This window comes from Carica papaya, chromosome 1, assembly GCF_054855325.1.
Source record: "Carica papaya isolate Zhongbai chromosome 1, ASM5485532v1, whole genome shotgun sequence".
Classification (NCBI taxonomy): Eukaryota; Viridiplantae; Streptophyta; class Magnoliopsida; order Brassicales; family Caricaceae; genus Carica; species Carica papaya.
Genome location: NC_142309.1, coordinates 17,827,649 through 17,884,380, shown reverse-complemented (window position 1 = coordinate 17,884,380; position 56,732 = coordinate 17,827,649). Strand labels below are relative to the sequence as shown.

General features: G+C 35.1%; 1 protein-coding gene and 2 pseudogenes across 1 annotated transcript; all 3 read left to right on the top strand.

Moving 5' to 3' along the window:
- Positions 1-24,618: 24,618 nt before the first annotated feature.
- On the top strand, positions 24,619-24,945 carry LOC110825328 (agamous-like MADS-box protein AGL62 pseudogene; annotated as a pseudogene).
- Positions 24,946-27,465: 2,520 nt separating this feature from the next.
- Positions 27,466-28,297, top strand: LOC110825329 (agamous-like MADS-box protein AGL62 pseudogene; annotated as a pseudogene).
- Positions 28,298-31,743: 3,446 nt separating this feature from the next.
- Positions 31,744-32,463, top strand: LOC148270377 (uncharacterized). The gene is made up of 3 exons (XM_088215731.1): positions 31,744-31,793; positions 31,893-32,058; positions 32,251-32,463. Exons 1-3 carry the CDS (start codon positions 31,744-31,746, stop codon positions 32,461-32,463), a joined length of 429 nt encoding a protein of 142 aa, XP_088071857.1.
- The last annotated feature ends 24,269 nt before the right edge of the window (positions 32,464-56,732 follow it).

The following is a 56,732-nucleotide window of genomic DNA, read 5'->3' as shown; positions in this document are numbered from 1 at the left end:
ACTTCCTATTTAAACGAAATCAAATGATCCAGATCAAGTCGATGGATGACCTAAATTAAAAGGAGACAGATATAAATACCTCACCCCACACCAAACTCTAACCCAAGCCACCAGACCCCCCACCGGAGAAGAAGAACCAGTCGCCGGGAAGGGAGTCAATCACCAACCGCCACCCGCCGCCATGCCGAAGCTACCTCTGACAGTCAAAAGAGGTAAAGATTTTCTCATTCGCTCGAAATTCGATTTTGAACACTCCCATGGCCAAATCGGAGCAAATAGACTAGTAAATGAGCCAGAAATCGCAGGTAAAATTTGGCAGCGCCGCCGCGGGAAAAATAAAAAACTGTCTCTGATGAGGCCCTTCTCGATTCCCATTTCCTGTAATTTTTCCATCATTGTATTCACCATCTTGTTTCCCACATGTTGATCAAAGAAAAACGCCTAACCGCTAAGGCGAGCTGGCGGAGCTAGCGTACCGAAAAATTTTGTTGCCGGTAAGTTTCTGTTTTTTGACTTTTTTCGGCTAACTAAAGTTCCTTAACATATTTTCTTACATGAATGAGCACAAAACTTGCCAAAATCGACCAAAACTGGCCGAAAATGGCCAACCTGAGGCAAAGTGTCATCACCAGAGCATGGCAATGTTGCCGTGCTGGAATCTCGAAATTTGCCGAAAAGGGTTTCTAACACCGATTTTGAATTTTTGGGGTATTTCTAGGTACTTGGAACATATTTTAATTTTCGAAAAAAAATTCATGTAACCCAGGGACCGCCAGTAGGCGTATGTAAAAGTTCAGTGTTCGGACACCAATTCGAGTAAGAATCCCTCACCCTATTCCTGGTTATGAAATTGAAGTTTAATTATAAATAATATGGAATTTTATACAATTTAAAAAATATCGATAATTAATCACATGTCACTAATGGAGCTGGAATTGGATTATTATTCACTGTTTATCCTGTTTGATTGATTTTACAGTGTCAAATGCATAATAAGACACTGAAGTTGGCATGATGATTTGTTGTGTTTCCTTGATGCATGTATTGCTTGTTCTGCGTGATTTATAGTTAAATTGTGAAACAGAAAATTAAATGTAAACGAGGAATTGTTTGATTAAGTGATTGAATGAATGGTAATCTTACTGGATATCCTGGGAGATGGTGGACAGATCGGGTACATAGGGAATCCAACCGTAAACGTTGCCTCATATTGGACGAGGTATGGAGGATTGGTACTTTGACGCTCATACCGGACGAGATATGGGGATCACCCGTTTCATCCTCATACCAGACGAAATATTGAGGGAAGATATTTTTGGTGCTCATATCGGACGGTATATGGGGACGGCCGCTTAATTGAAAATATTGAATAGGGGTTCACGCATAGTGGGGACATCCCTATGAATCCCCATGGATACCAGTAGGTAGATAAAAGTCGAAAGTTGTTATTTTTACTTAATTGTACGTGAGATTATGAGATTGTTTGTGCCAATGCCTCTATAGGTCAGTTTTTAGAAATTTCACTACGGTAGGTGTATAATAAATAATTTATTTATGATAAATGAATTTACTTAAATTAAGAGCTTCATTAGTGGTTTTCATGATTTTTACCAACCTTCATTTTTTATATTGAGTGAGTGGCGTGATCCAGAGAACCAATCTTACTGGGTTACTGTAACTCACTCTTTCATTAATAATTTCATATCAAGAGAACTAAGATCCAGATCCCGATCCACAAGAGGGTTGTGAATAGGATGTTCAATTGTTTACTTTTCAATTTATTTCTTTGATTTTTCGTTGTTCTTTTAGAAGGGTAATTCCCATAATCCTATTGCGTATTCAGAATTATTGTGTAAGAAGTGTAAACCCTAACGTGATTATTTCACTTTCGCATTCAAATTTATAATTTATTTCCTTTCAAGTTTTGGGCCGTTACAATAAATTTTGATAGTGTACAATAATTGGATGATCACTTAATAATCGTTTGATATGATTATTAGGTTATCAATTTTTGTTTAAAACAATTGGTTGATAAATTACTAATAAAAATTCGTTTTTTAATAAAATAAAACAAAAGACATTTGTTTATAATTGCATTTAATTTATTATAGTAACTATGAAAATTATCCTATAACAAATAGGATACACACAAATTATTGTTGTGAATATTTGTATACATTTAGTGCAACTTTTATTTTATAGTTTTATTTAGCATCATTCAAAACAACAAAATCTTACAATAATTAAAATATTCGTATTATATTTAAAAATTACGAGTTTGAATATCATTAAAAATGTAATAAAATGCCGCTTTATAACTATATTATGAATTAGTGGTGACTGATTGTGATGTCTCTGCTCTCCTTTAAAATGATTATAGTCGTCAAACACTAGATATACAATGAAAATATACTTAACAAAATATTTATAGATTCAAAATATTCATAATTTATCTTTTGACCACATTGCAATATTATTTACAATACACGAGATTCGTGTAACAGAGTCAAGACAAAATAGATATCCGTCTGGTTACAAAATATTATTTCCATCACGGGTGCTCAAACAGTTTCTTCTCGATCCAATTCAGGGGTGAGATTCTCCTAATCCACAATCAGATCCTTTTGATATGGAAAGATGATAATTTAATGAGATAAACAATTTCAACGCGCTCATTAAGTATAAGAAACAAGTTACATGATATGCATGCAACATACAATCAAACAATCAAGTAAAGATGTAAATTTTTTTTTTAATCTTTTTATTTGAAAACTATGAAATGCAAATGTAATCAATTTCCTATCTCATCTCTTAAACTTCCGCTAAACTTAGGTATTATCCATCAAAATTCTCTTAGACTCATTTTTTCTCAAAATCCCTCTAGATCCATTTTATCCCATAGTTTTTCTTAAGCCATCTTTTATCCTTCAGAATCACCACCAAAAATGTTCTGCAAGTTTTCGGTCAAGTCAAGACATTCGTAACCCCTCAGCGGGTATTCTCTATTCTCAATTTGTCCCATCACAATAACCAGATTGAAGTTATTAAAGTTTTAAAATTTTTTTTATATTGAACAGATGTATCCGTTATCCAATTGGTAACGTTACGATATCAGAATTTTCACTATCACAAGGGGATGCACACACAAATTAGACATTCACATTGTTCATAGTAGTCCATTGCCAGGTGACCCAAAACAGAATACAGATCCCAACCACCTCTGGAAGAGTTTCTATTCACTCAAGGATAGGGTTCACCACACTACTAAATTTCAGCCATACCAATTTTAAACGGGTTATCTCTAAATTTTCACTTCTTTCAATCTTCGTATTATTTTATTTTCTTTCTATTCTAGTTAAAAATGATATTTTATTTTATTTTATTTCACAATTAAAGTTTCACTTATCACTCTTCCCTTCCATTTTCTAACTAATTCCCTCTTAATTTACTTTAAAAATTTTATTTAATTATTTGAGTTTATTTTTTTTTGTTAATATTCGTTTACTTTATGTAATTTTTTATTATTTGTTAATATTATATATATTTGCTAGTATTTATTATTATTATTATTGTTATTTTATTTTATTAGTATTACTTACATTATTATTATTATTATTTAATTTGTTCTATTTATTTTTTATTTTTTATTTTAGATATTTTTATTTTTTAATTCTTATTATCTGTAATTAGTATTTTTTTTAAATCTTATCCTTACTCTAATTTATTTCTAATCTAATTACTTATTTTCCCATTTAGTAACTTGAATCTAATTTTCTTTTACTTCTAATTTATTTTCTTCTCTTTTTCTTCATCTACTTAATTTCTTAATTTTAACAACCTATTTTTCATATTTTTTTTTAAAATTTTTTTATTTTAAGACAATTTATACATATATACATTATATAAGTATCATACATGCATTCAATTAATTCAATCAAACAAATGAGAGTTTAAAAACATGATAAAAAATATCAAAATATCTAAACAGACGATTTAAAGACCTTCTCTAGCGGTTTCAACTGCCTTGATAGGTTCTTAGATGAGTTTTAAACCCAACACAGTAATCCCTCTTTGCAAACTTATAACTTCTTATCCGGTTAACGAAATTTAATAAATATTTATATTATGTAGGCTTTGGGTTACCTATTAATTATACTTATAATTTGGAAGTCATTATGAAATGATTTAAGCTCCAAAAATATTATTTGAGAAAAAATTTGTAGGGAAAAATTCTTTTTCGGGCCAATAATAAACCCGCAATTTGCATGCAGTTTTTCATGCATGCGTGGCTTGATTTTGATTTAATTTGAACTTCAAACATGTTTTATTACATGTAAGCTATCTCTAGAGCATTTTGTTTAATTAAAATGATAAATAAAGCTCTAGAAAATTACTAACAAAAGTGCCAGTTTGATCACGTGTTGTGCTCACAGGTCACCAGAAAACTCAACAGATTTTCACGATTTTCGGCACCAATCAGCCGCAAATCACCTTCTCTCGGTGGTAGGGCCTTCGTCAGAGATCTTTGCCTCTCTTTTTCCCTCCTTTCATCTTTTTTTTGTTGGGAATAGTGGACTTCGACCTCCCATTCTCTTCTTCTTCTTTTATTCTTTTCTTATTCTTTTTGTTTTTTTCTTTCTTTCCAAATTGGGCTGGGTTGAGTGGTTTGGATGAGTTTTTAAATCCAACACTAAATAGATCTAGACTGCACAAACATCGCACGTGTGGTCGCGTACAGTCCATTGGATAGGCCTTGGCAAAATTGTAATTTTGCCATCTTGTTCCCTCAATCACTAAATCGCGATTCTCTTTTAGATCTGAACCATTTGTGCGTAGGACCATTAGATCGCCTGAGAACACATGCATGCCATTCGATTGGCATTTTGTATGTGGATTGTTGGATCACAATCATTTTCTCAGCATATTTGCACACTATTGGATTTGATCACTGCAATTTTCATAGTTTGATTATCTTATAACACTCAGGATCGTCCAATCTGCTTACCATGGGTGCCCACATGGCTAACCACACATGCAAGTCAAATGCCACACGACTTTCTTTGATTGGTGGCTCCCACATCACTAGCCCAGGTGGCCTATTTTTTAAAAATTATGGAATGACCTGATTTCGAGTTTTCTTTAGATTTTAGCGCCTAAATCAATTTATAAATTTATAAAGGACCCCAAATAAATTTAATTTTATTCAATTTAGTCTTTAATTTTATTTTTTGCATATTTAGGGGTAAATTTTAATTTTTTTAAATTTTTCTTGGGTTTTAATTTATGCATAACTATATTTAACACAAAATTTCCATTTATAATTACTTAATTTATCCACGTGGTGTTATAAATTCTCCCCCCTTAAATGAATTTGGTCTCCCCAATCACATAGTTCAAAATAAGTGATGGTACATTTCCCACATAGAATCTTCATGTTCCTAAATAGCTTTATTCTAGGAATGGTATGGCCAAAGAACTTTCACCATGAGAATGGTCTTGTTCTTGAATACCTAGTCTTACTATTCAAGAATGGCCACTGGTACCTCTTCAAAAGTTAGGTTCTCTTCAATTGAAAGTGTTTCATAGTGTAGTATATGAGATGGGTTTGGATGATGTCTGCATAGCATAAATATGTTAAATACATTATAAACCTTGACTAGCTCTAATGGAAGTGCTATCTAATATACAAAAGTACCTATATTGGCTAATATCTCAAACAGTCCAATAAAGTAGGGACTCAATTTTCCTTTCATTTGAAATCTCATGATGCATTTCAGTGGTGATATCATTAGGAATATATGATCACCAACTTGAAATTCTAGATCTTTCCTGCAGTTATCTGCATAGCTCTTTTATCGATTCTAAGCAGTTTGAATTTTTCTTTTTAATTAGGGCAACTTTGGAATTTGGTTATTACTCTATTTCTAGTCTATAAAATTTTCAATCTCCTACCCCTTCTCAAAACACTGGAGATCTGTAAGGTTTGCCATAAAAAGGTTCATATAGAGCCATACTAATATTGGACTAATAAAACTCGATTAGTGGAATGTGATCATCCCAATTCCCTCATAAATTAAGAACATAAGCTTGAAGTATATCCTCCAAAGTCTAGATGATTTTTTCTAATTGTCCATCAATCTAAGGGTGAAAGGCTATACTGAAGGATAGTGTAGTGCCAAAAACTTGTGCAAAATTTAAAAGTAAACTGAGTATCTCTATTAGAAATTATTGAAACAAGAATCCCATAGAGTGTGATTACCTCTTTAATGTACAACCCGACAAGCTTTTTGAGAGAATATGTGGTCTTCTTAGGCAGAAAATAAGCCGACTTAATCAATCTATTCACAACTGCATCATGAATTGATCTGGTTCTAGGTAGCCCTGTAATAAAGTTCATAGTGATGTGTTCCTATTTTTATTCTGGAATTAAGATAAGTTAGAGCACCAGGTTTTTAGTGCTTAGTCTTAACTCTTTGACATGTGAGACATTTACTAATGAAGTTTTGACGTCCTTTTCACACCTATCCAGTAATCTCAAGTTCTTATACATCTTTATGCTACCAGGGTGGACTAACATGTTAGAATAATCGGCTTCCTCTAAGATTTGCTTCTTCAGATTTTGATCATTAGGAACACATCATCTATTCTTGAATATAAGGATTCCATCATCTATTCTTGAATATAAGGAGTTCATCATCATGAACCCTGAAGTCAGCCTTCAAATTCTATTTTGCTTTCTTTTTCAAGGCTTGAATGGTAGTGTCGGTCATATGTCCATTCTTGATTTTTTGAATTAGTACCAGTTGTATTCTTAAATTGGCCATATAATAACCTGAATGGTAATCTTTCCATTGAAGTTCCTAAACTGTCTCTAGATCCTTCCAATAAAAAAATGTAACATTGGCCATCATACAAATACTTTTTCGACGTATGCATCAGCCACTATCCTTACTTGGATGGTAAGAGATGTTACTATCAAAATCCTTCAAAATATCCATCCATCGACGTTGACACATGTCTAATTCTTTCTGTTTAAAGAGATACTTAAGACTCTCGTGGTCAATAAAGATCTCAAATGTCTTTCCATATAAGTACTGATGCCACATCTTGAGAGCAAATACAATAGCAGCCAATTTTATATCATGAGTTAGATAACTTTGCTCATAGTTCTTCAATTGTCATGACCTATAAGCGATGACCTTACCATACTGGATTAAAATACAACTAAGTCCAAATATGAAGCATCTGTATACATTATATAACCTCCAGAACTACTAGGAAGAGCTAGCACTGGAGTAGTAACAAGCCAATTCTTAATTTATTGAAAACTATTTTCACAATCATCTATCCATTCAAATTTTACATATTTTCTAGTAAAGTAAGGGGACCTACAATCTTGAAAAATCTCTCGATAAATCTGCGGTAATAACCTGCCAATCCTAGGAAGTTTCAGATTTCTGTAACAATAGTAAGATGCTTCTAGTTCACTATTATCCCATCTTAGAAACCTTATGACCAAGGAAGAAGATTTTATCTAGGCAAAATTCACATTTGCTCAGTTTAACATATAACTTTTCTCTTCTGAGAGATCCTAAAATACACCTTAGATGTTCAACATGTTCATCAATAGTCTTGGAGTAGATCATGATATCATTTATGAATATAATGATAAACTTGTCCAAATAAGATCGAAATACCTGATTCATCAGATTCATAAATACTGCAGGAGCATTTGTTAAGCCAAAGGATAAGACCCGAAATTCATAGTGACCATACTTTGTTTTGAAGGCAGTCTTGGGAATATCTTCTGCCTTGATCTTTATCTAATGATATCTAGACCTCAAATCAATCTTTGAAAATACTTTTACACCTTGCAATTGATCAAAGAGGTCATTAATCCTTTGTATAAGATATATGTTCTTGATTGTGACTTAGTTGAGAGTCTTGTAGTCAATACACAATCGTTCAGTCCCATCATTCTTCTTCACAAATAGGACTGTTGCATCCCATAGAGAAATGCCAGGGCAGATAAAATCTTTTTCGAAGAGTTCCTCAAGTTATTTCTATAACTTTGCTAATTCTACTCTTCCCATTCTGTAAGGAGTAATAGAAATAGGTTGAGTGCCAAGCAAAAATTTAATAAAGAACTCTATCTCTCAATCTGGTGGTAGTCATGTTAACTCTTTAGGAAATATATTAAGAAATTCTTATACCACTAGTATTTCTTGTAGTGGAATTTCTTTTTGCTTTTTGTCTATCAATCAGTTCCAACAATTAGTTGAGAATAATTAAATTTGTAATTTAATTTTTAGAAACTAATTACATTTTATTTATGAAAGATAAATTTAGGACGTACATGACTTTTGATTAAGAAAATGGAAGACAACCTTTTTGTTGTAACAATCTAAAGTTGTATGGTAGGCTGCTGGTCAATTCATTTCTAAAATTATATCAAAGACTGTCTTTAGAAGTATTAAGTCTACTGCTAATTTCTTTTCGGCTATTTCAATTATATAAGATTTATACATAAAATGGGAAAATAAAATATTATTTTTAGCAGTAGAAACCATTAAAGTCTTATCCAATTAAACAGGTGTACCACTCAAACATGGTGCAAAAATAGATGATATGAATAAGTGTGTGGATCCTAGATCAATTAAAACATGTGGAAGAGTTTTAGAGATGAGATATGTACCTTGGATAACCTCTAGATTAGCCTCAACATCTAGCACTGTAAGAGCATATGCCCTGCCATGGGTGGCATGTACAGGTTGCCTATAGTGGTTTGGACAATCACGAATCTTGTGATGAGTGCTTTTACAACCATAACATGCATTATTGGCATGGTAGCAAGACTGATTACCATCCTTTATACAGGATATATGTTCTTGACTGTGACTTGGTTGAGAGTCATGTTGTCAATACACAATCGTTTAGTCTCATCATTTTTATTCACAAATAGGACTGGTGCACCCCATGGATAACATGTTCACCATATAGCTCAGGTTTTGCAGGTTCTCATAAAAAAGAAGTTGTATGCAAAGTTGAGTAAGTGTGGATTCTAGCTTGAGCAGACCACCTTCCTGGATACATTATATCAAAGGATGGAGTATCGGTGAATCCTGAAAAGGTTGAAACAGTGCTCGGCTGGGAGAAATTGACATCAGTTAAAGAAATCCGTAGCTTTATGGGAATGGTGAGCTATTACCGCCGGTTCGTTGAAGGATTTTCTAGTCTAGTTGCTCCCCTAACTCGACTCACAAAGAAGAATGCCAAGTCAGAGAAGGTTGATAGAACTTCTTAAGACCTATGATTGTGACATCTTGTACCATTTGGGTAAGGGAAATATGGTAGCCGATGCACTCAGTAGAAAAAGTGCAGGTATCTTAGCCCATTTGATGGTCTCAGAATGCATGCAAATTGGGGCCACACAACAAGTTCGACTTCAGGACTTGAGGAGAGTCACTTGTTTGGGCCATCTGACCGTCCAGCCTAAGTTAATCTAGAGAATAAGGGAAAATCAGTCTGCTGATCCTGCCCTAGTAGCCCTTAAGAACGATGCAGAACAGGGAGTTAGCTCAGAATTTTGAGTCTCCGCCGATGGGTTACTCCAATTCCAGGACAGGGTGTGTGTTCCAGGTGACTGTGAGTTAAAGAGAGATATCATGACAAAGGTCCACAGCTCAAAGTTTTCCATGCATCCCGGAAGTACTAAAATGTACCAAAGCATGCGACCCCAGTTTTGGTGGAATGGGATGAAAAGAGACATAGCTGACTTTGTGTTTAAATGCTTGGTATGTCAGCAGGTCAAGGCAGAGCATCAGAGCCCAGGCGGGTTATTTCAGCCTTTACCGATCCCAGAGTGGAAGTGGGAACATATCACCATGGACTTCGTGACAGGGTTACCTAAGGCACGCTCAGGACATGATGCCATTTGGGTAGTTGTTGACTGGCTTACCAAGTCTTCCCACTTCTTAACCATTAGGATGACCGATCCCTTAGACAAGTTAGCAAGAATGTATATCCGAGAAATAGTCAGATTGCATGGAGTTCTAGTGACAGTGGTGTCCGATAGGGACCCCAGGTTCACTTCTCGATTTTGGAGTAGCTTTCAGCAAGCCATGAGAACGAAGTTGTCCCTCAGTACTGCCTTCCACCCTCAGATTGATGGACAGTCAGAAAGGACAATCCGTACACTTAAGAATATGTTTTGAGCTTGTGTCCTTGACTTTGGGGGCCATTGGGATGACCATCTACCCCTGATAGAGTTTGCCTACAACAACAGCTACTAAGTGAGCATTGGCATGGCTCCGTATGAGGCGTTATATGGGCGCCCATGCAGATTGCCGATTTGTTGGGAAGAAGTGGGCGATAGAAAATTGTTCGGCCCGGAGCTGGTAAAGGAGACTACATCCAAGATAGTTAAGATCAGGAAGAACATTCAGACGACTCAGAGCAGGCAGAAGAGTTATGCGGACACCCAGAGGAGAGATTTAGTGTTTGAGAAAGGAGACCGGGTGTTCCTTAAGGTCACTCCTTTCAAGAAAATTAGTAGGTTCGGCAGGAGAGAAAAACTGAACCCCCGATTTATTGGACCATTTGAAGTCTTAGACAGGATTGGTACCACCGCCTACAGACTAGCACTACCTCCAGAGCTTTCCAAGGTCCACAATGTATTTCATGTGTCCATGCTACGCAAGTACAACCCGGACCTCTCTCATGTCTTGGCCCACGAACCTCTCCCACTCCAAGAGGACTTATCCTACGAGGAAGTACCAGTCGACATTACGGATCGAAAGAGTAGATTACTTCGCAACCAGGAAATATCTTTTGTAAAGGTCGTATGGCAGAACCACACACCAAGGGAGGCTAAATGAGAGCTAGAATCAGACTTTAGAGTCTAGTACCCCTAATTGTTCGATCGAGAGTAAGAGATAAATTTGAGAGACCAAATTTCTTTTAAGGGGGGGAGAGTTGTAACACCCAACTATTTTTATTATTTTTATTTTGTTTTATTTTTTTATTTCATTCTACATAAATATAAATATGTATTAATTTAATTTAATGAAAATAATAATAATAATAATAAAAAGGGATAAAAAAATTGGTTAGGGATTTAATTGAAAATAATTTTAGAGAAAAGGAGTGAAAATTTGGGTTTTAGGGGTATTTTTGAAAGAAAAATCAGAAACCAGGTGTCAAAATGCAATTTAAAAAAGTTACACCACGTTAGCTGCCCCGACCAACTAGGACGCGCCAAGCGGCAGAGACGCTGACGCGGGAGGGAGCCATATGGGCGATCTGCGTACGCGCGACCAAACGGCTGAAATCCGTTCCCGCGCGCACGGATAGCCCAAATCAAAAATGCGCACGGGCGACCCAGATTGCATCGCGCATGAACGGCCCAGATTGAATTGCGCACGGACGACCCAGATTGAATCGCGATGAACCACCTAGATTCACTTCTTATTTAATCGCGATCGGATGGTCCAAATTAAAAGCGATGGACGGCCCAGATCAAAAGCGGATGGGCATAAATAACCCCATCCGCACCCAAACCCTAACAGTAGCCAGAGCCCCTCGCTAGAGAAGACAGCCTAGCCGCTGGGGAGCCGACCGCCGCCACCCACCACCGCACCGGAGCAATTTTTGACTGCCAAACGAGGTAAAACTTCTATCCTTTGCTGAGAATTTGATTCCATACCCACCCATGGCCAAATCGGAGTGAAAGCACCGGCCAATTGGTCGAAAAATGCCGCCGAAGCTCAACGGCACCGCCGCAGGGTGTTTCGATTTTCACCTCCAATGAGGCCCTTCCCGATTCCCGTTCGATGCGATTTTTCCACTGTTGTGATCACCGTTTCCTCCTCTACAGGTTGACCGGAGCAAAACACCTAACCACAACATGAGCCGGAGGAGCCGCCGCACCGGAGAGCCCCACCGCTAGTGAGTTTCAGTTTTCTACATTTTTTCGGCCCACCAAGGGCCCTAAATGTGTTTTCTCATAGGAACCGATGCAAGTTTGGCTGAATTTTGTCGAAAATGGCCAAAAATAGCCAACCCGAGGCGGATCGTCGCCATCTGCCGTCGCTGGAGCACGGCAGAGCCGCCGTGCTGGAATTCCAAAATTGGTTGATTAGGCCCTGGATCTAATTTTTTGGGTTATTTGGGACATGTGTAGGTACCGTAAGTGCGTTTCAGTTTCTGATAAAAAATTTAGGGAACCCAGGGACCACCCATAGGCGCAGTAACAATCTAGTTTTCGACATCGAATCAAGTAAGGACCCCTCACCCTATTTCCTATCATGGAATTAAAGTTTGAATAAATGATAATACTGTATTTTGTGTAAATTAATAGGTATGCATAATTAATTAAGGTTGCTAATGGAGTCCGAAATCGAACATTATTCTCTGTTGATTCCTGCTTGATTTATTTTACAGTTTAAATTCATTATGGTATCTGGTCTATCTATTTTATAGTTTTAAATACATGTGTTACTGTCTTACTTGACCACTGTGTGATTTTGGAATTTAAGATATGATTGTATTACCGGGTGCATATTTATTATTTATGTGATTATGTTCAACTTGGTAACGGAGACTAAGGGAAAACAGATAAGGTGACAGCCTCACTAGATATCCTGGGAGATGGTGGACGGATCGGGTTCATAGGGAACCCTACCATGAATGTCGTCTCATACCAGACGGGGTATGAAAACTTGGTCATTTGGCGCTCATACCGAACGGGATATGGGGACGGCCCGCTTCATCCTCATACCAGACGGGGTATTGAGGTTTAATGTCTTAGCGCTCATATCAGACGGGGTATGAGGATGGCCCTGGAATTAAGACTGTTAAGAAAAATGGCACATGTGTAGCAGGGAAACCCCTATGGATTCCCATGGATATTAGTAGGCTGGTGAAAACGAGAAACGGTGATAATCAACTATTGTTAATGAATACAGATTCATGATATGTTTTATGTTACTGATTATGCATGAAATTGTGATCTGTATGATGTTATTATCTTTGTAGATTGTTTTCACAGGTTCTCCAAGGGTAAGAAAAATGGTAAGTGATTTTATTTTAAATAAATGTATTGGTTTAAAATTTGTGCTCCATTGGCTGTTTTTGGTTTACTACCAACCTTTGCTTATGTGACGGTGATATAGTGTGATGTCCTTACTGGGTTAGTGTAGCTTATTCCTTATTTAACCATTTCAGATCAAGAGGACCTGGTTCCCGAGCCCGATCCACAAGAGGACGGCGAGTAGATGCTAGATGCTTCATAGTTTCCTTTATTTTTCTCATTTTTCGTATTTCTTTTAGAGAACTTATTCTGTGATATTGTTTAGGACTTTTAAGTTATTGTGTAAGGGATGTTAACCTTAATCTTTTATTTCGCTTCCGCACTCAGATTATTATATGTATTTTCTTTTGAATTTTCGGGGTCGTTACAATGATGATGAGTCGAAAGTGTTTAGTCATAATAAATCAATTATATTGGTTAAAGTCCTATAAATAATTTAATACTAAGCCTATATGGGTCACATGCACAAGCTCCAGCTAAGAAAATTCTACTACTTTAATGTGAGTAGTTATTGGATAAGATCACCTTACTAACCATGATAAAACTTAACTTATTGATTTACATAAAACAATTATATGAATTGTTAGTAAGTGAAATGCATGAAAAAGAATAACTATTGAACATTAGTTTGTTTTACTCAATATTAGAGAATTAGATTTTATACGCTTACGTATACTTTTCATTTTTGTATTTGTCATGATCATTAATGCGCCAAGTATGAATTTCTTCCTCAGTTTAAATCAAGTAGTAATAATTTGTTCAAAAATGCATCCAGTGATAGAAGCTAGGTAAGAAGACTGGAACATAAAAAAATATAAACATATAAACTATCTGGATAAAATTATATTAAAATTCACTAATAATTAAAGAAATTTAACTTATCTCTAGCATTATACTAAATGAATGATATACTAATAGTTGAATAAGATCATCTTGACGACCGTGATGAGAACAAATTTTTTTATTTAGTAGAAAATAATTAAATGAACTATGAATAAGGAAAATACAATAAAGGGAATTTAGGTTCAACATGCTTGTGTAAACTTTCTATTTTTATATTCCAATATCGCCGCGCTCATATGATCATTGACGGACGAAGAATAAGTTTTTTCCTTGAGATGTAAGCAAATCAAAATTCATAAATGAATGTTTAACTATGTACTAGTAATAAAGGTAAAGAATTCTTGATAGTATCAGAAATTTAAGTTTTGGATTATGTCAAGATATTCCTTACCTTATATTTCAATGAAAAAAGTATTGTAGCCAGAAACGTAAATGCATAAAAGTTAAGTAAATCCACCTAACTCAACTTGGATAGCCTCAAGTGGTACCTCCAAACCTTATAAAAACATTGCGTAGTTTACAATTGTCAATTGCAGTAATAGTATACTTACATCCTCTCATCATAATCTCCATTATCTTCTTCTCAATTTTTCGAGGTTATCTTTTGTTATTTTCAGTTTTAGCAATGGCAGATGAGGGGACATCAAGTAAAAACAAAGGTCGTCAAAAGATCGAGTCAAAAAAGATGGAGAATGAAGCCAGTCTCCAAGTTACCTTCTCAAAACATCGAAGTAGCCTTTTTAAGAAGGCGAGTGAACTTTGCACTCTTTGAAGACCAGATGTTGGCCTTATTGTTTTCTCCCCTGGAAATAGGGCCTTCTGCTATGGCAATCCTAATATCGATATTGTGATTGATTGTTTTCCTAGTATTGATGTTCATCCAGCTCGAGATCTTGACAACGACAATGATACTCAACAAACAATCAGTAGGATCACTGAGGTGTTAGCAACTTATTTGTTATCTTTTTTTTATAATATCCATTTATGATAATCCAAAAATTATCATGAGTCACTAATAATTAAATCTATGACGTTACGTGATATATTTTGAATTTTTTGTTGGACTTTCAAATCTTTAGCCTAATTGCTTATCTAATACTGCAAATACAAGAATATGTGTATATGATAACAGGCTCAAGACAAGGAGGAGACAGCAAGGAAGCGAGGTAAAGAGCTCAAACAAAGAAGAAAAGGCTTGAGGAAAGAGCTTTGGTATACGCGTTCAATGGACAAATTCAACCTGGAAGAGCTTGAAGTTTTGGATGCTGGTATGAAGGCCTTGTGGAATGATGTTGCCGAACTCGCAAAGAAGCTAAAGAAGGAACAAGGTAACTCGAGTTCAGCCGAGGGTTCTCCAAGAGATGGCGGGATGTTTTACTCAGATCTAGCAATAAAGGCCTTGACTACTCTCCCCATGCCTAGTATGCCCAGCAACCCAACTCATGAATATGCCCCCAGCAGTACTAATTCAACTCCTCCCCTGAGTAGCTTCTGTAACCTAGACTCTGGCAATCCCAACATAATGATGATGGATGACCCGTTGAATGATTCAAGCATGGTGTTAGATCCTGTTGATGACTTGAAGGCCATGCCTAGGGATCTCTTCAATAATTTAGTCATGATTAAGTTAGATGATCCAGTTGCAGCACTTAATGCAGGAGATAATCCAGACATAATGTCTGATGCCTTCGGGAACCAAATTGCAACAATGGATATTAATCTGTCAAATGATCCAAATATCGGGCCTAATGAGTTTTTTAATCCAAGTACTATGCCTCATGCACCAAATGATCCAATTAGCACAACATCCGATGCTCTAAATATGATATGTATTGTGCCAGATGATTCAAATCTAGACTCAGTATTTGATCGCTTCACTCTAGAGATGCTGTTTGCGGATCCATTGGATGATGAGAACTTCATTGTGGACAATCCAAATGAGGTGGCTAACGGTGATAATCCGGAAACAATGCCGCCTCCTCTTGCAGGGAATGTTCTAGGAAGCGGCCAAGGATTTTAATGACTAAGTTTGTTGATTATCTTGAAAAGAATCAAGGGCTAGTTTGAAGAGTTTCACTATCGTGTCTTTTATTTTTGTTTGTCTTGTCTTTCAAATAATGCTTTGGGAATTTGGGATTTCAATTGGCTTGAGTTTTGTATTTGCTTACTTTCAGGTGGTATTCTTGTGTGTGCGTGTGTGTGTGTTTTTTTTTCTTTATAAATGTTGTCGTTGTTAGTCTTGGATCGAGTTAATAAGTATATGTGTGTTTCATGAGTGTTGTTATTTTACATTCTTGTTAAGTACAATTCCGCAAATCTTTAAAAATATTTAATCTTCTATAATCACCCTATAAAGTACATTTATATGATAGTTCCGTCTCTTTATATATATGTGTGTGTATGTATATGTATGTATATATATGTATATACAGTAGTCAGTTATCTCGCATTTATTGTAAACTATATCTCCAGAGATTTAAAAGAGTTTAGAATTTGGTATCAACACACTGAGTATATGAAAATATTAAAGCTCTTTAAGTACGTAATAAATTTATTATTTTTAGAAAGTTAATTTGTAACGACCCCGGAAATGTGAAAAAATGAAATGAGTATTTAAACACATAAAATGCGGAAGCGAGATCAAAATTTCAGTTAACATCCCTTACACGAAAACCAAAAACGTACTTAAAATATAAAAGATTAAACTAACTAAAAGAGAAACTCGAAAATAAAACTATGAGTATGACTACAGAGTCTCTAGGCATCCCCTTCGTCGTCCTCCTGCGGAACGGGCTCGGGAACCATGTCTTCCTGATCTGAAATGGTTAAATAAGGAGTGAGCTACACTAGCCCAGTAAGAACATCACGATATCTCACCGTCACGGGGGTAAAGGTGGGTAGAAAAACACAAAAGACCAATGGAGCATGATTTACAACAAATCCTTTTATTTATGATAAAACCTTTACCATCCACTTACCTCGGTGGAATTCATGAAACAATATAAGAAAACAATAACATTATCACAATCATGGAATAATATAAGCTGTAAAACATAGCACTTATCAAGCCTTTTGTAATTCAATCATTATACAACATATCATTTTCTCATTTACCAGCCTACTAGTATCCATGGGGGTCCCTAGGGGTCCCGCTACCCGTTAACCTTTAACATTCATAATCAGTTTCCAGGGCCGTCCCCATACCCCGTCCGGTATGGGCGCCAAAACCATAAACCTCAATACCCCGTCCGGTATGAGGGTGAAACGGGCCATCCCCATACCCCGTCCGGTATGGGCGCCAAAACCATAAACCTCAATACCCCGTCCGGTATGAGGGTGAAACGGGCTGTCCCCATACCCCGTCCAGTATGGGCGCCAAAACCATAATATCTCCATACCCCGTCCGGCATGTGAGACCACAATCCCGGTAGGGTTCCCTACGGACCCGGTCCGTCCACCATCTCCCAGGATATCTAGTCAGGCTGACCCCATCATACAATTATCAGTCTACACAATGTTTCATTTTCCTTTTCCTCAATAAGCATCATCAATTCACATTTAAACAAGCAAATCGTAATTCATGCCAAACAGACAACATACAGTATCAGTTCTTCAGTCATTCAACCCATAATTAATAAAACAGTAATATATGCACTCGAAACTATAAAATGAACACATCAAACCTCATAATGCATTTAAAGCTGTAAAACAGGCCAAATAATAGTAAATCATCAATCACACTAGACTCGGGCTCCATTAGCAACCTTAAGCAATTTCACACATGCGTTAATTCAAGAAATACCGTTTTATCATTTTGAACTTTAATACCGTGATAGGAAATAGGGTGAGGGGTCCTTACTTGTTTTCAGGATTCGAATACGATTCACAATACGCCTACAGGCCGTCCCTAATTTTCCCTGAATTTTTCCCGGGGAACTGAAACACACTAACGGTACCTGCACGTGTTCCAAAAAATCTCAAATTAGGCTCAGGGCCCCTTTTTGGCCAATATCGCAACTCCGGCACGGCGGCTCCGCCGTGCTCCGGCGACGGCGCCGCCGCTTGCGGCGACGATTCGCCTCGGGTTGGCTGTTTTCGGCCGTTTCTGGCCGAATTCGGCCACACTCGCATCGGTCCCTGCGAGAAAACAACCCTAGGGCCCTCGGGGGGCCAAAAAATCACGAAGAAGCGGAGCTTACTGGCGGCGGCGCTCTCGGGTGCGGCGGCTCTCCGGCGAGGTTCGTGGTTTGGTGATTCGGCTCCAGTCAACCTGTAGAGAAAAGAATGGTGATCACGGTGATATAAAAATTGCATCAAACAGAGGCCGGGAAGGGCCTCGTCGGAGGCAAAAACTGAGAGGGGGCGCGGCGGCGCCGCTGGTCTTTGACCGCGTATTCCGGCCGTTTGGCCGGGATTTTGGCTTCGATTTGGCCACAGGAGGAATCAGCGTGGAAAAACGAGTCGGGGGTATGAAATTTACCTCGATCGGCGGTCAAAAATTTCCCCGGTGCGGCGGCGGGTGGCGGCGGTCGGCCTCTGGTTCGTCTTCTCCGGCGAGCGGCAGGCGGCTAGGGTTTGTGGTCTGGTGTGGGGGTTCTATTTATAACCCCTAGCCTTTTGATCTCAGCCGTCCATTTTGTTTTAATCTGGGCCGTTCGTTTTTGATTGAATCTGGGCCGTCCGTGCGATTGTATCTGGGCCGTCCGATCGCGCCCACGCGGATCGCCAACGTGGCCCGTTTCGGAGCGACTTGATCTTGCCACGTGGCAGGCCCCGGTTGGCCGGGACTGCTGACCGGGCCTGCTGACGTGGCTGCCGACGTGGCTTTTCTCTTTTTCTTTTTTTTTTTTTTTTTTTTTTTTTTTCTTCTTCTCGGTCCGGGCGCTACATAATTATTACATTATATATAAATATATGTACGTGTAAATCTGTGACTTTGAAGAAAAAAGGTAAAAGATTATTCCGCATACTCATTTCGCTTCCCTATTCCATTATATGGAAATATATAAATCGTTGGTATATATTTAATTTGGTAGCATGCTTAAGAGTTTGTATAATTTTAACTTGTATTTAATTTAAATTACAATACAAATACCATATATCTGAATTGGAAAAGAGTTATGATTCTAAATCAAATTCAAATTATAGTTTTTAAAAATCTTTAATATGAGTTTGGATTTTGTGATAGTATTAAAAATTCTGGATTCACTGATATAATGTAAAATAATTCAATTGATGTTTAGTCTCAATATCCGAATATTAAAATGAGAATGCTTTTGTTATTATTAAAAAATATGTAAATAATTTATTATGAAATATTATATCTGTCATTCTCATATATATTAGTTTCAATATAGATATTCAAAAGGACAATATAGTATTCTCATCATAGTTAAATGTAATAAATTATATGATAGATATAATTTATAATGTATATATTTTTAAAAAAAGAATTATAAGCTATCCAAAATGTAATAGATTGAAATGTCGATCATTCTCTTAAATATATTATTTTCAAATTTTAATATTCAAAAGAATAAATAATATGAAAGAGGTTATAAACTATTTAACTCGTCTGGATCTATTATATTTTCAAAAAGAATTATAATAGGTTATTTACATATATAATATTCAACATACAAAACTTAGTAAATTAAAGATTGATCATTCTCTTAACTATGGCGAAATACTTTTAAATTCTATTATCTGAAAGGAAAATATTGTATACTCATCGCAATTAGGAATAATAAATTACATGTGTAATAATATGTTAAAATTTATAAGCATTTTGCTATTTATATACTAAGCACATAATAAAATTTGAATGACGCGAGAGATTTCATTTAAGTCAATGTTCATTAAAAAAAGATAATTCAATCAATTATTTTTAGTCAAATAAAAAGAATATCTTAGAAGCTCTATGTCAGATTATTTAAGAAAGATTCTAAAAACTTCTAGTGCATTTATTTAGACTACTCTAAATTAGTTAAATTATATTCTCTCCATTATTACAAAATCCTAAAGGAGTAAGTAATTAAGACATAGTTAATTTAAATGCAGGAATACTTAAAAATTGTAACTGTCAAGTTGAGTAGTCTATAAATATACTTCATTCTACTTCATCCTTATTCAATCATTCAAATCATAAATTAATCTTTTAATTCGTGCTAAATTTATCCATGGAGCCTCCTAGGAAGTTAAAGGGCCGCCAAATGGTTGAGATGGTGAAGATCAAGAAGGCGACGAATCTCCAAGTTACCTTTGCCAAACGCCGGGCTGGCATTTTCAAGAAGGCGAGTGAAATTAGCACGCTTTGTGGCGCTGAAATTGCAGTGATTATTTTTTCACCTGCTAAGAAAGTGTTTTTTTTTTGTCAGTCCTTCTGTGGAAAAGTTGATCAATCGATTCAGTGGCCTAATAGAACAACCTCTTTCAGCTAACATATGCATGATGGATGCTCATCGAAATGCTTGTCTCCAAGGGCTCAACTCACAGCTAAACAAGGTATAATCACTACCATGTCTTCATATATCTATACTATTTGATTTTTATAACTAATTCTTGAATTTTTTTTGGACATGATTATATATAATTAAAGCTTAATGCCCAACTGGATGCTAAAAAGAAGTGAAGTGTGGAGCTTAAGAAGGTGATGAAGGAGAATGCAAGTAAAGCCTGGTGGATGGGTTCCATAGATGACATGAACCTTTCACAGTTTCAGCAATTTCAACCTGCTCTTGAGGAATTATACGAGAATGTTATAAAAGTCGCCAAAGAAAAAGATGTTGAAGAGGAGAATATTAATCCTAATTCTGATGATCAGCTTTTTCTTGGAAGCTCTTCCAATGGAACTGGACTTCCATTTGAATCTATCCCCTTAAATGCTATCGTTGGTCCCAGAAACATGGTTAATCCGAACATGAATAGGGTTAATTCCAACATGGTTAATCCAAACGTGATTAGGCCCAGCATGATTAATCCTAACATGGTTAATCCTGCAGCTTATATGAAGATGCTTCGTGACATGCTCAACAACAATAATCCAAACATTCCCTTGTCCAATTCCATGACTCCCAATAATCCAATCATGGTCTCTAATGTCATGCTTATCAACAGTAACCCTACAAACATGATGCTACCAGCGGCAAATATGATGATCAACAATGATCAAAACATGGTTGCAGCCGATCATATGATGATGAATAATGACCAGAACATGATGGTGGGGGGATCGGATGCGATTAACGATTAAAACTTGATGTATACCAATGGTCTTAACAATGTGAACATGATGCCAGCTACAGGATATAATATGACTCAGAATAATGGTGGAAACGGGTAGGAGTTTTTCTAAATTTGAAGTTTGTGGGAATGTGTTTTAATTAGTAAGGTCATAGAGTGCTCATACAGTTTGACTTTCATATTTAAGTTATATTATCAATGGAATGTAAAGTGATATATTTTATAAATAAAAGATCTATTTGCTTTCATCTTAACTCTAATTTTACAGTACTATATGCTATGCATGCATTATAAATCTTATATAGACGTGCACTGTTTAATACATATTAGGGCTTAGATTTTACCCCAAAAGAGAAAGAGAGAGAGAGAGAGAGAGAGAGAGAGAGAGAAACAATAGATACCAAGAATCAAAATGAATTTGTATTTACATATCCAATATGTTCTATTAGATGTTATATGGGGTGGCAGGTTCTTGAAAAATCATCCATGAAATATTAATTATTTACCGATCTACTGTTAAAACAGATGTATGGTGCGTAATGGCTGTAATAATCCAATGGAAAATAGAATATATAGCTTGTGGAGAAGATATATAGTGGATATATATAGATCAACTTCGAAAGTAAAACACAATTAACTTATTCTTATTTAACAAAAAATTTTAAGAAAGACATGGCAATGAAAGTAAAAATAAATAGTAAATTAAAAATGCATTATGCAAATACGGATTCAAGTGCACGTTATATTAAAATATCTATGCGTACTTAATAAATTTACTATACAACGTGTTATAGTTTATATTAAAAATATGATATTTCAATATATTATAAATAATCGAGTGTTGTTAAAATAATATCTCAGATTGAAAAAATTAATTGAAAAATTACAACCATGTTCTATATTTACAAAATTTTTATAAAACATACTATGCTTTTTCATTAGCATAACTACTACTTGTGATGGAAATTGGGAGGAAAGCTAATCTCTTTGGGGTCTGAGTTTTTTTCCAAAAAAAAAGCTCTCGAAGACAGATTTCTTCAAGAAAATATTAATTCCAATTGAGAATATTCGATTAAAAACATGACTATCTAAATCCTTCCATTTTGTAGCAAATTTATTGGGAAGAATGACGAGATTAATGAAAAAGCAAACATAAAAATTTAGTTAGATAATCCTAAAATTCTGACTAAAATATCTCTCGTGGAAACACTTTTAAGTCCCTATAGATTCAAATAGAGTATTAATCATTTTGAATCAACGTAGAGAAGATTAATAGAGAAGATGAGCAATCATCAAAAGCGTCAAGAAAGATAACATACTATGAAAGACAACTCACCATAGTGAAGAATTGAGCCAAATTGGAATAGTTTTATATGGATGCTTCATCAAAACCTTTTATGGCTAAGGTTGAAAAGAGCATAGGTTGATAATTATATAATACTGTGTATTGGGATGTGTAATTCAAATTTTATTCATCCTTGCACAGATGTTGACACTATTTTTATTATCTTGTCAAATTTGATAAGCAAGAAAATGTGGCTGCTAATAACTACTTCTAAGAAGATTCATTTCATTTCGTTCTACCAGCAATGATGATTTGGAAATGGTAAATTCGTATAACTTAAAGGTAATATTATATCAATTTTCAAGATTTTTTTACTATATATTTCAATGAGGTGATTGTAAAGCATTCCAAACAAATAAGTTTTTAAAGCCGATATATTTACAAAGAAAATTCGTCTAAATCAAATTATATATTGAACAATATAAAATAAAAATGCCCAACTTGGTGACTCAGAACGAGTAAGTCATCAAAACCAAAAAAAAATTATATAAAAAATTCATCTAAATCAAGTTGTGTTGGATAGTGAAAAGTGATAATTTTCAACTTGATGATTCCAAACAAGTAAGTTATTAAAGCTAATAAATTTGTATAGAAAATTCATCTAAATTAAATTATGTATTGGATAGTGCAAAATGATAATGTCAAACTTAGTGACTCCAAATGAGTAAGTAATTAAAGTTAAAAAATTTATAAAAAAAATTCACCTGACTTAAGCAATATGTTGGATAGTGCAAAATGATAAAGTCAATCTGGTAACACCAAATAAGTAAGTAATTAATCTAAGAAATTTTTATAGAAAATCTGCCTAACTCAAACTATAGGTTGAATAGTGTAAAATGATAATCCACAGCCTGATGATTCTAAATGAGTACGTAATTAAAGTTAAAAATTTTATACAAAAAATCCACCTAACTCAAGCTATATGTTGGATGGTGTATAATGATAATGCTCAATCTTGTGACTCCAAATGAGCAAGTAATTAAAGCTAAGAAATTTATGCAAAAAATCCATTTAAATCAAGTTATATATTATATAGTGCAAAATAATCATGTCTAACCTAATGACTCTAAATGAGTACGTAATTAAAGTAAAAAATTTATATAGAAAATCCATCTAAATCAGATTATATGTTTGATGGTGAAAAATGAAGATCCTCAACCTGGTAACTCCCAATGAGGAAGTAATTAAAGCTAAAAAATTTATATAGAAAATCTCTCTCAATCAAGTTATATATAGAATAGTGCAAAATTTTATACAGAAAATCCACCTAACTCAAGCTATATGCTAGATGGTGTATAATGATAATGCTCAATCTAGTGACTCCAAATGAGCAAGTAATTAAAGCTAAGAAATTTATGCAAAAAATCCATTTAGATCAAGTTATAGATAGTGTAAAATAATAATGTCTAACCTGATAACTCCAATGAGAAAGTAATTAAAGGCAAAAATTTATATAGAAAATTCATCTAAATCAGATTATGTGTTTGATAGTGAAAAATGATATTACCCAGCCAGGTAACTGCAAATGAGGATGTAATTAAAGGTAAGAAATTTATATAGAAAATCTCTCTTAATCAAGTTAAATATTGAATAGTGCAAAATGATAATGTCCAGCCTGATAATTCCCAATAAATAAGTAATTAAAGTTAAGATATTTATAAATCAGTTTATATATTGGATAGTGCAAAATGATAATATGAAATCTGCTCCAAATGAATAAGTAATTAAAGTTAAAAAATTTATATAGAAAATTAATCTAAATCGAGTTATATATTCGATAGTGCAAAATGATAATGTCTAACCTGTTGACTCCAAACGAGTAAGTAATTAAAGCTAATAAATTTATAAATTAAGTTATACGTTAGATAGTACAAAATGATATTTTCCAATCTGATGAATCCAAATGAGTAAGTAATTAAAGATTAAAAAATTTATATAGAAAATCCATTTAAATAAAGTTTGATGTTGCATAGTGCAAAATAATAATGTCAGTCCGACGACTCTTATAAACACTACACATTTTCTATCAGTTCCTAGTAAATTATAAACTAACTTTTTTATCTTTTCTTCACATTGTCTTTTTCTTTCACTTTTAGCAATGGATAGGAAGGGCAAGGGCCATCAAAAGATTGAGATGGTGAAGATGAGTAACGAAACCAACCTCCAAGTAACTTTTTCAAAACGAAGAGCTGGTCTTTTTAAGAATGCTAGTGAATTATCCACTCTTTGTGACGTTGATATTGCAATGATTGTTTTTTCCCCTGGTAAGAAGGCTTTTTCTTTTGGTCATCCTTGTGTCGAAAAAGTGATTGAAGATTTCATTTGTGGTAATCCTCCACGAGATACTTCAGGAGCCATGACGCTCATTGAGGCTCACCGCAACTCAAGGATACATGAGCTCAATATGATCCTCACACAGGTTTGAGTATACCATATCTAGATTTTAAAACTTAATATACTTATTTGATCTTATTTTTGTTGGATTAAAACTTATACTGACTTGTACTTATTATTTGAAATATATAAAAATAGGTTATCAATCAATTGGAAATCGAGAAAAATCGCAATGCAGAGCTTAAGGAAATACAAAATAAAAATGTGAGAGTAAGTGTTGGTGGATGGGTCCGAAAAAGGAAATGAGTTTCTCACAACTTGAGCACTTAAAGACATCTCGTAAGGAATTGAAGAAGAAAGTTACTGAAGAAGCTGAGACGATTATAATTCAGAACAAATTAAACATGACGCCTCATGTATTGAACGACCCAAACGCGATACCTAACATGTTCAAGGATAATCCCATTATATATATTCAAGGAAATGAGAAAAAAAGATTCTACTAAGTACATTTCTTGATTAAGTCTTGGAAGGATGAAATTAAAAAGAGTTATAAACACGATGCTTGCAGTTTGTTTTATTTTATTTATGTTAGATACCTGGTGCCTTAGCATTTGGGTTTTCATCATGTTCCTTTTCATTGCAGTGTTGCGGTACTTTCAAAGAGTGTAATAATAACATAATTTTTTTATCTAGGCATTTATTTTTATTTTCAAGTTGAAATCAACCAACTATTCTAAGAGTTGTAATAGGAGAAAATATTTTAAGTAATTTACTTTTAACTCATTAACTCAAGACAAAGGTAATGTCTAAATATAAAAAAAAAGATATTAAAGTCACATAATCGTGCTTTGATAAGAACATGAATCATCTTTGGGAAAACCTTCAATTATGTCATATTTTTGCGAGTTAAGTTTTTACATTGACAATTATGAGTCTCTATATTTGAATAAATACATGTGTTGGTTAATTAACTAATATATATATACATCAAATTTAAAACAATATAAATAACATTTAATTAAAAACATACAGGGAAGTACAATCTCTTATATAAGAAGAAATATACCAACTATTCAGTTAAATAATGGTTGGTACAAGTCACATCTTGAATTAATCTGAAATATAATAAATGAAATGAATTAACTATATGGTAATTATGCATCCACGGACAAACTATTGAATTTCATGATCAAATTTTTATACATTGTAAGAGTTGTGAAGCATTTATTAGATGACACTCTTGGTGACCTGTATGTTCATCCAATTTATTGATGCGATAAATAAATCATGATGATGAGTCAAAAGTGTTTAGTCATAATAAATCAATTATATTGGTTAAAGTCCTATAAATAATTTAATACTAAGCCTATATGGGTCACATGCACAAGCTCCAGCTAAGAAAATTCTTGTAACACATAAATGGTAGCTAAGAAAATTCTACTACTTTAATGTGAGTAATTAATCTTAAAATAAATCAATAATGAAATTAGGTAATATTCACGGGAAATATTTTATTGAGAGTACTTATCTAAGTATGCAAATATATATTTGGGAATATATATCCCAAGTATGGATAATATCTTCATTAAATGTTAATTGTTTATTTAACTTATTCAATTATATGAGATTTAATTTAAATAAAAATTCCCTAAAAAATGCATGGAAGTTTTTATATTAGGACCAAACAGTATTAAATAGAAATTTTCAATCAAATGGATCAAAGAAATTGGATTTTGTTTAAGCAGGCTCTAGTTGAAGTGTTATACTAGTAAAATAATTGTAAGTCACCTTTTGAAAGAGCTAAACATAAATTATATGAATTTTAAGTTTAATTGAATATCACACACAATCGAATTAAAACTTTATTGTTATGAAGGTTAATCGACTGTCACAATTAAATTTAATTATTTAAAATTTTGAATTTTAAATGTGATCCAATTGATATTTATAGTTTAATTTGCAACTTCGATCCTTCCTTAATGCTTATAAATAAAATTAAAATTATCCATTGTACTAATGATCAATTAATTTTATAAAGAATTCATCATAGTTTTTAAATTTTAATATATCTTATAATACATTTTTAAATTTTTTATTACTTTAACAGAAATTATCTAAGGATTTTTATCATTGCAATTTGATTCAGTGTGTCTCCTAACAAGAGACAAATAAATAAAATTAAAAGTAGCTCTCTTACCTTCTCAATCCCAAATTAATATCGAGAATATATATACATATATATAACATAAAAAATGTAAAATTTTCAAGAATGTTCAATTTTCATGTATATCCATCTAGCTATGTATCTATATATGTTAAAATAATGATGATTTTGCAAATTGTATAAAAGTACAGCTAAAATTTAACTTTAATTGTCCAGATTTTGCCTACCATATATTTCAATAAGGATGAGATTCTCAAGCAACCCTAAACAAGTAAATTATTAAAACAAGAAAATATATACAGGATGTCTACCTAAAATTTATTAATTCACAACCTTGATTCAAATCTCCTATAAATATCACTCATTTCCCCCTCTTTCAATACAAACTATTTCTCTCCATTAATCTCTCTATTAATTTCTCTCTGCACATATTCAATACTTGTAACCATGGTGAGAAAGAGTAAGGGACGGCAAAAGGTTGAAATGGCGAAGATGAATAATGAAAGCAATCTCCAAGTCACTTTCTCCAAACGTCGAGCCGGACTTTTCAAGTAGGCGAGTGAATTGAGCACTCTATGTGGGGCTGAGATTGCTATTATCGTCTTCTCACCCGGTCAGAAGGTCTTTTCTTTTGGCCATCCTTGTGTCCAAACTGTGTTGGAACATTTTGTTAGTGGTAATCCACCACAAGCTGCATCTGGAACCATGAAACTCATTGAGGCTCATCGGAACACTAGTGTCCGTGAGCTAAACATGCAGCTCACTCAGGTTATTTTAATTAATTTCCTTTCTAATAAAACATTTTTGGTATAAATAATATATATTAATTTTACCACATGTACAGGTTCTTAACCAACTCGAAATCGAGAAGAAGCGAGGCGAAGAGCTTAACCATATGAAAAAGGCAAATGAGAATCAATGTTGGTGGATGGCTCGCAAGAACGATATGAGCTTGACACAACTTCAACAACTGAAGGCCTCTCTCGATGAACTGAAGAAGAATGTGGCTAAGCATGCTGAGAAGATTTTGATTCGTACCCAAAATAATCATCATCCTCATAATCATCATCCTCATCCTCATCCTCATCCTCATCTTCCTCATCCTCATCCTCATCATCATCATCCTAACCATCCTTTTTTTCTGGGAAGTTCTTCCGGTGGAGCAAGTCTTCCTTTTGAGACAAAGCCTGCTGGATTCAGTTCTAGCATTGTTCCATTCAACAATCCGAATATGATGCCTCCAAAGTATCATGGATTTGGCCAAGGATTCTTTTAAGCGAACTTTTTTTATTTATTTAAAATGAATTTTTAATTTTTCCGGCACAGTAAATGCCTCAGTATTAGTCTTTATATTATGTTGGGTTTTAGGATTTTAGCTTCTAACGAGTAAGGGTTTGTTCTAGAAAATAAGAGGCGTCTTATTTTATGTTATTTGTTTAAGTACTTTGTAATCGTTCAGTGATACTGCATCTAGTTCTTAATATAAGTTTTCTTCCTTAAAACCCTTTGCGCTTGATTATATATATATATGTATATATCTCAAACATTCTACTACGCTTTTTTTTTTGTCATGCGTTGTGACACTATCAACTGCTACCTATATAACATATCGTAATATGTATTATTTTAATATATAAACAATTATTATCAAAATATTTACTCATTTATATTCACCATACAAAATGTAAAACACATATATACAAGAGTTTAGCCTCTATTATATATATATATATGTGTGTGTGTGTGTGTATATATATAGTGACCTATTATCTCATATTTATTGTACACCATACCTCGAGAGATTGAGGAAAGTTTAGAGCTTGAGGTAAGCATACTAGAATTTTTCAATATCAAAAGCTTCCAGGTTAGAGATAGATATTAGATTACATAAGCATGAGTTTTTGTTCTTCGGGTAAATTTAAACGTATGTATGATACTAAATGACTGTATGAATCCAAATAAAAATAGAACATATAGGTTGTAGAGAAGGTAAGTAGTAGATCTATATATAGATCAACTTTAAAAGTATAATATAGTTAATTTATTCTTATTTAACAAAAAATTTGTAAGAACGACATGATAGGAAAAATAAAAATAAATTGTGCATTAAAAACATGATGCATGTACAGATATAAGTGTCGTTGTATTGAAATGAATATACGTATTTAATCACAAATCTGGCGATTACACTCCTATATTGAATTTGGTGCTATGTTGGAATCACAAATCTGCTCAGCATATTATTCTCTTTCTTAATTTTTTTCTTATTTCTATTCCATTTGAATTTCTATTTTCTATATTTTTACACTGGATCTACAACTCGTGTATGTCTACAATTTATATCTTTTTCACATGAAGACATCCTTCTTTGCTCTAAGTTCGGTGTAGGTATCAAATGTTGATCATATTATAGCTATTATGTGAAGACAACTACTGAATTTAGAATAAAAAATTTGCTGGCAATGCTTTTGAAATGCAGGGGACACTGCATATGGATTGGATAGATTGGTTGTATTGTTAGCAGGAGCTAGTTCCATAGAGATGTCATAGCTTTCTTGAAGACAACTATCGTGCAGTGTGCTCTCACCCGAGCACCATCTGAAGTCGATCCACAGTAGCTAAAAGATCTTTCAATCTAAAACCAATAATCTCTTCTGTTTTAAGTCTGAACATATTTCTAAACCAGAGTTTCAAACATATATTTATACAGGAGAATTTGACTCTGCTTCCCGGTTCATGTGATCCATTCAATTTTGATTAACGAGGGTCTTATTTTTGTATACTTATCTTACTATTTTTTAAAAAATTCATAACAAAGAATGAAATTTTTTCGCTAAGGAAAACATATTTTTTACCAGATGCTTAATCAATGCATATAAGTGTGATATTAAGTCTTAAAATTTTATTTCAAAAGATTTACTGTTAAGATATTTTTAGACTAATTTTGTACACTGAAACTAAATTGCTTTCAATTTTGAGAGCAAAATTAATCTTGAGAGCAACAAAGGAGGCCGATAAAGAAAAACATGCTAATAGATTTAAAATTAAATAGAAGAAAAAAAAAAGAAAGAGAACTAGGAAGGGGCTCCTGAATGATGCATTAACATGGCAATACTATTATGATAGTTTACATTTTGAAGCCTTATGAAACACAAACAGATATGCATGAAGAACATATTGCGTTCAAGGACAAAAACAGAACAAGAAGGCTGGAATATAAAAAATATATAGACATGTTGTTTATATCAATGAGATTATGTCAAATTCAATAATAACGATAGAATTTAACTTCTCTCTTGTGTTATACCCAGTGCATGACATATTCATTATCAGATAAGATCATCTTTCTGACCATGATAAAATCGAGCCTTCTGAGTTACTTGAGAACAACTAAACGATATGTTAATACGGGAAATGCATAGAAGGCAAAAACTCTTGAACTATTTCACTTTAGTTAATTTGTGCATGATGTAAGAGCATTAGGTTATATAAATCTTCATAAACTTTCTATTTTGTGTTCGAAGATCGTGGCTATAAAGATCATTTCCATGCCATTAATAAATTTCTTCTTTGAGATTGAACCAAACTTGATGTAATAATTTATTCATGAATGCATCTAATAATAAAAATAAAACAAAAACAATGAAATAAATAAATAAAAAACAAATAGATAGATCATATCAACGAGACCATCAAATTTATTCAGGGTAAAAACATTTTTAACTTCCCCCTAGCGTTTCACCAAATGAACGACATATTAGTTGTTGGATAAGATCACCTTACTCACCATGATAAAACTTAACTTGTTGATTTACATAAAACAATTATATGAATTGTTAGTAAGTGAAATGCATGAAAAAGAATAACTATTGAACATTAGTTTGTTTTAGTCAATATTAGAGAATTAGATTTTATACGCTTACGTATACTTTTCATTTTTGTATTTGTCATGATCACTAATGCGCCAAGGATGAATTTCTTCCTCAGTTTAAATCAAGTAGTAATAATTTGTTCAAAAATGCATCCAGTGACAGAAGCTAGATAAGAAGACTGGAACATAAAAAAAATATAAACATATAAACTATCTGGATAAAATTATATTAAAATTCACTAATAATTAAAGAAATTTAACTTATCTCTAGCATTATACTAAATGAATGATATACTAATACTTGAATAAGATCATCTTGACGACCGTGATGAGAACAAATTTTTTTATTTAGTAGAAAATAATTAAATGAACTATGAATAAGGAAAATACATTAAAGGGAATTTAGGTTCAACATGCTTGTGTAAGCTTTCTATTTTTATATTCCAATATCGCCGCGCTCATATGATCATTGACGGACGAAGAATAAGTTTTTTCCTTGAGATGTAAGCAAATCAAAATTCATAAATGAATGTTTAACTATGTACTAGTAATAAAGGTAAAGACATCTTGATAGTATCAGAAATTTAAGTTTTGGATTACGTCAAGATATTCCTTACCTTATATTTCAATAAAAAAAGGATTGTAGCCAGAAACGTAAATGCATAAAAGTTAAGTAAATCCACCTAACTCAACTTGGATAGCCTCAAGTGGTACCTCCAAACCTTATAAATACCTTGCGTAATTTACAATCGTCAATTGCAATAATAGCATACTTACATCCTCTCATCATAATCTCCATTATCTTCTTCTCAATTTTTCGAGGTTATCTTTTGTTATTTTCAGTTTTAGCAATGGCAGATGAGGGGACATCAAGTAAAAGCAAAAGTTGTCAAAAGATCGAGTAAAAAAAGATGGAGAATGAAGCCAGTCTCTAAGTTACCTTCTTAAAACATCGAAGTAGCCTTTTTAAGAAGGCGAGTGAACTTTGCACTCTTTGTAGACCAGATGTTGGCCTTATTGTTTTCTCCCCTGGAAATAGGGCCTTATGCTATGGTAATCCTAATATCGATATTATGATTGATCGTTTTCTTAGTATTGATGTTCGTCCAACTCGAGATCCTGACAACGACAATGATACTCAACAAACAATCAGTAGGATCACTGAGGTGTTAGCAACTTATTTGTTATCTTTTTTTTATAATATCCATTTATGATAATCCAAAAATTATCATGAGTCACTAATACTTAAATCTATGACGTTACGTGATATATTTTGAATTTTTTGTTGGACTTTCAAATCTTTAGCCTAATTGCTTATCTAATACTGCAAATACATGAATATGTGTATATGATAACAGGCTCAAGACAAGGAGGAGCCAGTAAGGAAGCGAGGTAAAGAGCTGAAACAAAGAAGAAAAGGCTTGATGAAAGAGCTTTGGTATACGCGTTCAATGGACAAATTCAACCTGGAAGAGCTTGAAGTTTTGGATGTTGGTATGAAGGCCTTGTGGAATGATATTGCCGAACTTGCAAAGAAGCTAAAGAAGGAACAAGGTAACTCCAAGGGATGACGGGATGTTTTACTCAGATCCAGCAATGAAGGCATTAACTACTCTCCCCATGCCTAGTATGCCCAGCAACCCAACTCATGAATATGCCCCCAGCAGTACTAATTCAACTCCTCCCCTGAGTAGCTTCTGTAACCTAGACTCAGGCAATCCCAACATAATGATGATGGATAACCCGTTGAATGATTCAAGCATGGCGTTAGATCCTCTTGATGACTTGATGGCCATGCCTAGGGATCTCTTCAATAATTTAGTCATGATTGAGTCAGATGATCCAATTGCAGCACTTAATGCAGGAGATAATCCAGACATAATGTCTGATGCCTTCGGGAACCAAATTGCAACAATGGATATTAATCTGTCAAATGATCCAAATATCGGGCCTAATGAGTTTTTTAATCCGAGTACTATGCCTCATGCACCAAATGATCTAATTAGCACAACATCCGATGCTCTAAATATGATACGTATTGTGCTAGATGATTCAAATCTAGACTCAGTATTTGATGGTTCACTCTAGAAATGCTGTTTGCGGATCCATTGGATGATGAGAACTTCATTGTGGACAATCCAAATGAGGTGGCTAACGGTGATAATCCGAAAACAATGCCGCCTCCTCTTGCAGGGAATGTTCTAGGAAGTGGCCAAGGAATTTAATGACTAAGTTTGTTGATTATCTTGAAATGAATCAAGGGCTAGTTTGAAGAGTTTCAATATCGTGTCTTTTGTTATTGTTTGTCTTGTCTTTCAAATAATAATTTGGGAATTTGGGATTTCAATTGGCTTGAGTTTTGTATTTGCTTACTTTCAGGTGGCGTTTTTGTGTGTGCGTGTGTGTCCATGTTTTTTTTTTCTTTATAATTGTTGTCGTTGCTAGTCTTGGATCGAGTTAATAAGTATATGTGTGTTTCATGAGTGTTGTTTATTTTACATTCTTGTTAAGTACAATTCTGCAAATCTTTAAAAATATTTAATTTTTTATAATCACCCTATAAAGTACATTTATATGAGAGTTCTATCTCTTTATATATGTGTGTGTATGTATGTGTATGTATATATATGTATATACAGTAGTCACTTATCTCGCATTTATTGTAAACTATATCTCCGGAGATTTAAAAGAGTTTAGAATTTGGTATCAACACACTCGAGTATATGAAAATATTGAAGCTCTTTAAGTACGTAATAAATTTATTATTTTTAGAAAGTTAATTATTACATTATATATAAATATATGTACGTGTATATCTGTGACTTTGAAGAAAAAAGGTAAAAGATTATTCCGCATACTCATTTCGCTTCCCTATTCCATTATATAGAAATATATAAATCTGTTGGTATATATTTAATTTGGTAGCATGCTTAAGAGTTTGTACAATTTTAACTTGTATTTAATTTAAATTACAATACAAATACCACATATCTGAATTGGAAAAGAGTTATGATTCTAAATCAAATTCAAATTATAGTTTTTAAAAATCTTTAATATGAGTTTGGATTTTGTGATAGTATTAAAAATTCTGGATTCACTGATATAATGTAAAATAATTCAATTGACGTTTAGTCTCAATATCCGAATGTTAAAATGAGAATGCTTTTGTTATTATTAAAAAATATGTAAATAATTTATTATGAAATATTATATCTATCATTCTCATATATATTAGTTTCAATATAGATATTCAAAAGGACAATATAGTATTCTCATCACAATTAAATGTAATAAATTATATGATAGATATAATTTATAATGTATATATTTTAAAAAAATATTATAATCTATCCAAAATGCAATAGATTGAAAGATCGATCATTCTCTTAAATATATTATTTTCAAATTTTAATATTCAAAATAATAAATAATGTGAAAGAGGTTATAAACTATTTAATTCGTCAGGATCTATTATATTTTCAAAAAGAATTATAATAGTTATTTACATATATAATATTCAACATACAAAACTTAGTAAATTAAAGATTGATAATTCTCTTAACTATGGCGAAATACTTTTAAATTCTATTATCTGAAAGGAAAATATAGTATACTCATCGCAATTAGGAATAATAAATTACATGTGTAATAACATTTTAAATTTATAAGCATTTTGCTATTTATATACTAAGCACATAATAAAATTTGAATGACGCGAGAGATTTCATTTAAGTCAATGTTCATTAAAAAAGATAATTCAATCAATTATTTTTAGTCAAATAAAAAGAATATCTTAGAAATTGTATTTGTCAAATTGAGTAGTCTATAAATATACTTCATTCTACTTCATCCTTATTCAATCATTCAAATCATAAATTAATCTTTTTATTCGTGCCAAATGATTGAGATGGTGAAGATCAAGAAGGCGACGAATCTCTAAGTTACCTTTGCCAAACGGCCGGCTAGCATTTTCAAGAAGGCGAGTGAAATTAGCACGCTTTGTGGCGCTGAATTTACAGTGATTATTTTTTCACCTGCCAAGAAAGTGTTCTTTTTTGTCAGTCCTTCTATGGAAAAGTTGATCAATCGATTCAGTGGCCTAATAGAACAACCTCCTTCAGCTAACAGATGTATGATGGATGCTCATCGAAATGCTTATCTCCAAGGGCTCAACTCACAGCTAAATAAGGTATAATCACTACCATGTCTTCATATATCTATACTATTTGATTTTTATAACTAATCCTTGAATTTTTTTTGGACATGATTATATATAATTAAAGCTTAATGCCCAACTGGATGCTAAAAAGAAGCGAAGTGTGGAGCTTAAGAAGGTGATGAAGGAGAATGCAAGTAAAGCCTGGTGGATGGGTTCCATAGATGACATGAACCTTTCACAGCTTCAGCAATTTCAAGCTGCTGTTGAGGAATTATACGAGAATGTTATAAAAGTTGCCAAAGAAAAAGATGCTGAAGAGGACAATATTAATCCTAATTCTGATGATCAGTTTTTTCTTGGAAGCTCTTCCAATAGAACTGTACTTCCATTTGAATCTATCCCCTTAAATGCTATCGTTGGTCCCAGAAACATGGTTAATCCGAACATGAATAGTTTTAATTCCAACATGGTTAATCCAAACGTGATTAGTCCCAGCATGATTAATCCTAACATGTTAATCCTGCAGCTTATATGAAGATGCTTCGTGACATGCTCAACAACAATAATCCAAACATTCCCTTGTCCAATTCCATGATTCCCAATAATCCAAACATGGTCTCTAATGTCATGCCTATCAACAGTAACCCTACAAACATGATGCTATCGGCGGCAAATATGATGATCAACAATGATCAAAACATGGTTCCAGTCAATCATATGATGATGAACAATGACCAGAACATGATGGTGGGGGGATCGGATGCGATTAACGATTAAAACTTGATGTATACCAATGGTCTTAACAATGTGAACATGATGCCAGCTACAAGATATAATATGACTCAGAATAATGGTGGAAACGGGTAGGAGTTTTTCAAAATTTGAAGTTTATGGGAATGTGTTTTGATTAGTAAGGTCACAGAGTGCTCATACAGCTTGACTTTCATATTTAAGCTATATTATCAATGGAATGTAAAGTGATATATTTTATAAATAAAGGATCTATTAGCTTTCATCTTAACTCTAATTTTACAGTACTATATTCTATGCATGCATTATAAATCTTATATAGACGTGCATTGTTTAATACATATTAGGGCTTAGATTTCACCCCAAAAGAGAGAGAGAGAGAGAGTGTGAAACACCCAAGTAATTTAATTTTTATCTTACTATTTTTATTTTTATTTATTTGAATTTTTTAGATTTTTAATTAATTTAATTTGATTTAATTTAATTTAATTTAATGAAAATAAAAATAATAATAATAATAAAATTGGGTAAAAATATTATTTGGATTTAATTGAAATTGATTTTGGGAAAAAGGGGTGAACATTTGGATTCTGGGGTGTTTTTGAAAAGAAAATCGAAAATCGGGGTCAAAATACAATTTAAAAAAGTTGTGCCACGTCAGCAGCCACGTCAGCGGCTCGGTCAGCAGCCCCGGCCAACCAGGACACGCCGCGTGGCAATAAAACGCTGACCAGGGGACGGGCCACGTGGGCGATCGGATGGCCCAGATTCAATCAGGCACGGACGGCCCAGATTGCATCGCGATGGACGTCCCAGATTTAATCCCAATTAAATCGTGATCGAACGGTCCAGATTTAATCTTGATGGACGGTTGAGATTAAAAGGCAAAGGGTATAAATAACCCCACCCACACCTGACCACAAAACCCTAGCCGCCAGTGCCTTGCCGGAAGAGCCGACCACCGCCACCCGCCGCAGCACCGGGGAAGTTTTTGACCACCGAGCTAGGTAAATTTTCTCCTCCTAGCTCGTTTTTTGATGCTGAGTTCGCCTATGGCCAAAGCGGAGCCAAAACACCGACCAAACGGCCAAAAAACCCATTCGAAGTCCAGCGGCACCGTCATGCCCCCCTCTGTTTTTGCCTCCGATGAGGCCTTTCCCGGCCTCCATTCGATGCAAATTTTATACCACTGTGATCACCGTTCTTTTCTCTACAGGTTGATCAGAGCGAAACATCAAAACGCGACTCATGCCGGAGGAGCCGCCGCACCCGAGAGCACCCCTGCCGATAAGTTTCAGTTTTTTGTGATTTTTTGGCCCACCAAGGGCCCTAGGGTTGTTTTATCGCAGGGACCGATGCAAGTGTGGCCGAATTCGGCCGAAATGGCCAACCCGAGGTGAATCGCTGCCGCCATCGCCGGAGCACGGCGGAGCCGCCGTGCTAGAATTTCGATATTGGCCGAAAGGGGCCCTAGGTCTGATTTGGGATTTTTTGGGACACGTGCAGGTACCGGTAGTGCGTTTCAGTTTTTCAGAAAAAATTTAAGAAAATTAGGGACAGCCTGTAGGCACACTGTAGAGTCGAATTCAGACCCCGAAATAAGTAAGGACCCCTCACCCTATTTCCTATCACGGTATTAAAGCTATAAATAATTAAACTGTACCTTGTGACTTTATAGATGTATAATTGATTAAGGTTGCCAATGGAGCCCGAGTCTGATACAGTGTTGGTCTGTTGTTGTTTGATCTAATTTTCAGTATTAAATGCAGTATGATGTTTGATGTAATTATGTTATGTTCTAGTATGCATGAATCATGGTTTCTTTCATTATGGTTTGTATTATGGTGAACCCGGTACTGTATTGTCTTGTTTGGTGTCGATGACTGGTTTACATGTTTGTGTATGGTTGGATGAGTGAGACCAAGGAAAATGGCAAAAAGTTTATGTGAATTGATGAGTGGAAAATGTGGACAGCCTGACTAGATATCCTAGGAGATGGTGGACGGACCGGGTCCGTAGGGAACCCTACCGGGAACGTGATCTCTCATACTCGACGGGGTATGGAGACCTTATGTGTTTTGACGCCCATACCGGACGGGGTATGGGGACGGCCCGTTTCACCCTCATACTGGACGGGGTATTGAGGTTCATGGTTTTGGCGCCCACACTGGACGGGGTATGGGGACGGCCCGTTTCACCCTCATACAAGACGGGGTATTGAGGTTCATAGTTTTGGCGCCCATACCGGACTGGGTATGGGGACGGCCCTGGAATTAGGTTGTAAATGTTAATGGTTCATGTGTAGCGGGGTCCCCCTATGGATCCCCATGGATACTAGCAGGCTGGTAAAAGAGGAAATCTGTTTTCTGATGATTGAAATGTAAAGGTATGATATGTGTTATGTTATAAAGTGTGTATGATTTCACGATATTATAAGGTTATTGTTTTCATAAGTTGTTTTCATAGATCTCACCGAGGTAAGTGGACAGTAAAGGTTTTTATGTTAATAAACGAGTTCATTATAAATTATGCTCCATTGGTCATTTTTGTTTTCTACCTACCTTTACTTCCGTGGCGGTGAGATAGTGTGATGTCTTTACTGGGCTGGTGTAGCTCATCCCTTATTTAACCATTTCAGATCAGGAAGATGTTGTTCCCGAGCCCGTTCCGCAGGAAGACAGCGAATGGGACACCTAAAGACTTTATAGTTATATTTATAGTTTTTATTTTGAGTATCTCTTTCAGTTAGTTTGTTCCTTCATGTTTTGAGTACGTTTTGGTTATTGTGTAAGGGATGTTAATCAAAATTTTTATTACGCTTCCGCATTTCAGATTTTTAAATACATATATTTCATTTAAATTTCCGGGGCCATTACAGAGAGAGAGAGAGAAACAACAGATACCAAGAATCACAATGAATTTGTATTTACATATCCAATATGTTCTATTAGATGATATATGGGGTGGCAGGTTCTTGAAAAATCATCCATGAAATATTAATTATTTACCGATCTACTGTTAAAACAGATGTATGGTGCGTAATGGCTGTAATAATCCAATGGAAAATAGAATATATAGGTTGTGGAAAAGATATATAGTGGATATATATATAGATCAACTTCGAAAGTAAAACACAATTAACTTATTCTTATTTAACAAAAAATTTTTAAGAAAGACATGGCAATGAAAGTAAAAATAAATAGTAAATTAAAAATGCATTATGAAAATACGGATACAAGTGCACGTTATATTAAAATATCTATGCGTACTTAATAAATTTACTATGCAACGTGTTATAGTTTATATTAAGAATATGATATTTCAATATATTACAAATAATCGAGTGTTGTTAAAATAATATCTCAGATTGAAAAAATTAATTGAAAAATTACAACTGAAACGGTCCCGGAAATTTAGAATGAAATATGTGTATTAAGAATGTCAAATGCGGAAGCGTAATAAAAATTTTGATTAACATCCCTTACACAAAAATGAAAAACGTGCTTAAAATATAAAAGAACAAACTAACTAAAAGAGATACTCGAAAATAAGAACTATAAATATAACTACGGAGTCTTTAGGCGTCCCCTTCGCCGTCTTCCTGCGGAACGGGCTCGGGAACAATATCTTCCTGATCTGAAATGGTTAAATAAGGAATGAGCTACACTATCCCAGTAAAGACATCACACTATCTCACTGCTACGGAGGTAAAGGTGGGTAGAAAACACAAAAAAGACCAATGGAGCATAATTTATAATAAACTCGTTTATTAACATAAAAACCTTTACTGCCCACTTACCTCGGTGAGATCCATAAAATAACATATGAAAGCAATAACATTATCATCATCATGAAATCATATGAACTGTATGACATAATACTTACCACGCCTTTGCATTTCAATCATTAAACAACACATTTTCCTCATTTACCAGCCTACTAGTATCCATGGGGATCCATAGGGGTCCCGCTACCCGTGAACCCTTAACATTTATAACCTGATTCCAGAGCCGTCCCCATACCCCGTCCGGTATGGGCACCAAAACCATGAACCTCAATACCCCGTCCGGTATGAGGGTGAAACGGGCCGTCCCCATACCCCGTCCGGAATGGGTGCCAAAACACATAAGGTCTCCATACCCCGTCCAGTATGAGAAACCATGTTCCCGGTAGGGTTCCCTATGGACCCGGTCCGTCCACCTTCTCCCAGGATATCTAGTCAAGCTGTCCACATTATCCATTTATCAATTCACGTAAACTTTTATTCCTTTTTTCCTCAGTCACCATCGTCAAATCACACACAAACATGCAAACCAGTAGTTTATGCCAAACAAGAAAACACACAACATCAGGTTCTCAGTCATTCAACCCATAATGAATAAAACAGTGATATATGCACACGAAACTATGAAATGAAAACATCAGACATCATACTGCATTTAAAACTGTAAAATAGAACAAACAACAACTGACTGACAAATACACCAGACTCGGGCTCCATTAGCGACCTTAAACAATTTCACACATCTGTTGATTCATGAAATACTATTTTATCATTTATTGAACTTTAATACCGTGATAGGAAATAGGGTGAGGGGTCCTTACCTGTTTCGGGGTCTGAATACAGCTCTACAGTGCTCCTACACGCTGTCCCTAATTTTTTCTGAATTTTTCCTGGGAAACTAAAACGCACTACTGGTACCTGCACGTGCCCCAAAAAATCCCAAATTAGACCTAGGGCCCCTTTCGGCCAACATCGCAATTCCGACACGGCGGCTCCACCGTGCTCCGGCGACGCGGTGGTGATTCGCCTTGGGTTGGCCGTTTTCGACCGTTTTTGGCCGAATTCGGCCACACTTGCATCGGTCCCTGTGATAGAACAACCCTAGGGCCCTCGGTGGGCCAAAAAATCACAAAAAACTGAAACTTACCGGCGGTGGTGCTCTAGGGTGCGGCGGCTCCTCCGGCGTGAATCGCGTTTTGATGTTTGGCTCCGATCAACCTATAGAGAAAAGAATGGTGATCACAGTGGTATAAAATTTGCATCAAACGGAGGCTGAAAAGGGCCTCATCGGAGGCAAAAATCGAGGAGGGGTGCGACGGCGCCGCTGGATTTCAGCTACGTTTTTCTGGCCGTTTAGCCAGTAGTTTGGCTTCGGTTTGGCCATAGGCGAACTCAGCATCAAAAAACAAGCAAGGGGAGAAAATTTACCTCGATCGGCGGTCAAAAACTTCCCCGGTGCGGCGGCGGGTGGCGGCGGCCGGCTCCTCCGACGTCTGGTTCTTCTTCTCCGGCGAGCACTGGCGGCTAGGGTTTCTTTGGTCAGGTGTGGGTGGGGTTATTTATACCCTTTGCCTTTTAATCTCGACTGTCCATCAAGATTGAATCTGGGCCGTTCGATCGCGATTTTATTGGGATTAAATCTGGGCCGTCCGTGCCTGATTGAATCTAGGCCGTCCGTGCGCGTGAATCTGGGCCGTCCGTGCGCATGTTTAATCTTAGCCGTCCGTGTGCGCGGGAACAGATCTGGGCTGTTCGATTGCGATTTAATTGGGATTAAATCTGGGCGGTTCATCGAGATGAAATCTGGGCCGTCCGTGCCTGATTGAATCTGTGCCGTCCGTGCCCGTGAATCTGGGCCGTCCGTGCGCACGTTTGATCCGGGCAATCCGTGTGCGCGGGAATGGATCTGGGCCGTCCGATCGCGCGCACGCGGATCGCCCACGTGGCGCGTTCTGATTGGCCGGGGCTGCTGACCGGGCCGCTGACGTGGCTGCTGACGTGGTGCTGATGTGGCACAACTTTTTTAAATTGCGTTTTGACCCTGGGTTTTCGATTTTTTTTTCAAAAACACCCCCAGAATCCAAATTTTCACCCCTTTTTCCCAAAATCAATTTCAATTAAATCCAAATAATTTTTTTACCCAATTTTATCATTATTATTACTTTTATTTTCATTGAATTAAATTAAATTAAATTAAATAAAAAAATCAAATAAATAAATAAAAATAAATAAATAAAAATTTTATTTTTATTTGGGTGTTACAACAACCATGTTCTATATTTACAAAATTTTTATAAAACATATTGTGCTTTTTCATTAGCATAACTACTACTTATGATGGAAATTGGGAGGAACCCCAATCTCTTTGGGGTCTGAGTTTTTTTCCAAAAAAAAAAGCTCTCGAAGACAGATTCCTTCAAGAAAATATTAATTCCAATTGAGAATATTCGATTAAAAACATGACTATCTAAATCCTTCCATTTTGTTGTAAATTTATTGGGAAGAATGACGAGATTAATGAAAAAGCAAACATAAAAATTTAGTTAGATAATCCTAAAATTCTGACTAAAATATCTCTCATGGAAATACTTTTAAGTCCCTATAGATTCAAATAGAGTATAAATAATTTTCAATCAATGTAGAGAAAATTAATAGAGAAGATGAGCAATCATCAAAAGCGTCAAGAAAGATAACATACTATGAAAGACAACTCACCATAGTGAAGAATTGAGCCAAATCGGAATAGTTTTATATGGAAGCTTCATCAAAACCTTTTATGGCTAAGGTTGAAAAGAGGAAAATGGTTATTAAAATAATTAGTAGGTTGGTAATTGTATAATATTCAGTACTTTGGGATTTTCTTATAATTTTAATTTATTTTTGTATATAACATGTTAAACTTCATGGTGGTTTCGCAATATTCGCTATAATTTTATTACCAAGTTTGTAATTTTTTGTTGACTAACTTATTATTCATGTATGGAGAAACATGAAAAATATTTTCATTCTCTTCCCAAATTTGATATATATATATATTAGGAAATAGGTTGGTAATTATATAATACTGTGTATTGGGATGTGTTATTCAAATTTTATTTATCCGTGCATAGATATTGACACTATTTTCATTATCTTGTCAAATTTGATAAGCAAGAAAATGTGGCTGCTAATAACTATTTCTAAGAAAATTCATCTCATTTCGTTTTACAAGCAATGATGATTTGGAAATGGTAAATTCGTATAACTTAAAGGTAATATTATATCAATCTTCAAGATTTTTTTACTATATATTTTAATGAGGTGATTGTAAAGCATTCCAAACAAATAAGTTTTTAAAGTCGATATATTTACAAAGAAAATTTGTCTAAATAAAATTATATATTGAACAATATAAAATAAAAATGCCCAACTTGGTGACTCAGAACGAGTAAGTCATCAAAACTAAAAAAAAATTATATAAAAAATTCATCTAAATCAAGTTGTGTTGGATAGTGAAAAGTGATAATGTCCAACTTGATGATTCCAAACGAGTAAGTTATTAAAGCTAATAAATTTGTATAAAAAATTCATCTAAATTAAATTATGTATTGGATAGTGCAAAATGATAATATCAAACTTAGTGACTCCAAATGAGTAAGTAATTAAAGTTAAAAAAAAAATTATAAAAAAATTCACCTGACTCAAGCAATATGTTGGATAGTGCAAAATGATAAGGTCAATCTGGTAACACCAAATGAGTAAGTAATTAAATCTAAAAAATTTTTATAAAAAATCTACCTAACTCAAACTATAGGTTGAATAGTGTAAAATGATAATGCACCACCTGATGATTCCAAATGAGTACGTAATTAAAGTTAAAAATTTTATACAGAAAATTCACCTAAATCAAGTTATATATTAGATAGTGCAAAATAATAATGTCTAACTTAATGACTCTAAATGAGTAAGTAATTAAAGTAAAAAATTTATATAGAAAATCCATCTAAATCAGATTATATGTTTGATGGTGAAAGATGAAGATCCCCAATCTGGTAACTCCAAATGAGAAAGTAATTAAAGCTAAGAAATTTATATAGAAAATCTCTCTCAATCAAGTTATATATTGAATAGTGCAAAATAATAATGTCCATCCTAATAATTTCCAATAAATAAGTAATTAAAGTTAAGAAATTTATAAATCAGTTTATATATTAGATGGTGCAAAATAATAATATGCAATCTACTCTAAATAAATAAGTAATTAAAGCTAAGAAATTTATATAGAAAATTAATCTAAATCAAGTTATATATTCGATAGTGCAAAATGATAATGTCTAATCTGTTGACTCCAAATGAATAAGTAATTAAAGCTAATAAATTTATAAATAAAATTATTTGTTGGATAGTACAAAATGAAATTTTCCAATTTGATGAATCCCAATGAGTAAGTAATTAAAGATTAAAAAATTTTATATAGAAAATCCATTTAAATAATGTTTGATGTTGCATTGTGGAAAATAATAATGTCAGTCTTATAACTCTTATAAATACTATCCATTTTTTATCACTTCCTAGTAAATTATAAGCCAACTTTTTTATCTCCTTTTCACATCGTCTTTTTCTTTCACTTTTAGATGGATAGGAAGAGCAAGGGTCGTCAAAAGATTGAGATGATAAAGATGAGTAACGAAATCAACCTCCAAATAACTTTCTCAAAACGAAGAGCTAGTCTTTCTAAGAAAGCTAGTGAATGGTCCACTCTTCGTGGCGTCGACATTGCAATTATTATTTTTTCCCCCAGTAAAAAGGCTTTTTCTTTTGGTCATCCTTGTGTTGAAAAAGTGATTGAAGATTTCATTTGTGTTAATCCTCCACGAGATACTTCAAGAGCCATGACACTCATTGAGGTTCACCGCAACTCAAGGATACATGAGCTCAATATGATCCTCACACAGGTTTGAGTAGACCATATTTAGATTTTAAAACTTATTATACTTATTTGATCTTCCTTTTGTTCGATTAAAACTTATACTGAATTGTACTTATTATTTGAAACATATGAAAATAGGTCATGAATCAACTGGAAATCGAGAAAAATCGCAATGCAGAGCTTAAGGAAATACAAAAAATATGTGAGAGTAAGTGTTGGTGGATGGGTCCAAAACAGGAAATGCGTTTCTCACAACTTGAGCATTTAAAGACATCTCTTGAGGAATTGAAGAAGAAAGTTACTCAAGAAGCTGAGATGATTATAATTCAGAACAAATTAAACATGATGCCTCTTGTATTAAACGATCCAAACACGATACCTAATGTGTTCAACAATAATCCCAATATATATATTCAAGGAAATGGATAAATAAGATTCTACTAAGTTCATTTCTTGACTAAGTCTCGGAAGGATGAAATTAAAAAGAGTTGTAAACACAATACTTGCAGTTTGTTTTATTTTATTTATGTTAGATATCTGGTGCCTTAGCATTTGCGTTTTCGTCATGTTCCTTTTCATTGTAGGGTTGTGGTACTTTCAAAGAGTGTAATAATAACATAATTTTTTTATCTATGCATTTATTTTTATTTTCAAGTTGAAATCAACCTGCTATTCTAAGAGTTGTAATAGGAGAAAATATTTTAAGTAATTTATTTTTAACTCATTAACTCAAGACAAAGGTAACGTCTAAATGTAAGAAAATAAGATATTAAAGTCACATAATTGTGCTTCGATAAGAACATGATCATCTTTGGGAATATCTTCAATTATGTCATATTTATGTGAGTTAGTTTTTACATTGACAATTATGAGTCTATTTTTGAATAAATACCTGTGTTGGTTAATTAACTAATATACACACATTAATTTTAAAATAATATAAATAACATTTAATTAAAAACATACAAGGAAGTACAATCTCTTGTACAAGAAATATACCAACTATTCAATTAAATAATGGTTGGTATAAGTCATATCTTGAGTTAATATGAAATACAATAAATGAAATGAATTAACTATATGGTAATTATGCATCCATGGACAAACTACTAAATTTCATGATTAAATTTTTATACATTGTAAGAGTTGTGATATATTTATTAGATGACACTCTTGGTGATATGTATGTTCATCCAATTTATTGATGCGATAAATAAATCATGATGATGAATGAAAAGTGTTTAGTCATAATAAATCAATTATATTGGTTAAAGTCCTATAAATAATTTAATACTAAGCCTATATGGGGCACATGCATAAGCTCCAGCTAAGAAAATTCTATCAACACATAAATGCTAGCTAAGAAAATTCTACTAGTTTGATGTGGGTAATTAATCTTAAAATAAATCAATAATGAAATTAGGTAATATTCAGGGAAAATATTCTATTGATAGTGCTTATCTAAGTATGTAAACATATCTATATATTTGGGAATATATATCCCAAGCAGGGATAATATCTTCATTAAATGTTAAGTATGTAAACAAGGAAGATTTTATATTAGGACCAAACAGTATTAAATGGAAATTTTCAATCAAATGGATCAAAGAAATTGCATTTTGTTTAAGCAGGCTCAAGTTGAAGTGTTATACAAATAAAATAATTGTAAGTCACCTTTTGAAAGTACTCAACATGAATTATATGAATTTCAAGTTTAATTGAATATCACATGCAATCGAATTAAAACTTTATTGTTATGAAGGTTAATCGATTGTCATAATTAAATTTAATTATTTAAAACTTTGAATTTTAAATGTGATGCAATTGATAGTTATAATTTGCAACTTAGATCCTTCCTTAATGGTTATACATAAATTAAAATTATCCATTGTACTAATGATCAATTAATTTTATAAAGAATTCATCATAGTTTTTAAATTTTAATATATCCTATAATACATTTTTATATTTTTTATTACTTTAATATAAATAATCTAAGGATTTTTGTCATTGCAATTTGATTCATTGTGTCTCCTAACAAGGGAGAAATAAATAAAATTAAAAGTAGCTCTCTTACCTTTTCAATCCCAAATTAATATCGAGAATATATATACATATATATAACATAAAAAATGTAAAATTTTCAAGAAGGTTCAATTTTTATATATATCCATCTAGCTATGTATCTATAAATGTTAAAACAATGATGATTTTGCAAATTGTATAAAAGTACAGCTAAAATTTAACTTTAATTGTCCAGATTTTTCCTACCATATATTTCAATAAAGAGAAGATTCTCAAGTAACTCTAAAGATGTAAGTTATTAATACAGGAAAATATGTACAGGATGTCTACTTAAAATTTATTAATTCACAACCTTGATTTAAATCTCCTATAAATATCACTCATTTCCCCCATTTTCAATACAATTATTTCTCTCCATTAGTCTCTCTTTTAATTTCTCTTTGCACATATTCAATACTTGTAACCATGGCGAGAAAGAGTAAGGGACGACAAAAGGTTGAGATGGTGAAGATGAATAATGAAACCAATCTCCAAATCATTTTCTCCAAATACCGAGCCGGACTTTTCAAGAAGGCGAGTGAATTGAGCACTCTACGTGGGGCTGAGATTGCTATTATCGTCTTCTCACCCGGTCGAAAGGTCTTTTCTTTTGGTCATCCTTGTGTCGAGACTGTGTTGGAACGTTTTGTTAGTGGCAATCCACCACAAGCTACTTCTGGAACCATGAAACTCATTGAGGCTCATTTGAACGCTAGTGTCTGTAAGCTCAACACTCAGGTTATTTTAATTTCTTTCCTTTCTAATAAAACGTTTTCAATATAAATAATATATATTAATTCTACTACATGTACAGGTTCTGAACCAACTCGAAATCGAGATGAAGCGAGGCGAGGAGCTTAATCATATGAAAAAGACAAATGAGAATCAATGTTGGTGGATGGCTCCCAAGGAAGATATGAGCTTAACACACTTCAACAATTGAAGGCCTCTCTCGATGAGCTGAAGAAGAATGTGGCTAAGCATGCTAAGAAGATTCACCTGAGCACCATCAGAAGTCGATCCATAGAAGCTAAAAGATCTTTCAATCCAAAACCAATAATCTCTCCTGTTTTCAGTCTGAACATATTTCTAAACTAGAGTTTCCAATAGATATTTATATGGGAGAATTTGACTCTACTTCCCAGTTCATGTGACCCATTCAATTTTGATTAACGATGATTTTATTTTTGTATACTTCACTTACTACTTCTTAAAAAACTTATAACAAAGAATGACATTTTTCTGTTAAAGAAAACATATTTCTTACCAGATGCTTAGTCAAAGCATATAAGCATGATATTCAGTTTTAAAATTTTATTTAAAAATATTTACTATTAAGATATTTTTAGACTAATTTTGTACACTAAAACTAAATTGTTTTCAACTTTGAGAGCAACAAAGGATGCTGATAAAGAAAAACATGCTAATAGATTTAAAATTAAATAAAAGAAAAAAAAGTGAAAGAGAAATAGGAAGGGGTTGCTGAATGATGCATTAACATGGCACTACTATTATGATATATTGTTTACATTTTGAAGCCTTATGAAACACAAACAGATATGCATGAAGAACAGATTGCGTTCAAGGACAAAAACAGAACAAGAAGACTGGAATATAAAAAATATATAGACACGTTGTTTATATCAATGAGATTATGTCAAATTCAATAATGATGATAAAATTTAACTTCTCTCTTACGTTATACCGAGTGCATGACATATTCATTATCAGATAAGATCATCTTTCTGACCATGATAAAATTGAACCTTCTGAGTTACTTGAGAACAACTAAATGATATGTTAATAGGGGAAATGCATAGAAGGCAAAAACTCTTGAACTATTTCACTTTAGTTAATTTGTGCATGATGTAAGAGCATTAGGTTATATATAATCTTCATAAACTTTCCATTTTATGTTCCAAGATCATGGCTATTATGATCATTTCCATGCCAATAATAAATTTCTTCTTTGAGATTGAACCAAACTTGATGCATTAATTTATTCATAAATACATCTAATAATAGAAACCTAATAAAAAAACTGAAAAAAATAAATAAATAGATCATATCGATGAGTCTATCAAATTTATTCAGGGTAAAAAGAATTTTAACTTTCCCTTAGCGTTATACAAAATGAACGACATATTAGTCGTTGGATAAGATCACCTCACTGACCATGATAAAGCTTAACTTGTTGATTTACTTAAAAATAATTATATGAATTGTTGTAAGTGAAATGCGTAAAAAAGAATTAACTATTAAACACTAGTTTGTTTTAGTCAATATTAGAGAATTAGGTTTTATACACTTACGTATACTTTTCATTTTTGTATTTGTCATGATCATTAATGCACCAAGGATGAATTTCTTCCTCAGGTTAAATCAAGTAGAAGTAGTAATTTGTTCACAAATGCATCCAATGATAGAAGCTAAATAAGAAGACTGGAACATGAAAAATATATAAACATATAAATTATATCGATGAAATTATATTAAAATTCACTAATGATTAAAAAATTGAACTTCTCTCTAGCATTATACTAAATGAATGACATATTAATAGTTGAATAAGATCATATTGACAACAATGATAAGAACAAAATTTTTTATTTAGTAGAAAATAATTAAATGAACTATGAATAAGAAAAATACATTAAAGGGAATTTAGGTTCAATATGCTTGTGGAATGATGTTGTTTAATTGCAAAGAAGGTAAAGAAGGAACAAGGTAACTCGAGTTCTGCTGAGGGTTATCCAAGGGATGACGGAATGTTTTATTCACCTCCAGCAATGAAGGCCTTGACGACTCTCCCCATGCCTAGTATGCCCAGTAACCCAACTCATGAATATGCCTCCAGCAGTATTAATTCAACTCGTCCCCTGAATAGCTTTTGTAACCTAGACTCTTCCAATCCCAACATAATAATGATGGATAACCCATCGAATGATTTAGCGATGGCATTAGATCCTGTTGATGACTCAGAGGCCATGCCTGGCGATCTCTTCAACAATTTAGCCATGATTGAGTTAGATGATCCAGTTGCAGCACCTAATATAGGAGATAATCCAAACATAATGTGTAACGGCCCCGGAAATAAAAATGAAATGTATGTATTAAAAAGTTCTAAGTGCGGAAGTGAAATAAAAATTCTGATAAACATCCCTTACACAATAACCAAAAACGTATTCAATGTGTGAAAGAAAAAAGTAATTAAGGTAAATACTAGTAATGAATGCTATAAATAAAACTGTGAATTCCCTAGACGTCTACTCGCCATCTTCCTGCAGGACGGGCTCGGAAACCAAATCCTCTTGATCTGAAATGGTTAAATAAGGAATGAGCTACACTAGCCCAGTAAAGACATCATAATATCTCACTATCACAGAAGTAAAAGTTTGTAAAACAATAAAAACAACCAATGGAGCATAATTCATGATAAATTCATTTATCAATAATAAAAACTTTTACTGTCCACTTACCTCGGTTAGATTCGTGAAAATAACATATGAAAACAATAACATTATAACTATCATAAAATCATATACACTTTGTAACGTAACACATGTTATACTTTTCTACCTCAATAATTAGATAACAAATTTCCTCTTTTATCAGCCTACTAGTATACATGGGGATCCATAGGGGGTCCCCATTACACGTGAACCATTAACATTAATAACTTAATTCCAGGGCCATCCCCATACCCCGTCCGGTATGGGCGCCAAAATATATAAAGTCTCCATACTCTGTCCGATATGAGAGACCACGTTTCCGGTAGGGTTCCCTATGGACCCGGTCCGTCCACCATCTCCCAGGATATCTAGTAAGGCTGTAGCCTTTATCCATATATGAATTCACATACCTTTTTCCATTTTTTTTTGTCTCAATTATCCAATTATACACAAACCCGTAAACCAGTAATGAACACCAAACAAAACAACATAACATTGGGTTTCCAATAATTCAAACCAGAATAGACGAAACCGTGATTCATGCATAGGAAACTATAAAATAAATACATCAGATACCGTGCTACGTTTAGACTGTAAAATAGATCAAATAGAAATAGACTGACAAATACATCAGGTTCGGGCCCCATTAGCAATCTTAATTAATTATACATATTTATGAATTCATAAAATACCGTTTAATCATTTATTAACCTTTAATGTCATGATAGGAGATAGGGTGAAAAATCCTGACTTCTTTCGGGGTCTGAAATTAGCTCTACAATGTGCCTACGGGCTGTCCCTAAATTCCCTGAATTTTTTCTGGAAAACTGAAATGCACTACTGGTACCTACACGTGTCCCAAAAAACCCCAAATCAGACCTAAGCCCCCTTTTTTGCCAATATCAGAATTCCAGCACGGCGGCTCCATCGTGCTCCAACGATGGCACCGCCGCCCGCGGCGGCGATTCGCCTCGGGTTGGCCGTTTTCAGCCGAATTCGGCCAAACTTGCATTGGTTCCTACGATAAAACAATCCTAGGGCCCTCGATGGGCCAAAAAATTGCATCGAACAGGAACCGAAAAGGGCCTCATCACAGGCAAAAATCGAGGGAAGCCGCGGCGGCGCCGCTGGACTTCGGCATTGTTTTCCGGCCGATTGGCCGGTCGTTTAGCTCCGATTTGGCCATAGGCGGATTCAGCATCAAAAAATCCTCCTGTGCGGCGGCGGGTGGCGGTGGCCGACTCCTCCGGTAACTGGTTCTTCTTCTCCGGCGAGGGTACTGGCGGCTAGGGTTTGGGGTCAGGTGTGGGTGAGGTTATTTATAACCTTTCCCTTTTAATCTCAGCCGTCTTTCACGATTTAATCTAGGTCGTCCGATCGCGATTAAAATGGGAATAAATCTGGACCGTCCGTGCGTGATTCAATTCGGGCCGTCCGTAAACGTGGGATCTGGGACGTCCGTGCGCGTGAGATCTGGGCCATCCACACGCGTGAGATCTAGACCGTTCGATCGCGTGCACACGAATCGACCACGCGGCTCCGTCCCACGTGGCCTCCTGCGTCAGCTTCCTTGCCACGCGTCATGTTCTGGTTGGTCGGGGCTGCTGACGTGGAATAACTTTCTTAAATTATGTTTTGACCCCCAGTTTCTGATTTTCTTTTCAAAAACATCACCAGAATCCAAAATTTCACCCCTTTTTCCCAAAATTAATTTCAGTTAAATTCCAAAAATAATTTTACTCTATTTTATCATTATTATTATTTTTATTTTTATTAAATTAAATTAAATTAAATTAAAATCTTATAAATTAAATATTGAAAAATTAAACTAAAATTCTAATATAAATTAAAATAAATTAAAAAAATAAAATAATAAAATTTGGGTGTTACAACTCTCCCCCCCTTAAAGAAATTTGATCCCCCAAATTTGACTCTTACTATTGGTCGAACAAATGGGGATACTGGGCTCTAAAATCTAATTCTAGCTCTCAGGTAGCCTCCCTTGGCGTGTGGTTCTGCCACACGACCTTTACAAATGATATTTCCTGGTTGCGGAGTATCCTGCTCTTTCAGTCCGTGATACCGACTGGTACTTCTTCATAAGATAAGTTCTCTTGGAATAGAAGCGGTTCATGAGCTAAGACATGAAACACATTGTGGACCTTGGAGAGCTCTGGAGGCAGTGCTAGTCTGTAGGCAGCAGTACCAATCATGTCTAAAATTTTAAAAGGTCCAATAAATCGGGGGTTCAATTTTCCCCTCCTGTCGAACCTACTAATTCCCTTGAAAGGAGTGACCTTAAAGAACACCCGATCACCTTTCTCAAATGCTAGATCTCTCCTTCGGGTGTCCGCATAACTCTTTTGCCTGCTCTGAGCCGTCTGAATGTTCTTTCTGATTTTAACTATTTTAGACGTGGTCTCCTCTACCAACTCAGGGTCGAACAATCTTCTATCGCCCACTTCTTCCCAACAAATCGGTGATCTGCATGGGCGCCCATATAACGCCTCATATGGAGCCATGTCGATGCTTGATTGGTAGCTGTTGTTGTAGGCAAACTCTATCAGGGGTAGATGGTCATCCCAATGACCCCCGGAGTCAAGGACACATGATCGGAGCATATCCTCAAGTGTACGAATTGTCCTTTCTGATTGTCCATCAGTCTGAGGATGGAAGGCAGTATTGAGAGACAGCTTTATTCCCATGGCTTGCTGAAAGCTACTCTAAAACCGAGAAGTGAACCTGGGGTCCTTGTCGAATACCACTGTTACTAGAACTCCGTGCAATCTGACTATTTTCTGGATATACATTCTTACTAACTTGTCCAAGGGGTCGGTCATCCTGATGGCCAAGAAGTGGGAAGATTTGGTAAGCCGGTCAACAATTATCCAGATGGCGTCATGTCCTAAACGTGCCTTGGGTAATCCCGTCATGAAGTCCATGGTGATGTGTTCCCATTTCCACTCCGGGATCGGTAAAGACTGAAGTAGCCCACCTGGGCGCTGATGCTTTGCCTTGACCTGCTGACATACCAAGCATTTAGATACAAAGTCGGCTATGTCTCTCTTCATCCCATTCCACCAAAACTGGGGTCGCATGCTTTGGTACATTTTGGTGCTTCTGGGATGCATGGAAAACTTCAAGCTGTTGGACTCTGTCATGATGTCTCTCTTTAACTCGCTGTCGTCTGGAACACACACTCTGTCTTGGAACCGGAGTAACCCATCGATAGATACTCGAAATTCTGAGCTTGCTCCCTGTTCTGTATCAATCTTGCTGGCTACTAGGGCGGGGTCGACTGACTGGGCTTCTCTTATTCTCTGGATTAACTTGGGCTTGACTGTCAGGCGGCACAAACATTTGACTCTTCTCAGGTCCTGAAGTTGAACCTGTTGTGTGGCCCCAATTTGTCTACATTCTGAAACCATCAAATGGGCTAAGATACCTGTACTTTTCCAACTGAGAGCATCAACTACCATGTTGCCCTTACCCGGATGGTATAAGATATCACAATCATAGTCTTTAAGGAGTTCCATCCACATTCTCTGACGCATGTTGAGATCCTTCTGAGTGAATATGTGTTTCAAACTCTTATGATCGGTATAGATCTGAAAGGTCTCTCCGTATAAGTAGTGGCGCCAGGTTTTCAAGGCGTGTATGATTGCGGCAAGCTCCAAGTCATGGGTGGGATAATTCTTCTCATGATTCTTTAACGGTCTGGACCCATATGCTATGACCTTCCCATGCTGCATCAGGACACAACCCAGGCCTAGATAGGAGGCATCACTATAAACTGTATTTCTCCCCGATCCACTCGGTAAAGACAGTACGGGTACAGTAGTCAGCTGCTTCTTTAATTCTGAAAAACTTCTTTCACAGTCCTTATTCCACTCAAACTTGGCATTCTTCTTTGTGAGTCGGGTTAGAGGGGCTGCTAGGCTGGAGAATCCTTCAACGAACCTGCGGTAATAACCTGCCATCCCCAGGAAGCTCCGGATTTCTTTAACTGATGTCAACTTCTCTCAGCCAAGTACCGCTTCAACCTTTTCGGGATTCACTGATACTCCTTCCTTCGATATGATGTGTCCTAGAAAGGCAATCCGCTCAAGTCAGAATCCGCACTTACTCAACTTTGCATATAACTTCTTGTTTTTGAGGACCTGCAAAACTTGGGCAAGATGGTGAGCATGTTCTTCTCTGCTTTTTGAGTAGACTAAGATCTCATCGATGAACACGATAACAAATTGATCCAAGAACTCTCTGAAGACCCTGTTCATCATATCCATAAAGATTGCCAGGACATTGGTTAGCCCAAATGGCATGACCAGGAACTCATAGTGTTCGTACCTGATTCGAAAGGCCGTCTTGGGGATGTCTTCTGTTCTTATCTTCACCTGATGGTAACCTGATCGCAGGTCTATTTTAGAGAAGACCTGTGCACCCTGCAGCTGATCGAAGAGGTCATCAATCCTGGGAAGGGGATATTTGTTCTTAATTGTAACCTTGTTCAATCCTCTATAATCAACACACAGTCTCAATGTTCCATCTCCCTTCCTGGCAAGAGTGACTCCGGCACCCCAAGGGGACACACTGTGTCTAATAAAACCACTGTCTTGCAAGTCAGTGATCTGTTTCCTCAGCTCTTCCATCTCAATGAGGCTCATGTGGTAAGGAGCAACCGAAATGGGCTGGGTGCCTGGCTGTAGGTCTATAGTGAACTCGACTTCCCTATCCACTGGCAGTCCGGGTAGTTCGTTTGGAAACACATCTGGAAAGTCTCGGACTACCGGAATCTCTTGGATACAAATTTCTTTCTTGGGCTTGCCTAGTTAGAGAAAACAGCAAGATTAAGGTACTAGAAAATTAAGGAAACTTGCCATCAAGGAATAAGTACTAAATAATTTTATTAATTTGTAAATGGCTCCTCATTAGAAGGATTAAATACAACCTTCTTCTTAAAGCAATCTATGGTGGTGTGATGCGCCGCTAGCCAATTCATTCCTAAGATTACATCAAAATCCCCCTGTGTCTAACCCTATCAGGTCTACACTCAGTTTTCTATTTGCTATCTCCACGGCACAAACCCTGTAGACAACTTCCCCTAATAGTGTTTCACCCCCAGCAGTAGACACATACAACATTGAATCAAGTTTATCAGGTGATACATTAAGTTTGGATGCAAAAACATGTGAAACAAATGAATGCGATGCACCAGTGTCAAATAAAACATGAGCAATATGGTCACAGATAGTGTACATACCCTGTAGCATGTCCGGGTCGGCGTCGGCATCCTGCTGGGTGAGGTTGTAAACCCTACCCTGAAAAGGAGGTCTTCCTTTGTTCTGGTTCCTCAGACACTCTCTCGCATAGTGCTGGGCACTACCACATATGTAACAGGTGTTGTTGAGGCGGTAGCATGGTCGGTCCCCGTGATCCCTGCCACAATGCTGACAGATCTTTTCACTTGTTGCCCCTGAAGCCTGAGGAGGGGCCTGGATCACTGGTCTGGGCCTCTTATTTGGTTAGACCGGCGTAGTAGGTGCTGGTCTGCTGGGTGGAGCTGAGGGTCGGTGACTCCCCACTGACTGAGGACGGGTGTTGAAACTCCTCTCCACAATCTGTGCCTTTGCTAGAACGGCTAAGTATGTCTTGAGCTCCAGTACCAGCTCTAGGAACTTACTAGCATATTCCGATACCGTCATGTTTCCCTGGACCAGCTGAACAAACTCCATCTCCTTTAGGTGTCGGATGTGCTCAGGGAGATACTCCGCATGGAAGGCTACTAAGAACTGCTCCCAAGTGGCTGGTGTTGGTAGGGTGGTCTGCTTGAGCTCCCACAAACGACCTGCTTCCCCTACCAGCATGTAGGAAGCAAGGGCAGCTCTCTGCTTGGGAACCACTCCCAAGGTCTTGAAAGCTCTCTCAGTCTCCGCCAACCAGTACTGGGCATCTTCGAAAGAGAATCCCCCTGCAAAAGTGGAAGGGTTCAGTCTCCTGTACCTCTCTATGTAGCCTGGGTCGATCAAGGAAGGAGCTGGGTCCCGTGGAAGAGGGACTGGGCCCGGCTGGGGATAGACTGGGGGGCCCTGTGGTGGCACCTGATGATATAGTGGGGGCACCGGATTGTACTGTGGCGGTGACGGGTAGTACGGTGGCTGGGGCAATGGTGCCGGGTGGTACTGTGGTGGAGCAGGCTCGTGCCGGGGTGGCTCAGGATCCGTTTGCTGTAGCGGTGCTCAACCTGTGGTAGTGGGAGAGGTACGGGTAACTCCCTTCTCTCCTCTCGACCTTGCTGGGCGACCATGATCCTTTCCAGCATCTCAAATATCCTATCCACATCTTCCCGAAGCGAATCATCTCAGGCTATTCGGTTTAGTGGGGGTCTTCCTCTCCTCATATCTTTACACCTGCATTTCACAAGGAAGAGTTGAGTAACGATTTATCGGTGGGTATTTCTCTAAGCATTATTATGTAAGGGATGAGTCCGAGGAACGCGGCTCTGATACCAACTGTAACGGCCCCGGAAATAAAAATGAAATGTATGTATTAAAAAGTTCTAAGTGCGGAAGTGAAATAAAAATTCTGATAAACATCCCTTACACAATAACCAAAAGCGTATTCAACGTGTGAAAAAATAAACTAACTAAGGTAAATACTAGTAATGAATGCTATAAATAAAACTGTGAATTCCATGGACGTCTACTTACCGTCTTCCTGCGGGA

Excerpts from the sequence above, each read along its gene's own strand:
- LOC148270377 (XM_088215731.1), top strand. The coding sequence starts at position 31,744 with ATGGCAGATGAGGGGACATCAAGTAAAAGCAAAAGTTGTCAAAAGATC. Across the intron at positions 31,794-31,892 it reads AAAAGTTGTCAAAAGATCGA|ACCAGATGTTGGCCTTATTG; the intron begins GTAAAAAAAGAT and ends CACTCTTTGTAG. Across the intron at positions 32,059-32,250 it reads CAATCAGTAGGATCACTGAG|GCTCAAGACAAGGAGGAGCC; the intron begins GTGTTAGCAACT and ends ATATGATAACAG.